This window comes from Triticum aestivum, chromosome 5B (assembly GCF_018294505.1).
Source record: "Triticum aestivum cultivar Chinese Spring chromosome 5B, IWGSC CS RefSeq v2.1, whole genome shotgun sequence".
NCBI classification, from domain to species: domain Eukaryota; kingdom Viridiplantae; phylum Streptophyta; class Magnoliopsida; order Poales; family Poaceae; genus Triticum; species Triticum aestivum.
The window spans coordinates 64,360,475-64,432,563 of NC_057807.1; the positions used below are offsets into that span (position 1 = coordinate 64,360,475).

Here is a 72,089-nt window from a genome sequence, read left to right on the forward strand (position 1 = left end):
TGTTGGCTTCAGATGACTTCTTTTCTTGGCAGCCATTGAGGGGTCAATGCCAGGGCGGCCAAGTGCCTTGCGCTTTTCAGCTTCATTGTAGGCTTGAATGCATTTGTCAGCGAGTGCTTTCATGCACTCTCTTGAGCCTTTGGCTTCCTCGCGTTTCTTCCAAAACGACTCCTTGAGGTCATTAAGCATCACCTTGAACTTTTGCACATCAGCCACATTCAGCCTGGCTACATGCTTCTTGAACTGTTCCTTCTCGAAGTCTATCTTTCGCTTCAGTTCAACTATGCGCTGAGCCAGAGCAAGCTCAGGAGCAATGGCGCCTTGGAAAGCAACGCTGACGCCAATGGGAAGCTGAAGGTCATCAAAGCTGAGATCTTGATTATCAAACCACTCATCAATGAAGTTCTTCAGAATGTTTACATCAAAGAGGGGAAGATCGTTGAAGATCTCCGCCTCTTGCTTGCTCTTGATCAGCTGCTCCAGAGCATCTTCACCAAATTCTTCATCTGAAGACAAGTCAATGGGTTCAGATTCATTCCTCAGAATGGCTGCAGGCGTCAGTGCATGACTCAGTTGCTGAGCTGGTGTCTTCTGTGGCTTCTCACGCCTCTTGGAGATGCGAGAGAGATCTTCAGAGTTATTGTTGGGAGCAGAAGGGGCAGTTGCCAATGGCTTCGGTCTCGAAGCTTTTGGGGCAGCAGATGACTTTGAAGCTTTAGTCTTCTTTTGCTTCTTAGGCTTTGGAGCAGGAGCTGGAGCTTCGTCAGTGTCAGCATCATCATCATCATCAGAATGATCCACTTTGGCACCTCGAACAGTAATGTGAGTGATGAGGCCAGCAAGGTTGTAGAAGGGGCCAATCCTGTTTTCATTGGCTTCACGGGTGCCATTGTCCCGAGGTGAGGAGGGACCAGGGTTGAAGTCAAGCCCCAGATCCTTCTTGTTCCTTTTAGCTGAGTCTTTGGCAAACTAGTAGTTGCGCTTGAACAGACTGTCTTCACGACACCAAAGTAGTGAAGAAGGGTCGGCATTCTCAGGCTGTGTGGTCCGCGCACCATGCAAGGATAGAAGCCTTGCTCAATAGCTTTAGCCTGTGTCCTTGGTGGAAGATTTTTGTACAAAATATCACCCCCAGGGTGCCTTGATGGCATTCTTCTTTGCATATTCTTTAGTGATGAAGCGATATCTGAACCATTCTTCTGCCCAATATCTTCGAATCCATTGGATTCAATTCTTGCGTTCAGTATAGGTTTCTTCTGGGTCAGTTTGGTACATCTCGTGCAAATCTGGAGGTAAGTCCTTGGAAGTGTCACCACGACGCTGTCTGCCTCCCTTTCTTGCTGATTTTTCAGTTGCCATGAAGTGTAAACTGAAAGGCTTCAGTACGTGCAATGGATTCAAACGGCTGGACTGACAGGAACTCGCTTCAGGTGAGTTGATGTGACTCTGCAAGAATTCTGCAAACGAATGCAGACTATGAGAACCAAGGGATTCTCCCACAGACATGTACCTGTGACAGCATTAAAGGTGTGAGGGAAGGGGAAGAGGTCATATGCATTCTCAGAGGATTTTGAAGATAAATCAGTTTGAAGACGTTGACCTCATAACGCGAAGACATTCACTTATATGATGAGAGTTGGTTCCAGAGTTGTACAAATCCAAGAATAAGTACAAGTGAGGGATCTAACTTGTGAAGAAGCATAAGTGAATATACTAGGCAGAATATGAGATGCAGAAAGAAATAGATTTGTGTTCGAAGATCTAGAAACCACTTTTGGTAGGAAGGGATGAATCTATCAGATCAAAAAGACGGTAAAAAGTAAACTTTTATTACCACTCGGAGAACTACTAGACGGAGCAAAGATGGATGCCGAGCAGTTCGATCTCCCGTGCCCTAGCTTGGCGACGGAAGACACCTACGGCGACGGCAGAGAAGATGAGGTCCGCGGCCGGCGTGAGGACGACGTCGAGGAGGTTGCGGCAGCTAAGCGCTTCGTCGTCGGCGTCGTCGAGAGCTAGCATAGGCGCTAGGGTTTGCAAGAGATGGCGAAGGAGGAAGAAGGATTTTTGACCGAGACGAGACAGTTATAAGGACAGAGGCAGCACAGCACAATTATGCAGGTGCCCCTGGCGGTTCACATCTGATGGACACGTGGCAAGCATGCAACTCATTGAGAGTTGTTCCACGTCCCCATGCACGCTTGGATTGTCGGGGTGGTCGTTCCGAATTCTCCGGGTTTCAGGCAAGAGGATATGTCATTAAAAACTAGATATAAATGTTTGTCTGTGTATCTTCTGCTGACAAGGACACAGAGAAGACATTCGACAGTTTCAACAGAATGCATATGATTTGGATAGATAGAGCTTGAGATAGAAAGCATAGAGAGGTTAGGGTCCGATCACATTCACTTAGTTCAAAAGATTCAAACAAGAAGACATAGACATAAGTGAATGTTGTAGAGGACAGAATATAGTATAACAGAGTAAAGCCAAATCAGTAATCACGAAATCAAATTGATGTCGAAGTTAAATCAATTGCGAAGACTTTGCAAATATGGCGTTATAAGGAAACACTTCATAAGAGTTTGGTGGTGGCGTTACCCACCGTATAGGAAGTATTAGACCCAGACATGGCGCACAATTATTGTGGTGCTCTGAAGTCAATTTCCACATTAATGTATTCACACTTAGAGTGTATGTCTTCATTGATTGAAGATATACATTACTTCGTGTGTTGTACATCTAAGTCATCAAACTGCATAAGAGTTAGGATGTGTGCCTAATCACAGGACATTCGAGGATTCCAAGATATTTAGCTCACACCGCAACTTGCAAAACCTTTTCTCATCCAAGGGCTTAGTGAAGATATCAGCCAACTGCTCTTCTGTCTTGACGTGAATGATATCAATATCTTCTTTCATAACATGATCTCTGAGGAAGTGATGACGAATTTCAATGTGCTTTGTCTTCGAGTGCTGAACTGGGTTGTTGGCAATCTTGATAGCGCTTTCATTATTGCAGTAGAGTGGCACATGCTTCAGATGGATGCCATAGTCCTTAAGAGTTTGCTTCATCCACAGAAGCTGAGCGCAGCCAGATCCAGCAGCAATGTATTCAGATTCAGCAGTTGAGAGTGATACACAGTTCTGCTTCTTTGAAGACCAATAGACAAGAGATCGACCTAGAAAGTGACATGTGCCTGATGTAGACTTGCGATCCACCTTGTCACCAGCATAATTAGCATCCGAAAATCCAACCAGATCAAACTCTGAGCCCTTTGGATACCATAATCCTAGTGTTGGGGTGTAAGCCAAATATCGAAGAATTCGCTTCATAGCTAAGTGATGCGACTCCTTTGGTGCCGCTTGGAATCGGGCACACATGCAAACACTAAGCATGATATCTGGCCTAGATGCACATAAGTAAAGTAAAGAGCCAATCATGGAGCGGTATACCTTTTGATCGAAATCTTTACCATTGGTGTCGGGGCTTAGATGACTTTTGGATGGCATTGGCGTCGTGTATCCTTTGCAGTCTTGCATTCCAAACTTCTTCAGGAAATCTTTGAGATATTTTTCTTGTGATATGAAGATGTCATTGCGTTGCTGACGGATTTGAAGACCTAGAAAGAACTTCAGCTCTCCCATCATGGACATTTGATACTGTTCTTGCATCATGTAACCAAATTCATCACTATATTTCTTGTTGGTGCAACCGAAGATAATGTCATCCACATAGATTTGGCACACAAACAGTTCACCGTCATATGTCTTCGTGAAGGGAGTGGGATCTAGAGAACCAGGTTTGAAGTCTTTGCTCTTCAGGAAGTCTTTGAGTGTGTCATACCAAGCATGAGGGGCTTGTTTGAGGCCATACGGTGCCTTGTTGAGCTTGTATACCATATCAGGATGTTTTGGGTCTTCAAAGCCAGGGGGTTGTGCAACATACACTTCTTATTCAATCTTTCCATTGAGAAAGGCACTCTTCACATCCATTTGATACAGAAGGATGTTATGATGATTTGCGTAAGCTAGCAATATGCGAATGGCTTCGAGCCTATCCACTGGAGCAAATGTTTCATCGAAGTCAATTCCTTCAACTTGTGTGTATCCTTGAGCAACGATCTGTGCTTTGTTTATGACTACTTGACCATGCTCGTCTTGTTTGTTGTGATATATCCATTTTGTGCCTATTATGTTGTGCTTGCGAGGATCAAGACGCTTGACAAGTTCCCATACATTGTTCATCTCAAACTGTTGAAGCTCGTCTTGCATAGCTTGAATCCATTCAGGTTCCATGAAGGCTTCAGCAACTTTCTTGGGTTCAGAGATCGAGACAAATGCAAAGTGCCCACAGAAATTTGCTAGTTGTGTTGCTCTTGAACAAGTGAGTGGACCAGGTGCATTGATGTTATCGATTATCTTCTCAATTTGTACTTCATTTGCAACACGAGGATGAACTGGGCAAGATTTTGCTCCAGCTGATCATTGTCATCATTTGGAGGATTGTCTTCAGGCTAAGCAATGTCTTCAGGTTGATCAGGTGCAGAAATAATGAGTTCCTCTTCAGGCTGGGCATCTGATGGTATGATCTCTCATGTTCCCATTAGCTTGATTGATTCACTGGCAAGTACTTCATCTAGCACATTTGGTAGGTGCTCTCTTTGCGAGCCGTTAGTTTCATCGAACCGCACATCCACAGTTTCAACCACTTTATAGTGAAAGAGATTGAAGACTCTGTAGGAGTGCGAGTCCTTTCCATAACCAAGCATAAAACCTTCATGTGCTTTTGGTGCAAATTTTGAAGTGTGATGTGGATCCTTGATCCACATCCTAGCACCAAATACACTGAAGTAGCTTACGTTTAGCTTCTTACCAGTTAGAAGCTCATAGGAAGTTTTCTTCAGAAGCTTGTGAAGATAAACACGGTTGATGACATGACAAGCAGTATCAATGGCTTCAGGCTAGAATTTTCTTGGAGTCTTGTATTCATCAAGCATCGTCCGAGCCATCTCAATAAGGGTTCTGTTCTTGTGCTCCACGATGCCATTCTGCTGAGGTGTGTAAGGAGCAGAAAACTCATGAGTGATGCCTAAGGTGTCAAGATAGAGGTCGAGGCCTATGTTCTTGAATTTTGTGTTGTTGTCACTCCTAATGTGCTTGATCTTGACGCCATAGTTGTTCATGGCGCGGTTGGCGAAGCGTCTGAAGACATCCTGCACTTCAGTCTTGAAGAGAATTATGTGCACCCAAGTGTATCTTAAATAATCAACAACAATAATGAAACCATAGAGACAAGCAGTAGCAGTGAGAGTAGAGTAGTGAGTGGGACCAAACAAGTCCATGTGGAGCAACTCAAAAGGTCGAGATGTAGTCATGATTGTCTTTGAGGGATGCTTGGCCCTTGTCATCTTCCCAGCTTCACAAGCACCACATAGATGATCTTTCTTGAACTTGACGTCTTCGATGCCTATTACGTGCTTCTTCTTGGTGAGAGTGTGTAGGTTCCTCATGCCAGCATGCCCTAGCCTTCGATGCCAGAGCCAGCACTCTGAAGACTTGGCTAGAAGACATACGGCCATTTGTGGTCCTGCTGAGAAGTCTACCATGTACAGATCATCTTTCCTGTACCCTTCGAAGACTAGAGACTTGTCAGATTCCATTAGTACAAGGCAACGATATTTTCCAAATAGCACAATCATGTTTAAGTCACAAAGCATTGAGACAGACATTAAGTTGAAACCAAGAGATGCAACAAGCATCACTTTGTCCATGTGTTGATCCCTTGAGATTGCAACTCTACCTAGGCCCAATACCTTGCTTTTACTAGTGTCAGCGAATGTGATGTGACTTTTATCACATGGACGTAAGGTTGAGTCCATGAGAAGAATTCGATCACCAGTCATGTGGTTAGTGCATCCGCTGTCCATAATCCATTCTGAAGCATGAGGTGTCGTACCCTATAGTGCAGTTAGGAGGATAGGCTTCACAAGGAGTATTGTGAAGCATAAACATTTGTCACACAAAAGGATTATCAAATCTTAGATCAAGATTAGGACTGATAGTATGACTGGGAAGTGATTCAGACACAAAATACATAGTAAGACCATTTGGGCATTTTATCTTGCGTCCCATAATGTGTTTTAGGTCCCCAGCAATAGCATCGGACGCCTTTGATTTTCGGCTGGAGACCCTTCTCTACAAAAGAAAGTTAATTCTTCTTAACCACCCACATCTTCAGGGGTGGCTTAGAAGCAATGAGTCTAAGTGCAACATCTAAGAATTTCGGCTGTGGAGCCCTAGCAAATGGCCTTGCAGGAGAAGCACGATACTCATATGAATAAGCAAAAAAGTTCTTAGTTCTATGAACATAGCGGTTTGAAGACACACGCTCATATTCATAAGTCTGAGTATGGTTTCCCTGCAAAACATTGGCGTTAGGGTGACTCAGGTGAGTCCTGTATTTGTATGAAGCCTTTGGGCCATATGAAGCCATAGGTCTGGGGTTTGTCTTCTTCCTTGGTGGTGTCATGATGACATTCACAGGAAGATTCTCAATACACTGCTTAGGTACCCAGATCTTCTTCATAGGTGGTCCATTCCTGCAGTTAGTACCAATATACCTGGCAAACACTTCACCATTCTGATTCTTAAACAGTTTATAGTTTGCATCAAAGGATTCATCAATGATGATCGGGTTAGCGCAAGTGAAACCAGATAAGGTGGATGGATCTACTGCCAGGACCGGATTTTCGGGATATTAATTTCCCAGAAAATGGCCCTTGTGCTCACCAGCCCCAGGATTACTGTTAGCTGATGAGGCACAAACTTAATACAGAAATTCCAAGCAAATAACAGAATATGTAGTACAAGACCATTCTGGCCTATGAGTACAACACAAGGTTTCTAATGGTTGATGGCGGAAGCGGTTTGTGGTCTTTTAGCGTCTATGGGACTCCTATCTTCGTGAGGTTGCTATCACCACTGATTGGGTTCCGGGGCTGTCATCGCAACGCTCTTCTCCAAGCAAGAAATCTGGCCAAGACAATAGCCAGGGACAAGCCAGTGAGTACTTTGAATATACTCGCAAACATTATGAACACGGGTATAATATAACAAACGATAATCATGCTCTGAAATATTCTATGATCGCAACGTCGGTCATAAAATAAAATCCATGATGTATGTAAGCAAGTTATTCACATAAAATACGAATGATGCAATTAGAGAATAGAGATAGAATGCCTCAGTCGGGCGTCTGAGCGACACCACAAAAAGGGCTTATAAAGTAAACAAATAACAAGCATGCCGCAGTCGGGCGTCTCAGCGACACCACATAAAGGGCTTATAAAGTAAATATATAACAAACATGCCACAGTGGGCGTCTCAGCGACACCACATAAAGGGCTTATAAAGTAAATATATAACAAACATGCCACAGTCGGGCGTCTCAGCGACACCGCATAAAGGGCTTATAAGAAAATCAATAACAAGCATGCCATAGTCGGGCGTCTCAGCGACACCACATAAAGGGCTTATAAAGTAAATATCACGGTGAATATCCAAGAGGTAGAACCGTCCCAGGGATACTCAAAAAAAGAAATTCAAATAATATAAAGGGTTAGTCCATAATCATCATGAGTCACAAGTCATAATCCATGATCTGGTTTAGCAGTTTTTCCTCCGAAGACCGACACTAAGACCGACACTTGACCCAACCCAGACTATAGTCCTTAACCATGGACAAGGCTATTCGAATAGATATAATCTCTACAGAGGGTGTACTGTTTACCCACGAGTAACGGATTCCGTTAGTCCATCCGGACTAATTCCGCCTACGGTATTTTAATTGAAAACACACCTAACCGCACACACCAGCTTGACTTATCGCTGTCTGGAATCACCCACGACACTCGTTAAGCAAAACTCTAAGGGGGGAGGCTACAACCTCGAGTAGCATGGGATCACAAAATTTATAACGCGCGCAAACTAGGGGAGCTACCCCCTCGGCTACAACCGAAAACACCCATGCCCCTGGACCAGGTGGCATGCCAACCGGATGCAGCCGGTATCTTCCACCATGGCCTCTCTGTATGGTGTGTGCTAGAAAGGGGTTGAGAACTTACTTAACCGTACCCTACTTATGGCAGGGACAAGTGGTAGTACGAAACAAGTATGGGGGTTACTGGAACAAGACTCGATCTACGGCCGACTCAGGAGGTTTAAGTGTTCCCTGTAAGATTAGCATAACAAATATATTTCAACCAACAGAATCACCACTCATCATGCCTTACTATGCCCTACCGGACACAACTGTCTCGACGAAGACCGAAGACAAGCTCATGTTTACCCAAGACAGAGGCTTTCCTGGATTTCTTCCGATAGGCATGAAGGGCATATGATGGTGATTACTAACACAACGCATCAATTCCAATAGCACGGAATCATCAATATGCACTTATGAGTAGGTTCATATCATCACATAAAATAATGAAAACTCCGAGACAAGGGGTGTCGTAATCGTATTAAACAACACATAACAATATTATGCCAGGGTTCAGAATGCTTGCCTTCAAGTTGTGGAGAGGTAGGGTGCATTCCCAAAACTTTTTGAAAGTTTTCTTCTCTCTCCAAAAATCCTATTTAAACATTTGAATTAATACATAGTTTCAAAACAGTACAGAAAAAGTTGTCTAATTTTTTTATATAAATCTGAAAATAAACTAGACAAAATTTGAGAGAGGTAGGAAAAAGAATCAACTCATTTGGAGTTATATTTTAAAAGATATGTCCAGTCAAAGTTTAGTCAATTTCTGTTTTTAGAAGTAATACAGAAAAAAGAAAAACGTTTCGAATTAAAACACGTCGAAGACCTACTCTGGTGTTTACGCCTTCACTTATCCAGCGTGGACTAGCGCATGGGTCACTGACAGTGGGTCCAGGGGGCCCACTTGTCAGGTTTGACCGGTCGCCTCTCCCTCCTCTTCCTCTATCCGAGCGGAGGTGGGACTCCGGCGATCGCCGTCGACGAACGGCGCTTCCCCACGGGGTTCTGAGGGCGAGGATGGATCCGCCAGTCCAGGGAGGTTCTCCCGGTGGTCGAATGGCTGGCGGGGGTGAAGGGAGTCACCGTCGGCGAGCTCCGCGGTGGAGATGGCTTCGGGACGATTTGGGGGTTCGGGCTATGGTGGCTCTCCGTCGTAGCTGGGGGTTTGGGTGGCTCCGCAAGACGAAGGGGATTCGGGTGGTGGTGCTGGATGGACGGGGGTGGGCCTGGTTGCGACGAACGGGACTAGAACGTGGCGGCGCCCGAACTGACTGGAGATGGGGAAGACGGCCTCTCCCCATCGATTTCTGGCTAGGGGCGCTCCAGAGGGATGGCATGTGGCTGCTTGAGTACTCGGTTGAGCTCGGGGGTCCTTTATTTATAGTGTGGCTAGGTCAGTTCCGCGGCCGTGGATAAGAACGTCGGCGAACCGCCATTCTGTTGATGTAGGAGGACGTGGCGGCGACGAGCGTTTGCAGACGAGCTTGTGGATGAGCTCGGACGGCTCAAGAGGGCAGCTGGCACACGCGTGTGGCTCGGGCGGCACCGTCCATGGCAGGAGCCCACTGTGGCTGGCCGCTAGCCGCCGTGGCCGACCTGACAGCGGCGCTATGGGGCTCCAGGGGCGGCCTGGAGCGTTCTAGGGAGTGGATGAGGACGGCCGTGGCTCTACAGGTGAGCAAAGGCCAGGGGCCAGACGCGGCGACCCGCGCGCACGCACGTGCAAAACTCGTGCTCTGGGCGCGCCCAGCGCACACACGCTACGTGCTCGACGCAATGCCAGAGCGTGCAAAAGGGCTAGGGTGAGGCTGGGGATTAGCTGGCCTGGGTTAGGGTAGCTAGGAGCTTAGTGGACAAGTTAGTTAGGTTAGAGGATCAAGTTTACAATGCTAACTAAAAACCATGCCAAAACTGGCCATGCACACAAGGTGTTCGACAGAATGCTAGCGGCATCTAGGCAGTTCTTGGGGTGGCCAAAATCTCCAGATCCTAGTCTCTTTAGATGATAAAGAAGGTGGCAAGGTTAGTTAGTCAAGACTAGAAACTTGTTAGTGCAAGTTTTTGAGAAAACAATTTCTGGACAGGAGGTAAAGGCTATCATTGCATGCACCAAATATACTCCAATGGGGCCACTCTCCTGGACTTAAGGGTTTTGTAGGGTGGTTTATAAGCAGGAGAAAGATCATGGGCATTAGAGCAAAATAAAATGGGGTTGCAGTAGAAAGTGCCAGTCTGGTCCAAAGAGCAAAAGAGGATGATTTGCTCAAATCTTGCAAAGAACATTCATGGGTTTTTGCATAAAAATGAATTATATGCATCTACTGTCCTCTCCAAATACTTGGTAAAAATTTTAAAGAATTATTTAAAGGGGTTGTTGTTCAAAGGTACCAACTGGACTAGTTTAGAAAACTTGGGGTAGGGCTCAAAATTTTCAATGAATAAAAGATATTATTGCACCAGAGTGATTTAAAAAACACCACATGACATCCCCAAATTTTGGTGAAAATTTTAGATGCATTTATCAAATGGTTGCAGTGCAAAAGAGGCTCTAAAACTTATGAAAAACTCTTTAAAAGAATAAAGCTCAGGAAAAATAATTATGCAAATAAATCCACTGATAAAAGAATTGTTTTTCTTGAGAGGGTATACAAGTCCAATGATAATCCTGGAAGGTTTTTACTTGGGGTAAAAACTCCACAATATTAAAAAAAGGGTTCTGAAATCAAAAGAAAATCCAGAAGCAAAAATTTTAAACTCCTGGCAAAATTTTAATAATCAAAACATGGTTAAATTTTTGGGGTGTTACATCTACTGGAGATTCCTTTGCAGCAACCCATGTGGTTTTGGGGTACTGCTCAGGCTTCCAGTACGACCCATCAACATTCATTTTCCTCTCGAACCCAATACCCTCTTTTCTAGGGTTTCGGTTCAGAATATGCTTTTTGAGGACATCACATAATGTCTGATGCCCTTTGAGGCTTTTGTACATCCATGTCTCAATCAGTGTCTTCAACCTGGCATTCTCATTAGCAATAGTAGTGGTATCCTCAACAGAGGAGTTAGTTACCACATCAGCAGTTGAAGATATTGCAACAGGAGCAGTAGAACATCCAGGAACAGAAACAGCGTTATCACGCTCAATGCATTTTAAACATGGTGGTTCAAATCCTTCCTGGGCGGGACTGATCTGTTGAGCGCGAAGTGACTCGTTCTCCTTTTGAAGATCTTCATGATCCGATCTCAACTTCTCAAGTTCCTGCTTCCTTTGAAGATAATCATAGGAAAGCTTTTCATGAGATGTTTAGAGGGTTTCATGATGACCTTCAAGTTCCTGGTACTTAACATGAAGATTTTTTATGTCTTCAATTAAGGACTGAGTCTTAGTCATTTCCGCATCCAACAGGTCATCGCTTTTGTTTAACAGTTTTTGAATATGTTCCATAGCTTTCTGTTGTTCAGTTGCAATTTTAGCAAGTTTTTTGTAGCTAGGTTTTGATTCACAATCAGAGTCATCTTCACTTGATGTTTGAAAGTAAGAATCGCGTGAGTTTACCTTGGCACCACGTGCCATGAAGCAGTAAGTGGGAGTGGAGTCGTCCTTGTCACTGGCATCAATGTTGGTGATGGATGCATTGTCTTCAGTGTTGAAGATGGACTTAGAAACGTAGGCTAAAGCTAAAGCCAGACTTGCAACGCCAGAGTCAGACTCCTCCTCGGACTCCACACCTTCTGCCTCCTCAGAAGCAGACTCCTCCTCTGAATCCATTTCCTTGCCAACAAAAGCACGAGCCTTGCCAGACGAACTTTTCTTGTGTGATGAAGACTTGGAAGAGGACTTGGAAGAAGATTTTGAGTATTTCTTCTTCTTCTTGTCATCAGAATAATATTCCTTGCTCTTCTTCTTTTTCTTCTCATTGTCCCACTGTGGACACTCAGAGATGTAGTGGCCAGGTTTCTTGCACTTGTGACAGGTTCTCTTCTTGTGGTCATGGGAAGAAGCTTCATCATTTCTTGAGCTGGATCGTGAAGACTTTCTGAAGCCTTTCTTCTTAGTGAACTTCTGGAACTTCTTCACAAGCATAGCAAGCTCCTTTCCAAGGTCTTCAGCTTCACCAGAACTGTAGTCAGATTCTTCTTCAGATGAGGAAACAACCTTTGCCTTCAAAGCGCGAGTTCGGCCATAGTTGGGACCATAGATATCTCTTTTCTCAGATAGCTGGAACTCATGTGTGTTGAGCCTCTCAAGTATGTCAGATGGATCGAGTGTCTTGAAGTCAGGGCGTTCTTGAATCATAAGAGCTAGAGTGTCAAATGAGCTGTCAAGAGATCTCAGAAGCATCTTGACGATTTCATGCTTGGTGATCTTAGTGGTGCCGAGAGCCTGAAGCTCGTTTGTGATGTCAGTGAGACGACCAAACGTGAGCTGGACATTTTCATTGTCATTCCTCTTGAAGCGGTTGAAGAAGTTGCGTAGGACACTGATTCTTTGATCTCTCTGAGTTGAAACGCCTTCATTGACCTTGGAGAGCCAGTCCCAGACTAGCTTCAACGTTTCCAAAGCACTCACACGGCCATACTGCCTTTGGTCAGATGACCACAGATGATGTTCTTCGCAGTAGAATCAAGTTGAATGAACTTCTTGACATCAGTAGGGGTGACACCTTCACCAGTCTTGGGAATGTCGTTCTTGATGACATACCACAGATCGACATCAATGGCTTCAAGATGCATATGCATCTTATTCTTTCAGTAGGGATATTCAGTGCCATCGAAGACAGGGCACGCAGCGGAGACTTTGATTATCCCTGCAGTGGACATAGCTGAAACTCCAGGTGGTTAAACGGAGTCACACAGAACAAGGGAGTACCTTGCTCTGATACCAATTGAAAGTGCTAGTTATCGACTAGAGGGGGGTGAATAGGTGATTTTTATGAAAGTCTTCAATACATGAAAGTTTCGAAGACAAACACGAAAAACAGGACCTATAAATATGCAGCGGAAGATGAACTACAATAGACAAGCCATAGTATGAAGTTAAAGCATGATAACTGATAGCAGCTAGGTAGTAGGATCAGGATGGAAGATAGTATGAAGCCAATCAGAATAAGTAGTCACACAGTGAAGTCAAACAGGCAGAGCAATCAAGCAATGACTTCACAAAGACAAACTGTAAGTAAGGAGTGTAAGAGATAGAACCAGTGTGTTGTGAAGACAGGGATTTGTTCGACCAGTTCCAGTTGTTGTGACAACTGTACGTCTGGTTAGGGAGGCTGAGATTGAACTCAGAAGACCGTGTCTTCACCTTATTCCCCTTGAGCTAAGGACACACAGTCCCCGCCCAATCACTCCGGTAAGTCTTCAAGGTAGACTTCCAAACCTTCACAGACTTCGTTCACCGGCGATCCACAATTACTCTTGGACGCTAAGAACGCGACGCCTAACCGGCTGCAGGATTCATAGTCCTCAAGTGTAACAAGTCTTCAGATCACGCGGACAGAAAGACTTCAGTGATGCCAAACACTCTTTGGGCTCTGGGTGTTTTGGGCTTTGTCCTCACAAGGATTTCTCTCTCAAACTCTTCGGAGGTGGGTTGCTCTCAACGACAAAAGCCGTGCACTAACTCTGAGCAGCCACCAATTTATGGTGTAGGGGGTGGGCTATTTATAGCCACTGGGCGACCCTACCTGATTTGTCTGAAATGACCCTGGGTCACTAAGGAATTGACACGTGTCACAATGGTCAGATTTCAAACACACGCGACAGCTTGACTTGGGCTACAAGTAAAGCGGACTTATCTGACTCTGGATAAGATTTGCTCTCATTGTCTTCGCTCGAAGACATAGGATTTTGGTTGAGCATCACTTCAGTCACTCTGACTTTGTTCGCTTGGACCCCACTTAACAGTGCGGTGGTTCCTATGACTCAGCAAAGAAGAAAAGAAACAACGAAACTACTAAGTCTTCGCACTCCATAGTCTTCACTCAATGTCTTCTTCTGTCATAGTCTTCAATGTGAGTATCTTCATGTACCACCATTATCTTCAATGTCTTCATACATTTTTAGGGGTCATCTCCGGTAGGTAAACCGAATCAAGGAGGGACTACTACCTGTGTTATCCTGCAATTCTCACAAACACATTAGTCCCTCAACCACGTTTATCGTCAATACTCCAAAACCAAACTAGGGGTGGCACTAGATGCACTTACAGCTTCTACTACAAGCAGACTGGTCACTGGAAGCGGAACTGCCCCAAGTATTTGGCAGATAAGAAGGATGGCAAGGTGAACAAAGGTATATGTGATATACATGTTATTGATGTGTACCTTACGAGAGCTCGCAGTAGCACCTGGGTATTTGATACTGGTTCTGATGCTAATATTTGCAACTCAAAACAGGGACTACGGATTAAGCGGACACTGGCTAAGGATGAGGTGACGATGCGCGTGGGAAATGGTTCCAAAGTCGATGTGATCGCCATCGGCACGCTACCTCTACATCTACCTTCGGGATTAGTTTTAGACCTAAATAATTGTTATTTGGTGCCAGCGTTGAGCATGAACATTATATCTGGATCTTGTTTGATGCGAGACGGTTATTCATTTAAATCTGAGAATAATGGTTGTTCTATTTATATGAGTAATATCTTTTATGGTCATGCACCTTAAAGAGTGGTCTATTTTTGATGAATCTCAATAGTAGTGATACACATATTCATAATGTTAAAGCCAAAAGATGCAAAGTTGATAATGATAGTGCAACTTATTTGTGGCACTGTCGTTTAGGTCATATTGGTGTAAAGAGCATGAAGAAACTCCATACTAATGGACTTTTGGAATCACTTGATTATAATCACTTGGTACTTGTGAACCATGCCTCATGGGCAAGATGACTAAAATGCCGTTCTCCGGAACTATGGAGCGAGCAACTGATTTGTTGGAAATCATACATACTGATGTATGTGGTCCAATGAATGTTGAGGCTCGCGGCGGATATCATTATTTCTCACCTTCACAGATGATTTGAGCAGATATGGGTATATCTACTTAATGAAACATAAGTCTGAAACATTTGAAAACTTCAAAGAATTTCAGAGTGAAGTTGAAAATCATTGTAACAACAAAATAAAGTTTCTACGATCTGATCGTGGAGGAGAATATTTGAGTTATGAGTTTGGTTTACATTTGAAGCAATGCGGAATAGTTTTGCAACTCACGCCACCCGGAACACCACAGCGTAATGGTGTGTCCGAACGTCGCAATCGTACTTTACTAGATATGGTGCGATCTATGATGTCTCTTAATGATTCACCGCTATCGTTTTGGGGTTATGCTTTAGAGACGGCCGCATTCATGTTAAATAGGGCACCATCAAAATCCGTTGAGACGACGCCTTATGAACTGTGGTTTGGCAAGAAACCAAAGTTGTCGTTTCTTAAAGTTTGGGGCTGCGATGCTTATGTAAAAAAGCTTCAACCTGATAAGCTCGAACCCAAATCGGAGAAATGTGTCTTCATAGGATACCCAAAGGAAACTGTTGGGTACACCTTCTATCACAGATCTGAAGACAAGACATTTGTTGCCAAGAATGGATCCTTTCTAGAGAAGGAGTTTCTCTCGAAAGAAGTGAGTGGGAGGAAAGTAGAACTTGATGAGGTAAATGTACCTGCTCCTTTATTGGAAACTAGTTCATCACAGAAACCGGTTCCTGTGACGACTACACCAATAAGTGAGAAAGCTAATGATGATGATCATGAAACTTCAGATCAAGTTACTACAGAACCTTGTAGGTCAACCAGAGTAAGATCCGCACTAGAGTGGTACGGTAATCCTATTTTGGAGGTTATGTTACTTGACCATGGCGAACCTATGAACTATGAGGAAGCGATGATGAGCCCAGATTCCGCAAAATGGCTTGAAGCCATGAAATCTGAGATGGGATCCATGTATGAGAACAAAATGTGGACTTTGGTTGACTTACCCGATGATCGGCAAGCCATCGAGAATAAATGGATCTTCAAGAAGAAGACTGACGCTGATGGTAATGTTACTGTCTACAAAGCTTGACTTGTTGCAAAAGGTTTTCGACAAGTTCAAGGGGTTGACTACGATGAGACTTTCTCACCCGTAGTGATGCTTAAGTCTGGCCGAATCATGTTAGCAATTGCCGCATTTTATGATTATGAAATTTGGCAAATGGATGTCAAAACTGCATTCCTGAATGGATTTCTGGAAGAAGAGTTGTATATGATGCAACTAGAAGGTTTTGTCAATCCAAAGGATGCTAACAAAGTGTGCAAGCTCCAGCGATCCATTTATGGACTGGTGCAAGACTCTCGGAGTTGGAATAAACGCTTTGATAGTGTGATCAAAGCATATGGTTTTATACAGACTTTTGGAGAAGCCTGTATTTACAAGAAAGTGAGTGGGAGCTCTATAGCATTTCTAATATTATATGTGGACGACATATTATTGATTGGAAATGATATAGAATTTCTGGATAGCATAAAAGGATACTTGACTAAAAGTTTTTCAATGAAAGACCTCGGTGAAGCTGCTTACATATTAGGCATCAAGATCTATAGAGATAGATCAAGATGCTTAATTGGACTTTCACAAAGTACGTACCTTGATAAAGTTTTGAAAAAGTTCAAAATGGATCAAGCAAAGAAAGGGTTCTTGCATGTAATACAAGGTATGAAATTGAGTCAGACTCAATGCCTGACCACTGCAGAAGATAGAGTGAAAATGAAAGAAGTTCCCTATGCTTCAGCCATAGGCTCTATCATGTATGCAATGTTGTGTACCAGACCTGATGTGTGCCTTGCTATTAGTTTAGCAAGGAGGTACCAAAGTAATCCAGTAGTGGATCACTGGACAGCGGTCAAGAACATCCTGAAATACCTGAAAAGGACTAAGGATATGTTTCTCGTTTATGGAGGTGACAAAGAGGTAGTCGTAAATGGTTACATCGATGCAAGCTTTGACACTGATCCGGACGATTCTAAATCGCAAACCGGATACGTGTTTATATTGAACGGTGGACCTGTCAGTTGGTGCAATTCTAAACAAAGCATCGTAGCGGGATCTACATGTGAAGTGGAGTACATAGCTGCTTCGGAAGCAGCAAATGAAGGAGTCTGGATGAAGGAGTTCATATCCGATCTAGGTGTCGTACCTAGTGTATCGGGTCCAATGAAAATCTTTTTTGACAATACTGGTGCAATTGCCTTAGCAAAGGAATCCAGATTTCACAAGAGAACCAAGCACATCAAGAGACTCTTAATTTCCATCCGGGACCAAGTCCAGGTGGGAGACATAGAGATTTGCAAGATACATACGGATCTGAATGTTGTAGACCTGTTGACTAAGCCTCTTCCACGAGCAAAACATGATCAGCACCAAGGCTCCATGGGTGTTAGAATCATTACAGTGTAATCTAGATTATTGACTCTAGTGCAAGAGGGAGACTGAAGGAAATATGCCCTAGAGGCAATAATAAAGTTATTATTTATTTCATCATATCATGATAAATGTTTATTATTCATGCTAAAATTGTCTTACCCAGAAACATAATACATGTGTGAATACATAGACAAACATAGTGTCACTAGTATGCCTCTACTTGACTAGCTCGTAAATCAAAGATGGTTAAGTTTCCTAACCATAGACATGAGTTGTCATTTGATTAACGGGATCACATCATTAGGAGAATGATGTGATTGACTTGACCCATTCCGTTAGCTTAGCACTTGATCATTTAGTATGTTGCTATTGCTTTCTTCATGACTTATACATGCTCCTATGACTATGAGATTATGTAACTCCCGCTTACCGGGGGAACACTTTGTGTGCTACCAAACATCACAACGTAACTGGGTGATTATAAAGGTGCTCTGCAGGTGTCTCCAAAGGTACTTGTTGAGTTGACGTATTTCGAGATTAGGATTTGTCACTCCGATTGTCGGAGAGGTATCTCTGGGCCCTCTCGGTAATGCACATCAATATAAGCCTTGCAAGCAATGTAGCTAATGAGTTAGTTACAATGATGCATTACGTAATGAATAAAGAGACTTGCCGGTAACGAGATTGAAGTAGGTATTGAGATACCGACGATCGAATCTCGGGCAAGTAACATACCGATGACAAAGGGAACAACGTATGTTGTTATGCGGTTTGACCGATAAAGATCTTTGTAGAATATGTAGGAACCAATATGAGCATCCAGGTTCCGCTATTGGTTATTGACCGGAGATGTGTTTCGGTCATGTCTACATTGTTCTCGAACCCGTAGGGTCCGCACGCTTAAAGTAAGATGACAGTTATATTATGAGTTTGTGTGTTTTGATGTACCGAAGGTTGTTCGGAGTCCCGGATGTGATCACGGACATGGCGAGGAGTCTCGAAATGGTTGAGACATGAAGATCGATATATTGGACGACTATATTTGGACACCGGAAAGGTTCCGGGTGAGATTGGGACAATACCAGAGCTCCGGGAGGTTATCGGAACCCCCCCCCCCCCAGGAGGTATATGGGCCTTATTGGGCTTTAGTGGAAAGGAGGGGAAAGGAGCAAGGGAGGGGGTGCCCCCCCCCAAGCCCAATCCGAATTGGGAGGGGGCCGGCCCCCCCCTTTCCTTCCTCCCTCCTTCCTCTTCCTTCCTTCTCCCTCTCCTAATAGGAAAGGGGGAGTCCTACTCCCGGTGGGAGTTGGACTCCCCCCCTAGGGCGCGCCACCCCCCTTGGTCGGCCCCCTCCTCCACTCCTTTATATACGGGGGAAGGGGGCACCCCATAGACACAACAATTGATCATTGATCTCTTACCCGTGTGCGGTGCCCCCCTCCACCAAAGCCCTCCTTGATAATATCGTAGCGGTGCTTAGGCGAAGCCCTGTGGCGGTAGAACATCATCATCGTCACCACGTCGTTGTGCTGATGGAACTCTCCCTTGACACTCTGCTGGATCGGAGTACGGGGGACGTCATCGAGCTGAATGTGTGCAAGAACTCGGAGGTACCGTAGTTTCGGTGCTTGATCGGTCGGGCCGTGAAGACGTACGACTACATCAACCACGTTGTGCTAATGCTTCCGCTTTTGTTCTATGAGGGTACGTGGACACACTCTCCCCTCTCATTGCTGTGCATCACCATGATCTTGCGTGTGCGTAGGAAATTTTTTGAAATTACTATGTTCCCCAACAAAGATACCCCGAACAAGCCCCTCAAAGGATTAGTTTCCATAGTAACAAGTGACAGAAAATTTCAGCACAGTATATAAATGTTTCCTTACCAAGTTCCACTCACCAAAGGCGCTTCACTCCGCGGCAACGGTGCCAAAAAAGAGTCTTGATGACCAACAAGTATAGGGGATCTATCATAGTCCTTTCGATAAGTAAGAGTGTCAAACCCAACGAGGAGCAGAAGGAAATGACAAGCGGTTTTTAATAAGGTATTCTCTGTAAGCACTGAAATTGTAGGTAACAGATAGTTTTGTGATAAGAAAATTTGTAACGGGTAACAAGTAATAAAAGTAAATAAGGTGCAGCAAGGTGGCCCAATCCTTTTTGTAGCAAAGGACAAGCCTGGACAAATTCTTATAATGAGAAAAACGCTCCCGAGGACACATGGGAATTATCGTCGAGCTAGTTTTCATCACGCTCATATGATTCGCGTTCGGTACTTTGATAATTTGGTATGTGGGTGGACCGGTGCTTGGGTACTGCCCTTTCTTGGACAATCATGCCACTTATGATTAACCCCTATTGCAAGCATCCGCAACTACAAAAGAAGTATTAAGGTAAACCTAACCATAGCATGAAACTGGTGGATCCAAATCAGCCCCTTACGAAGCAACGCATAAACTAGGGTTTAAGCTTCTGTCACTCTAGCGACCCATCATCTACTTATTACTTCCCAATGCCTTACTCTAGGCCCAAATAATGGTGAAGTGTCATGTAGTCGACGTTCACATAACACCACTAGAGGAGAGACAACATACATCTCATCAAAATATCGAACGAATACCAAATTCACATAACTACTAATAGCAAGACTTCACCCATGTCCTCAAGAACAAACGTAACTACTCACAAAGCATATTCATGTTCGTAATCAGAGGAGTAATAATATGCATAAAGGATCTGAACATATGATCTTCCACCAAGTAAACCAATTAGCATCAACTACAAGGAGTAATCAACACTACTAGCAACCCACAGGTACCAATTTGTGGTTTTGATACAAGATTGGATACAAGAGATGAACTAGGGTTTTGAGAGGAGATGGTGCTGGTGAAGATGTTGATGGAGATTGACCCCCTCACGATGAGAGGATCGTTGGTGATGACGTTGGTGATGATTTCCCCCTTCCGGAGGGAAGTTTCCCCGGCAGAACAGCTCCGCCGGAGCCCTAGATTGGTTCCGCCAAGGTTCCGCCTCGTGGCGGCGGAGTTACGTCTCGTGAGCTTGCCTCTGATTTTTTTCCAGGGTGAAAGCCTTCATATAGCAGAAGATGGGCACCGGAGGGCCAACAGGGGGCCCAGGAGACAGGGCGCGCCCAGTAGGGGGGGCGCCCCCCACCCTCCTGGCCAGGGTGTGGGCCCCCTATGGTATTTTCTTCGCTCAATAATTCTTATTAATTCCAAAAGTGACTTTCGTGGAGTTTCAGGATTTTTGGAGCTGTGCAGAATAGGTTTCCAATACTTGCTCCTTTCCAGCCAGAATTCCAGCTGCCGGCATTCTCCCTCTTCATGATAAACCTTGTAAAATAAGAGAGAATAGCCATGAGTATTGTGACATAACGTGTAATAACAGCCCATAATGCAATAAATATTGATATAAAAGCATGATGCAAAATGGATGTATCAATGATGGCCATATCATGTCACATATTTTGATTGCATGTGGTGTTTATCTTTTATACATCTTATTTTGCTTACTTCGGCGTTAGCATTATAAGATGATCCCTCACTAAATTTCAAGGTATAAGTGTTCTCCCTGAGTATGCACCATTGCTATAGTTCGTTGTGCCAAGACACCACGTGATGATCGGGTGTGATAAGCTCTATGTTCATATACAACGGGTGCAAGCCAGTTTTGCACATGCAGAATACTCGGGTTAAACTTGATGAGCCTAGCATATGCAGATATGGCCTTGGAACACTGAGATCAAAATATCGAACGTGAATCATACAGTAGATATGATCAACATAGAGATGTTCACCATTGAAAACTACTCCATCTCACGTGATGATCGGACATGGTTTAGTTAATATGGATCACGTGATCATTTAGGTAACTAGAGGGATGTCTATCTAAGTGAGAGTTCTTAAGTAATATGATTAATTGAACTTTAATTTATCATGAACTTAGTACCTGATAGTTTTTGCATGTCTATGATATTGTAGATCAATGGCCCATGCTACCGTTCCCTTTAATTTTAATGTGTTCCTAGAGAAAGCTAGGTTGAAAGATGATGGTAGCAACTACACGGACTGGGTCCGTAACTTGAGGATTATCCTCATTACTGCACAGAAGAATTACATCCTGAAAGCACCGCTAGGTGTAAACCCGCTGCAGGAGCAACTCCGGACGTTATGAACGTCTGGCAAAGCAAAGCTAATGACTACTCAATAGTTAAGTCTTCCATGCTTTACGGCTTGGAATTGGGACTTCAAAGACCTTTTGAACGTCATGGAGCATATGAGATGTTCCAGGAGTTGAAGTTAATATTTCAAGCAAATGCCTGAATTGAGAGATATGAAGTCTCCAATAAGTTCTATAGCTGCAAGATGGAGGAGAATAGTCTATCAGTGAACATATACTCAGAATGTCTGGGTACCACAACCACTTGACTCAACTGAGAGTTACTCTTCCTGATGATAGTGCCGTTGATAGAGTTCTTCAATCACTGCCACCAAGCTATAAAAGCTTTGTGATGAACTATAATATGCAAGGGGTGGATAAGACAATTCATGAGCTCTTCGCAATGCTAAAGGTTGCGGAGGTAGAAATCAAGAAGGAGCATCAAGTGTTGATGGTTAACAATACCACTAATTTCAAGAAAAGGGGCAAAGGGAAGAAGGGGAACTTCAATAAGAACTGCAAGCAAGTTGCTGCTCAAGTGAAGAAGCCCAAGTTTGGACCTAATCCTGAAACTGAGTGCTTCTACTGCAAAGGAACTGGTCACTGGAAGCGGAACTGCCCCAAGTATTTGGCAGATAAGAAGGATGGCAAAGTGAAAGGTATATTTGATATACATGTTATTGATGTGTACCTTACTAATACTCGTAGTAGCACCTGGGTATTTGATACTGGTTCTGTTGCTCATATTTGCAACTCGAAACAGGGGTTGCGGATTAAACAAAGATTGGCTAAGGACGAGGTGACGATGCGCGTCGGAAATGGTTCCAAGGTCGATGTGATCGCCGTCGGCACGCTACCTCTACATCTACCTTCGGGATTAGTTTTAGACCTGAATAATTGTTATTTGGTGCCAGCGTTGAGCATAAACATTATATCTGGATCTTGTTTAATGCGAGATGGTCATTCATTTAAATCATAGAATAATGGTTGTTCTACTTATATGAGTAATATCTTTTATGGTCATGCACCCTTGATGAGTGGTCTATATTTGTTGAATCTCGATTGTAGTGATACACATATTCATAATATTGAAGCCAAAAGATGCAAAGTTGATAATGATAGTGCAAAATATTTGTGGCACCGCCGTTTAGGTCATATTGGTGTAAAGCGCATGAATAAACTCCATGCTGATGGGCTTTTGCAATCACTTGATTATGAATCACTTGATACTTGCGAACCATGCCTTATGGGCAAGATGACTAAAACGCCGTTCTCTAGAACAATGGAGCAGGCAACTTACTTATTAGAAATAATACATACTGATGTATACGGTCCAATGAGTGTTGAGTCTCGCGACGGGTATCGTTATTTTCTAACCTTCACAGATGATTTAAGCAGATATGGGTATATCTACTTAATGAAACATAAGTCTGAAGCATTTGAAAAGATCAAAGAATTTCAGAGTGAAGTAAAAAATAATCGTAACAAGAAAATAATTTTTTTATGATCTGATCGAGGAGGCGAATATTTGAGTTACGAGTTTGGTCTTCATTTGAAACAATGTGGAATAGTTTCGCAACTCACGCCACCTGGAACACCACAGTGTAATGGTGTGTTTGAACGTCGTAACCGTACTTTATTAGATACGGTGTGATCTATGATGTCTCTTATTGATTTACCACTCTCGTTTTGGGGTTATACTTTAGAGACGGTTGCATTCACGTTAAATAGGGCACCATCTAAATCCGTTGAGACGACACCATATGAACTATGGTTTGGAAAAAGACCCAAGCTGTCGTTTCTTAAAGTTTGGGGCTACGATGCTTAGGTGAAAAAGCTTCAACCTGATAAGCTCGAAGCCAAATCGGAGAAATGTGTCTTCATAGGATACCCAAAGGAGACTGTTGGGTACACCTTCTATCACAGATCCGAAGGCAAGATATTCGTTGCTAAAAATGGATCCTTTCTAGAGAAGGAGTTTCTCTTGAAAGAAGTGAGGGGGAGGAAAGTAGAACTTGATGAGGTAATTGTACCTTCTCCCGAATTGGAAAGTAGTTCATCATAAAAATCAGTTCCAGTGATTCCTACACCATTCAGTGAGGAAGCTAATGATGATAACCTGAAACTTCAGATCAAGTTACTACCGAACCTCGTAGGTCAACCAGAGTAAGATCCGCACCAGAGTGGTACGGTAATCCTATTCTGGAAGTCATGTTACTTGACCATGACGAGCCTACGAACTATGAGGAAGCAATGATGAGCCCATATTCCGCGAAATGGCTTGAGGCCATGAAATATGAGATGGGATCCATGTATGAGAACAAAGTGTGGACTTTGGTTGACTTGCCCGATGATCAGCAAGAAATAGAAAATAAATGGATCTTCAAGAAGAAGACTGACGCTGACGGTAATGTTACTGTCTACAAAGCTTGACTTGTTGCGAAAGGTTTTCGACAAGTTCAAGGAGTTGACTACGATGAGACCTTCTCACCCGTAGCGATGCTTAAGTCTGTCCGAATCATGTTAACAATCGCCGCATTTTATGATTATGAAATTTGGCAAATGGATGTCAAAATTGCATTCCTTAATGGATATCTTAAAGAAGAGTTGTATATGATGCAACCAGAAGGTTTTGTCGATCCTAAAGGTGCTAACAAAGTGTGCAAGCTCGAGCGATCCATTTATGGACTGGTGCAAGCCTCTCGGAGTTGGAATATACGCTTTGATAGTGTGATCAAAGCATATGGTTTTATACAGACTTTTGGAGAAGCCTGTATTTACAAGAAAGTGAGTGGGAGCTCTGTAGCATTTCTAATATTATATGTGGATGACATATTGTTGATTGGAAATAATACAGAATTTTTGGATAGCATAAAATGATACTTGAATAAGAATTTTTCAATGAAAGACCTCGGTGAAGCTACTTATATATTGGGCATCAAGATCTATAGAGATAGATCAAGACGCTTAATTGGACTTTCACAAAGTACGTACCTTGATAAAGTTTTAAAGAAGTTCAAAATGGATCAGTCAAAGAAAGGGTTCTTGTCTGTGTTACAAGGTGTGAAGTTGAGTCAGACTTAATGCCCGACCACCGCAGAAGATAGAGAGAAAATGAAAGTCATTCCTTATACCTCAGCCATAGGTTCTATCATGTATGCAATGTTGTGTACCCGACATGATGTGTTCCTTGCTATAAGTTTAGCAGGGAGGTACCAAAGTAATCCAGGAGTGGATCACTAGACAGCGGTCAAGAACATCCTGAAATACCTGAAAAGGACTAAGGATATGTTTCTCATTTATGGAGGTGACAAAGAGCTTGTCGTAAATGGCTACGTCCATGCAAGCTTTGACACTGATCCGGATGACTCTAAGTCGCAAACCGGATACGTATTTATATTGAATGGTGGAGCTGTAAGTTGGTGCAGTTCCAAGCAGAGCGTCGTGGCGGGATCTACGTGTGAAGCGGAGTACATAGCTGCTTCAGAAGCAGCAAATGAAGGAGTCTGGATGAAGGAGTTCATATCCGATCTAGGTGTAACACCTAGTGCATCGGGTCCAATGAAAATCTTTTGTGACAAAACTGGAGCAATTGCCTTGGCGAAGGAATCCAGATTTCACAAGAGAACCAAACACATCAAGAGACGCTTCAATTCCATCCACGATCTAGTCAAGGAGGGAGACATAGAGATTTGCAAAATACATACAGATCTGAATGTTGCAGGCCCATTGACTAAGCCTCTTCCACGAGCAAAACATGATCAGCACCAAGACTCCATGGGTGTTAGAATCATTACTGTGTAATCTAGATTATTGACTCTAGTGCAAGTGGGAGACTGAAGGAAATATGCCCTAGAGGCAATAATAAAGTTGTCATTTATATTTCCTTATATCATGATAAATGTTTATTATTCATGCTAGAATTGTATTAACCGAAAACTTGGTACATGTGTGAATACATAGACAAACAGAGTGTCCCTAGTATGCCTCTACTTGACTAGCTCGTTAATCAAAGAGGTTAAGTTTCCTGACCATAGACATGTGTTGTCATTTGATGAACGGGATCACATCATTAGAGAATGATGTGATGGACAAGACTCATCCGTTAGCTTAGCATAATGATCGTTAAGTTTTTATTGCTATTGCTTTCTTCGTGACTTATACATATTCCTCTGACTATGAGATTATGCAACTCCCGAATATCGGAGGAACACTTTGTGTGCTATCAAACATCACAACATAACTGGGTGATTATAAATATGCTCTAGAGGTGTCTCCGAAGGTGTTTTTTGGGTTGGCATAGATCGAGATTAGGATTTGTCACTTCGCGTATCGAAGAGGTATCTTTGGGCCTTCTTGGTAATGCACATCACTATAAGCCTTGCAAGCAATGTGACTAATGAGTTAGTTGCGGGATGATGCATTACAGAACGAGTAAAGAGACTTGCCGGTAACGAGATTGAACTAGGTATGATGATACCGACGATCGAATCTCGGGGAAGTAACATACTGATGACAAAGGGAATGACGTATGTTGTTATGCGATTTGACCGGTAAAGATATTCATAGAATATGTGGGAGCCAATATGAGCATCCAGGTTGCGCTATTGGTTATTGACCGAAGATGAGTCTCGGTCATGTCTACATAGTTCTCGAACCCATAGGGTCCGCACGCTTAACGCTCGATGATGATTTGTATTAAGAGTTATGTGTTTTTGATGACCAAAGATTGTTCGGAGTCCCGGATGAGATCACGGACATGACGAGGTGTCTCAAAATGGTTGAGAGGTATAGATTCATATATTGGAAGGCTATATTCGAACATCGGAATGGTTCCGAGTGATTCGGGTATTTTATAGGAGTACCGGGGAGTTACGAGAATTCACCGGGGAAAGTAATGGGCCTTATTGGGCCATAGGAGAGAAGAGGAGGCAGGCCAAGGGAGGTGGCGCCCCTCCTCATGGAGCCCGAATTGGACTAGGGGAGGGGGCGGCGCCCCCCTTGCTTTTTCCTACTCCCTCTCTCCTTCCTTCTTTCCCACTCCGAAAAGGAACGGGGAATCCTACTAGGACTTGGGAGTCCTAGTAGGACTCCCCACACTTGGCGCGCCCCTAGGGGGCCGGCCTCCTCCTCCCTACTTTATATACAGGGGCAGGGGGCACCACAAAGACACAACAGTTATTCTTAGCCATGTGCGGTGCCCCCCTCCACAGTTTACCACCTCGGTCATATCGTCGTAGTGCTTAGGCGAAGCCCTGCGCGGATCACGTCATCAACACCGCCGACAACTGGATCAAGAGCTCAAGGGATGTCATCATGCTGAACGTGTGCTGAACACGGAGGTGCCATACGTTCGGTACTTGGATCGATTGGATCTGAAGACGTTCGGCTACATCAACCGCATTACTAAACGCTTGCGCTTTCAGTCTACGAGGGTATGTGGACACACTCTTCCCATCTCGTTGCTATGCATCTCCTAGATAGATCTAGCGTGATCGTAGGAATTTTTTTGAATTGCTATGTTCCCCAACACAAATGTCTCTAATCAGTGTCATTTGCTGTAGTGCAAGTGCAACTGATCAGTGACATTTGATAAGTGGCATTTGGCAAAGAGTTTTTGCACTAATACTTGTCATCTTACCTGACAAGAAATTGAAGAGTGACCGGGATGTGGCAGGTGGAGGAGCTCAGGTGGTGGCCGGAGCTGAGGGCACAGAGGATCTCAACCCCACAAACATGTGGCTCAAGACGGTGGACCTGCCTGGTAGGGTCACCTTCATGAGCCTGCCTCGTTTAAGGGGACGATCTCCGAGGACTGGCCACGAGGAGGGGGGCTGGGAGCCGCTGCGCTTCTACCAGCAGATCAAGGACAACGAGGACCTCGCCATGCTCGTCATCCCTCGCAAGTGCGTGGAGGTGATGAACGAGTGGCTGGTCATCAAGCGGCTCCCGCGCGTGGTCAGGCTGTCGGCGAACAAGTGGTGCGGGTTCTGGATGCAGGTCAAGAACTTCGAGGGGCACATAGTGCTTGGCCGGGGCTGGAACTACTTCTGCCGCCGCCACCGGATCGTCCCTGGCGACCTCGTCTTTGTGCGCATCTTAGGACTCGGCCTGAAGGTCCAAAACTACAACCACGACTCCTCGGACATGTGCAGCTTTCGTTGCAGCAGGCACAACTGCGTTTGTGACATTGAGCATACAATGTAGTTAACTAAGGTGTTAGTATTGAACTTGTTATGGTCTGTGGCTAGAACTTATGGTACTTGTGATGTGAACTTGTTAATATTTTGGCCAGGAGCAGCACCCTGGCATGGAGCAGGGAAGAAGGATGCGCCTACTGTTAATCTAAGTAGTTTGTTGTCATTTCCGTTGCTTGCTTTGTTTCATCTCATTTGGTTACTTACTTTGTTTGATCTCATTTGTGCTTGTTTTGTGCTAATCATGTGGTGGTAAGGCCACCACATTTGAATGGGGTGAGCAGAATACAAATGTTGTTTGCAACCAAACAACTGAAGTTTGCATCTGCTAACACGCTAAGCATAAAAACAACAACCAAACAGTAGGGGGGTAAGCGCCCCTTCACGCGATGCAGGCGACCAAACAGGTTGTATCTGCTGCATATGAGGCTGCATATGAAGAACCACGCTGGCTGGAGATGTGTATGCAATGCGGCTACTGTAGTGAATTGCAACCAAACGCGTATTTGTAATTTGTTTTATTTTGGAGGTACAAGTAAATTGAAATCAAGATGTTTCTACGTTATTTTTCTATTTTTATGTTTTCCTACATTTTTTAAAGTGCAAGTGAAAAAAATAAGAATTTAAATATGTTTTTGCCTTGGAAAATTAAGATCAAAATGATTTACCAAAACAAATAATCCGTTACACCATGGCATGCTTTATCTTTTTACATTTTGACGTGTTACAAAATATTCCATGATAGAGAACAAAATAAAAAATACAAAAGATTATTTTTCAATTACAAAAATCCATGACCCATGAAGTAAATTTGCCATGCTACAAAAATAGAATTTGCCATGATAGAAAACAAAAGCAAAAATGCAAAATATTATTCTTCAGTATGTTTGCCATGACCCATGAAGTAAAGCTTCCATGATGCAAAAAATAATTTCCAATGTTCCATGTAGTACAATTTCCCGTGGTACAGAGCATAGCAAAAAACATGATTTCTAAAGTAAATTTCCGTCACCCACGAAGTAGTTCTGCCATGATATAAAGAAAGAAATTTCCACATTCCATGTAGTACATTTTTGCCATGATTTAAAAGAAAAATAAATTGCCATGGCACTTGAAGTAAATTTGCCATGGTCCAAAAAAAAAAAGATTTTCGTGTTCCCTGAAGTAATTTTCCCATTGTTAAAAAATGGAATTTCCACTTGCATGGCACTAAAAAACGAATTTTTCCATTGTCGAAAATAAAGAAATTTTGCCATGGTTCAAACAAAATTTGCCATGACCGAATTGGGGGAGTTTCTAAATAGTAGCACGGCAAAATAATCACAAATTTGCCATAATTCATTTTTAGGAGTTTGTCAATACTCGCATCGCAAATTTAAAAGAACTTATGTTAAAATATATTTTTTAAAAAATTCTTGCATAAAATTATCTCTATGGCATTTTTAGGTACGAACATTGTTTTTTTCTTGAAGCCATTTTTTATCTGATTCGTTTGTACATGATGGCAGTTTTATTTATATCACATGGCAATTCGTTTAATTGTGTCTCATATATAGCTATTCAATGTCAGGTCGAATATCAATTTTTTTTGCCTTTGGTAGTAATCACAGGAAATTGCGATAATGCACTTCTGAGCCCAGACTCATCTGCATCCGCGCTCAAAAAAATCAAAACAAATACTGGAAAATTTCAAAAAATTACAATTATTTTTGCATGGTACATAATTTGATGCATGAGGTACGCTCCAATTTTCAAATTATTTGATATCTGAGGAGCTCCGGAAAAAAAGACAAATTCGAGGTCTATAACAAAGGTTAATGATCTTGCACTGTTCTTACCTGATTTATTTATTTTTTCTGAGAGCTACTCAGATGTGCAAATAACTTGAAAATTGGAACGGATCTCAAGCAATAAATTTTCTACCATGCAAAAAAATGTTTTTTCTCATTTTTTGTGATTTTTTTTCCTGGACCGGTGCTGATGAGTCTGGGCACCGAAACTCTGCACTCCGGGAAATTGGTCCTTTTTCGTTTCAATTGGGTCACGTTTTGAGATAGTGAGAGTTTGTGTGTTCTCGCTGAGTTTTATTTTTCTTGCGAATATCTTTTTTTTTGCGAATAACACGCTGGAGGTTTCTGGCAGCAAACAGAATCGTTCGCTCGATCGAATTCCCCAGGCGCGCGAAAGTAGAAGCCGAGTCGGTAACTTAACTACTGTAGCCATCTATTTCTAGGTATACTTATATATACACAATGTGTATTGGCGGCAGCTATCATCCCAGAATATCGATCGGGGGCAGACTAGCTGGATTAGACGAGGCTTAGCTCTGCGTCGTTCGTCGTCAGTTGTCCAAAAGTGCTCGGCGTCGTGAATTGGACAAACAACGGCCACCATGGCACCTCAAGAAAAGAAAAGTAAACTAGCGGCCACCATGGCACCAGGACCGCCGCCAGCACTCCCGGACGAGCTTGTAGAAGAGATCCTCATCCGCATCCCGCCCGACGACCCGGCCAGCCTCCTCCGTGCCTCCCTCGTCTGCAAGTCCTGGAGCGAGGTCGTCTCCCGCCGTGGGTTCCACCGCCTCCTCCATGATCTCCACCGAGCACCCCCGGTGCTCGGGTATCTCCACGACTACGAGGACATGCCCGAATTCATCCCCGCCACCGCATCGCCATTCTCCCTCGCCGTTCCCGACCGCCGGCTCTGGCAGGCCGTCGACTGCCGCCACGGCCGCGCCCTCTTCCTGTCCAACCCCAAGTGCCCGTATACCGAGGAACTCCTCATGTGGGAGCCAATCACAGGTGCCCAGCAGCGCATACCGGTGCCCGCAGCATTCCAGAGTGGCCGCACAACCGCCGCCGTGTTCTGCACAGCGGATGGCTGCGACCACTGCCACTGCCACGGAGGTCCCTTTTGCGTGGTCTTCGTCTTCTCCGTCGACGACGAAGGCATACGCGAAGGGGCCGTCGAGCAGGAGTATGTCACGTCGGCGTGCGTATACTCGTCGGACACCGACGCCTGGGGCGAGCCGACCTTGATGCATGGCGAGAATTGCATGTCCTTCACATATTATTCCAGTGTGCTTATTGGGAGGTCTCTAATCTACTTCTTGTCCGATGGTGGGTTGGTCTTGGAGTATGACCTGGCAAGGCACAGGCTGATTTGGTTCGATGTACCACACTCCTGCAGCACCAAGGATGTATTTGATTGCAACCTCATGATTGCAGAGAACGGTGGACTGGGACTCGTCGAAGAATTGAATCCGCATCTGCAGTTGTGGTCAAGAGAGGCTGATGCCCGATGGGTACCGGGCCGGCTCATCTACTTGCAAAGTTTGTCCATAAACGGTGCTCCAATGGATGCAGCATGTCCAGTCCATGTGTTGGGCTTTGCCGAGGGAGCAAACGTCATTGTTGTGACCACATCTGCTGGCGTTTTCTCAATCCAAGTACAATCACTGCATGCAAACAAGGTGTGTGATGAGACCAAAGGGTGTGATGATTTTGGCTATGGTAATATGATTCCAATTGTGGGATATTACACTCCTGTACCCAAGTTGAGCACATGAAAAAAGGGGTTATGATATAGAGGTGGTATCATGGTTATTTAGCAGCTTAACCGCCTGAATGTCCTGTTTACCAACTTGTGAAATAATAAAGCTTTTGAACTATCGATAGTTAACACTGCTTTCTAAGTATTTTGAAAAAAGACACTGCTTTCTAAGTATTGAATTGCATGTCTGATTTCAATTATTCTCTGAAAGAATTGGATTGCATGGAATGTGTTGTTAGTTCTTAATGTAGATTTCCATTGGATAAGACCGTATTCAGGTGAATAAAAGAGTACACATTCACTTGCAGGTCAATTGATTGGGTGTCACCTTGTAACCAAAACAGGAAGGTGTGGCTACTACCAGGTGTACCCACACTGATACGATCACAATATGCAAGCATGCTGCCTCATCATTCAACATGCATAAAAAAAGGCCCACCTCACCATATGCAACTATGCATATTAAAATTCCACTTTAACATGCAAACATGCATGCATGTAAAATTCAATTCTATTATGCATTTATGCTATTTACATTTAATTCTTATACACTTTCAAAAACTATTATTTCAAATATTAATGTTCCATATAATCAAAACCTTATTGAAATATTGCAAAATATTCCTGCAACAACGTGCAGGGCATCATCCAATTTATATAGTCAGCACATCCTTCTCTCGGATACTTCAAAATTTTCTCCGGTACAAACTAGATACTCCATTCTAAAATAGATGACTCAACTTTGTACTAAACTTTCTACTAACTTTAGTACAAAGTTGAGTCATCTATTTTATAACGAAGGGAGTACGTTGCAAATCTTCAGAACCAGCAAACTGGTTGAACTTGTGTAGGTATAATGCTGTCTCATGTCATCCGTATCCCAGCAAATCAGCCAAGCTTTTAATTCTTGGTTATGATCAAACAGACTGTTCTATTAGCACGCAGACACACAAGTCACACACCATTGATTCAAGAAAACCTAACTCAAACTGATCTGACATTTCCATCTTGGCCATGAAGAAACTACCGTACAGCATGGCACACAAATCTGCACATGTCATTGTTTGAAGCAGCATAACGTGTAGGCAGCTAAACATTCCTAGACTGAAGGGAAAATCATATACCTGTTCAGTGCACATGGATGTTTTCGCACAAATCACTAGCTCATATGCAAATCAGCAACCTGCATGTACCGCTGCCTCTACTTCAGCCAACCATCAGCACACAAACTTAAACACAGCACAGAAAACTATGATCACGAACGGCGGCAAAATGGCCAAACTAACCAACCAAGCAAGTAGGATAACTCGTGTGCACCGATTAATAGTTACAATAATATGCAGCTAATTAACCAGGAACAGGAGGATAGTTGAACCCATCATGCAGTGATAAAGAGACAGTAGAAAGTTCTCTAGCTAGATAAAGAGACAGCACAAAGTTCTCTAGCTGTCAACAAAGCGTCCGTCTCCATCCTACCATTTACAAGTCTCATAACGCTGTGCCATCCCTTGTCGAAGATAGATGGTGAAGGACATGATTATGTCAGGCAACAACTACTTATAAAAGTGCTGCATACTTCTCACTCTTTGAAGAACACGAACGTACTCAAAGTATTTACCGGAGTCCATCCCCATAGTTGCGTTTACTGTTGTCCCACCTCTATATGAACTGTAATTTCCGCCAACAACCAAGTCAAAGCCACCAAATTCCTTAAATAGGTCCTCAAGTGCATCGGTCTTTAGCTTCCATATGCCATTTAGTTGTCTCAGAACTCCGCTCTGCTCTGTTTTTGCCCACCATTTTTTCAGAATTTTCCTGTTCACATCAGACTCTTCAACAGACACTACACACTTTAGTGGAATACCGAGACGATGAAGCGCAATTTCTGCACCCCCAACTCCACTATAGATGGATAGTACCCTCAAACCATCTGGATAGATGTCTTTTAGAACTGACAAAAGATAAGCAATGGTGTCCGTTTGAAAAGCGTATTTCATAGCAGCAATCCTGTCCGGTGGGTTTAGGCCAAACAGATTTGTATGGTTTGATGGATAACCTAATATCCGCTCCATTTGATTTGGCTGCAGATGGCCTAGCCGGTCTTGACCAATCCAGATAAGATTTGCCATCTTGCATTGGTGCAAGATCTGCGCTCGTTTTTCTTCTGAAAGAAATCCTCGTGAATCTTTTATGGTCTTTCCCAACATCTCACAAAGTTGTTCAATTCCTGCCACCTCTGAAGTAACACTACCAATATGTTTTCTGGTGTCCCATGTGGGCCAGTAATGTCTTGCGGAAGGCACTGCATCCTCAATTGTCATTGGTGACTTCGGAACCGCAACATGCCTTCTCTCTGTTGGAAGGTTATGAAGGTAACCTTCCCTTCGCATCAAAGCCGAGAAAAGCTGACTATTTATAAACTCGGGCTGCACACCGGACAAGAAACCCGATATTTCAGACCACGCATCTTTGGTGATGTTAACAACATTTCCATAGAGGAAGAAGGGAGGCTTGGCAAGGTCGCCACGGACATTTGCACGAGGGCCCGATGTCATTTCATAATCTTCTTCCTTCAAATAACCATCACCAGCTGACCCAACACCGCCACTTAACCATGGAGTAGGTTGATTGACAGCATGACTACTTGAGGCTCCTCTATCATCTCTGAATATATGCTTGGCCTTTTTAACTCTTTTGTTGTCATCGTCATCATCATAATAGTTCAACCTCTGATGATATGTTGAATATTCAGTTTCTTGGTCCCCTTGCTCCCCTAGAAATTCAGACTCAATTTTCACCTACAATAGAACATAAGAGGCCAGATTAGAAATTTGAGTGGTTATTAATTGGATTTTAATATATGTGCCACATACAAAAAGAGTTATAGGAACATATGAGCACTGAAATCAATGATTACAGAGTTGTATATTTCCTAAATCATGAAACAAAACCTAGGAAACCAACTGGAAACATCAGAAAGAACATCATAGGAACGTTTATGTAAACAGCTGATCTAACCTATAACCTTGCCATATATGCTACACAGACCTACTGTATACAAGATGACTTCTAGCAAAAATCTGGAACAACATACGTCTGTCAAATTCAACGCACAAAGTCTGTAGCAGTGAGAAATGGATGTCAATCAGTTACCTGTTTCTGCTCAATGGTACTGGCAATACGTCTTGCAAAAATTGAGTCAGCAAGCTCCTGAACCGCTGCTTCCTGACCTGAAAAGAGTAGGAAACATGACACTTAAAGGATTGTTTGTAGGAACTCACGAAAACAGTCCAACAGCAGGAGACTACAATATACTCATCAGCTCAAAAATGTCAGATTGGAACATTAAAATATGTGGATTACAACTGTGCTTTTGTCCTAACATCGTGTTTCATAAGTTCTGCACAAGTGTGCCTGGGAGCTAAAATTAGCCTCTGATAATGTCAGTATTATCGAAAACGGCTTTTGCCCGGGTTTATAGATAAAACACCCAACCAAGCATCACACAAAGGTAACACACACACACACCAACCCTGGTGATGATTCCAGCTATACAAGAGAAGCACAAGTAAGGCCAAACAGGAGACCAGTAAACCGGAACTAAGTAAAGCTAAGCTAAGCACATGAACAAAAGGTGCTAGCTTGATCCTGACGATGAACATAAATCTTCCTAGAGTGCCTAGACACGCATCGCCCAGCGGGACACCACCCCCAAGGTGCACACCTAGTGACAGGCCAGGTGGTACATGATACGAGCTGTTTGAAGGAGAGGTAAATGGAGCAGTGCCTTCAAGGAGAAGAATGGTGTCTGTGGACGTCGCCGTCGTCGACATGAACATGGTCATGCAAGGCATTCACCAGCGCCCCAGCCTCCAACCACGGAGACCATAAGTGACAACCACCGATCACACCCAGTGGACCTTGGCAAGTGGAGATACCTCCGACAACCCTTGTGGCATGACGCTGATCCCAGCAACCCCCTTGGTGTCGTGATGGCCGTCCAAACTAGGGGTAGACCAAAAGCTCGTAGCTTGCGAGTTTAATGAATGCTCAATAGATCGACTCGTGAAACTCGTGAAACTCATAGCTCGCTTCTTAATGAACAGAAGCAATCACTGGTTTTAGCTCGTTAAGCTTAACAAGTGACCTAACGATTTCATGAGTAGCTCGTTAATACAACACAACGGGTATTCTTGTGTTAAGTTACTACATTTTGTGGCACCTCAACCCTTCTATTCCACCAAATCAACCTAACCCAACCACGGGAAAGAATAGCGTGCTATAGCGTGTAGAGAATTGTCTCGCTAAATAAACCAGTGTACAATGTATCGCTAATAGCGTAATTTAAAGGGCGACGCTATTTTGTATACCACGCTATTTTTTCCCTTGAACCTAGCACATCAAGGACAACAACTAGCGTACCTCCACATGTGGTCACTTTCTTCCTTCATAAAAACGCATTGTAGCTGAATCAAAAGGGGCTAATGCCTATTAACTATTAGAGTTATATATATTTAGATGTGTATACTTTGTATTTTCCCCATTCTATAAGGGGCTTTCTGCATATTGTACTGCACATGTACATGTATATATATTGGCCTATGGCCACCTAGAAATATAAGTGGCATATTTCCTAACATGGTATTAGAGACCCAAAAAAAATTTCACACGTGCAACTTGTGCTTGAACCCATCTTGTGTCGCCGCTTCCTCCTCTTCAACGGTTGCGCTGCTCCCGATGCTTCTGCCTCTGGCCGCTTTCTAGAGCTGTTGTTGTCCTCCACTGGCCGCCGCCTCTATCCAATCCCCAATCTCTGTTGCCGCCAGTCTCTCCGCCTATGTTGCCTTGTCCCATTGTTGTCAATAGTGGCATCATCGCGTTGGTCACTTGTGTGGCTCTCGTCTCTCATTCTTAGTTCCACATGGTCTTCTTAGATCCGTCTCCGACAGCGTGTCTTTAGACTATGAGGGTTGCCGACTTGGTAAACAAGTCCAATTACCTTACCTTATCCTCATAGCGGGACTCTGTTTCAAGGTCCTTTCGACCATGTTCACTCTGATGTATAGGGTCCAGCTCCCTTTGCCTCAAAAGGGGCCATCACTACTATATTATATATATAGGTATTTCTCTCGACACACCTGGATATATTTTATGTCTTCTTATCTATCTATATATAAGTGTTTTGCTGTCATGGTTCACACTCAATTCTCTATGCCTATTTGTGTGTTTCGGCTGATTTTTCTGAAGAGTATATCTCCAAGATGTTGCGTGGAGTCCTTGCTGAGCAAGGTACTCTTGCTCAGTTCTCTTATCCTGGTGCTCATGCTCATAATGGTGTGGCTAAGCACAAGCATCATCGCCTTCTTGAGACGACTCATGCGTTGATGATCACTACCTCTCTTTTCCCCAACTTTTGGGCTAAGCTTCCCTCCAGCTCCAGCTATCTCAGCAGCATTCAACATGCTCTGCTCTATAGGGCGGCATTCCTTTCGGGGGTCTTTTTGATCGCTTTCCTGATTATTTGACGCTTCTTTTGTTTGGTTGTCTTTGCTATGTTCTTCTTGCCCCCAATGAACGCACCAAACTGACCACTCAGTCTAGGATACAATGATGAGCATAAGGGCTATCGTTGTTGGGATCTTGTCATTCATTGAATGCGTATTTCCGAGATGTGACTTTTGATGAGTCCTGGCCCTTCTACCCACGTCCATCTTCCTCGACCTTTTCATTGGAGGATATATCTTTCCTCACTTTTCCCGACACACCTCTATCACTCATGTTGAGCCCTTGTCCACGCATCCCATTGTTCCTGCTTCTCCGACTGTTGCAGATCCAACGCTGCCATCTCCTAGGGTTTCCTCATCTCACTTGTCACATGATTCTGCACCTTCATCCCCTGTGACTTCCCCATCTCTAGCACTCGAGTGTATACGACGGTGCGTGCTCGTATTCTTCCTTTTTTTCTCGCTATTATACTCATCATACACGTGTTGTAGATGAGTATACCAATGAGCCATCTACTTCTTTTGTACCCTCTTCCTCGTCTCAGCTTACTTATGCCTTACGCCATCACCCGCATCCGCCTGTTGACCCAATGGTTTTCCTAACGTTGTTGTCCTTGAGCCAACTTTTTATCATGATAGAGTTGTTCATCCCGAATGGCAGCTTGCGATGGCATAGGAGATTCCTGCTCTTGAGTGCACTAGCACATGGGATCTTGTTTCTCTTCTTGTATTTGTCCCATCACTTGTACAAAGCTCGTCTTGTGGCTTGTGGCTTTCAGCATGATCATGATCGTCATTATGATGAGACTTTTGCTCTTCTGGCCCATATGACCACTGTTGGCACAATTCTTGTTGTGGCCTCAGCTTGATGTTAAGAATGCCTTTCTTTAATGGTGAATTTCGTAAGGAGATTTACATGCAGCCACCACTTGGGTATTTTGTCCCTGATGTCATGACCTGCCATCTTCGTCGCTCTCTATATGGCCTTAAGCAAGCCCCTCGTGCGTGGTTTGAGTGTTTCGCCCCTATGGTAATTGTTGCTGGTTTTCCAGTAAGTGCTCATGATCATGCGTCGTTTGTCCGACTCTCTGCTCGTGGTCAGACTCCTCTTCTATATGTTGATGTTGATGACATGATCATCACTAGCGACGACCCTTAGTACATTGCCTTTGTGAAGGCATGTGAGCAGTTTCTCATTCTTATCTTCGCCCACTTCGCTACTTTCTTCGGATTGAGGTTTCTTCTACCTCTGATGGCTTCTTCATTTTCAAAGAAAAATATATCCAAGATATCCTTGCTCGTGCTGTTGTTACTGGTGAGCGCACTGTTTAGACCCCATGGAGCTCAATGTTCACCTCTGTGCTTTTGATGGTGACCCTTGTTTGATCTGGCGCATTATCATCGTCTTGTTGGGATTAGTGTCCATCTAGTTGTCACTCATCCGGATATCTCCCATCATGCCCATACTTTTGAGTCTTTTGTCTCTGCTCCCACTTCACTAGTCACCTCCTTGTTCTCTGATATCTTCATGGCACAATCTCTCACCGTATGTTCTTTCCCTGCTCGAGTTCATTACAGCTTCACTACATGGACTAGTCACCCTGGGCTAGGGCTAGTGTTTTTCTTGGTGGTTCTTTCACTGCCTTGAAGATGAAGAAACAGACTACAATTTCCCGTTCAAGTGTAGAGGCCAAGTGGCGAGCTCTAGCTCTTTTGACAGCAGAGTTGACGTGATTACGGTGGTTACTTCGGGAATTTGGCGTTTCTATCTAAAAAGCATGGACAAGACTAATATAGCCGAATAGCTATCCTAGTAACAACAGGACACAGCGATACGCGCGGACACGACGTATCCAGCAATATCCCTTTTCTTTTGGGTTCATAAAAGAAATAAAAGAAAAAAGGGGTACATCAGAGATACTGGGCCTCTACCAATGGTTAGGCACGAAGGAAGGCGAAAGGGACATCTATAAGATGGCCAAGATCCGAGAGAGGAAGACAAGGGATATTGGCCAAGTCAAATGCATCAAGGACGGAGCAAACCAACTCTTGTTGAAGGACGAAGAGATTAAGCATAGATGGCAGGAGTACTTCGACCAGTTCTTCAATGGGGAGAATCAAGAGCTCTACCACTGAACTGGACGACTCCTTTGATGAGACCAGCATGCATTTTGTGCGGCGAATCCAGGAGACTGAGGTCAAGGAGGCTTTAAAAAAGATGAAAGGAGGCAAGGCGATGGGCCCTGATTGTATCCCCATTGAGGTGTGGAAAGGCCTCGGGGACATAGCGATAGTATGGTTAACCAAGCTTTTCAACCTTATTTTTCGGGCAAACAAGATGCCAGAAGAATGGAGACGGAGTATATTAGTACCAATCTTCAAGAACAAGGGGGATGTTCAGAGTTGTGCTAATTACCGTGGAATTAAGCTGATGAGCCATACAATAAAGTTATGGGAGAGTCATTGAGCACCGCTTAAGAAGAATGACAAGCGTGACCAGAAGTAAGTTTCGTTTCATCCCTGGGAGGTCGACCATGGAAGCCATTTTCTCGCTACGGCAACTTACGGAGAGATATAGGGAGCAAAATAAGTACTTGCATATGGTGTTCATTGACTTGGAGAAGGCCTATGATAAGATATCGCGGAATGTCATGTGGTGGGCCTTGGAGAAACACAAAGTCCCAGCAGAGTACATTACCCTCATCAAGAACATGTACGATAATGTTGTGACGAGTGTTCGAACAAGTGATATCGACACCGATGACTTCCCAATTAAGATAGGACTGCATCAAGGGTCAGCTTTGAGCCCTTATCTTTTTGCCTTGGTGATGGATGAGGTCACAAGGGATATACAAGGAGATACCCCATGGTGTATTCTCTTTGTGGATGATGTGGTGCTAGTTGACGATAGTCGGACGAGGGTAAATAGGAAGTTAAGTTATGGAGACAAACCTTGGAACCGAAAGGGTTTAGGCCTAGTAGAACTAAAACCGAGTAGTCGGACGAGGGTAAATAGGAAGTTAGAGTTATGGAGACAAACCTTGGAACCGAAAGGGTTTAGGCCTAGTAGAACTAAAACCGAGTACATGATGTGCGGTTTCAGTACTACTAGGTGCGAGGAGGAGGTTAGCCTTGATGGGCAGGTGGTGGCTGAGAAGGACACCTTTCGATATTTGGGGTCAATGCTGCAGAAGGATGGGGGTATTGATGAAGATGTGAACCATTGAATCAAAGCCGGATGGATGAAGTGGCCAAGCTTCTAGCATTCTCTATGACAAGAGAGTGCCACAAAAGCTAAAAGGAAGTTCTACAGGACAGTGGTTCGACCCGCAATGTTGTATGGCGCTGAGTGTTGGCCGACTAAAAGGCGACATGTTCAACAATTAGATGTGGCGGAGATGCGTATGTTGAGATGGATGTGTGGCCACACCAGGAAGGATCGAGTCTGGAATGATGATATATGAGATAGAGTTCAGGTATGGAATGATGATATATGAGATAGAGTTGGGGTAGCACTAAGTGAAGGGAATCTTGTCCAATATCGTCTGAGATTGTTTGGGTATATTCAGCCTCTAGAAGCTCCAATGCATAGCGGACGGCTAAAGCGTGCGGAGAATGTCAAGAGAGGTCGGGGTAGACCGAATTTGACATGGAGGACTTCCGTTAAGAGAAACCTGAAGGATTGGATTATCACCAAAGAACTAGCTATGGACAGGGGTGCGTGGAAGCTTGCTATCCATGTGCCATGGCCATGAGTTGGTCGCGAGATCTTATGGGTTTCACCTCTAGCCTACCCCAACTTGTTTGGGACTAAAGGCTTTGTTGTTGTTGTTGTCAGGGATACTGGACAAATATGGCGTGAGGGGAGATGGGAACGTTAGCCGCTGGTAGGGAAGAAGAGCCTGGCAGAGTGGAAGATGGGAAGGTGGCTGCTGATGAGGAAGAAGCTCTAGAAAGATGGGGATTGCGGCATGTGGCGAGGAAGAAGGCGAGGAAGAAGATTCAGGCACAAGGGAAGATGGGGATGCAAGTTGTCGAGAAGCAAGAAGGTACAGGCGCATCTCATGTTCTACACTTCTTTGGCGGCTAGAGGAAGTGGAGAAAGAGCATGGGAATAGGAAGGGTTGGAAAAGCTGACCTAGTCTAGGTTTTCTAAGGTTGGATCTTATATGGGCTATGAGTGGAGGATTACATGTACATGGGCTTTTGGTGGAGGGTCTTCTTACGTGAATGGAATGCTCAAAGCCATTTATCAATGAAAATGGGGCAACATATATGCAAAACTCTTAACTAAAAAATTCTCTCATTCAAAATTATCATTTAATCTTTGTTGCATGCTATTTATTTTTCTAAATACTTACATATGCTGCAATATTACCAAATGGCTGTTTTTGGAAAATGTTGAATCTTGTGTCCCCGCACTCTTGTTTGACAGTACAAGTGTTGTTAGTATTGCGAATGACCCTGTGAAGCATGAGCTCACCAAGCATATTGGTGTACGTGCTTCTTTTGTGTGCGCTGGTGTGCACTATCAGTTTATTGCTCTTCAGTACAAAAATGCATTCAGAGTCAGGGCGTGGTTTGGTAATACGCCAATTTGGCCAACTATTAGTGGGTAAAATGATTTCTTTCACCTCACAATCCCAAATAATTCGCTTAGGAGTCAGTACATAAAGATTTAATTTCATTTCTGCGATTTGTTCTCCTCTTCTAAGGTTATAGCTTTCGTGCTAGCTTCATCGATGTTACCCACCAAATAAAAAGCCTGTTCAGGTAGGCCGTCTAATTCTCCGAAAAGGATTAGTTGAAATCCCCTAATAGTTTCCGCAAGAGCAACATACTTTCCTGGAGAACCAGTAAAAACTTCTGCCGCAAAGAACAGTTGTGATAAGAAACGCTCAATTTTTCTTGCTCTTGCTACAGTTAAATGATCCTCTTTCGATAATTCATCCAAGCCAAGAATTGCGATAATGTCCTGAAGTTCTTTGTAACGTTGTAAAGTTTCCTTAACTCTTTGCGCAATTTCATAATGTTCGTTGCCAACGATCCGAGGCTGTAACATAGTCGAGGTTGAATCTAAAGGATCTACTGCTGGATAAATACCCTTGGAAGCTAATCCTCTGGAAAGTACGGTAGTAGCATCCAAATGTGCAAATGTTGTGGCGGGGCAGGGTAGGTTAAATCGTCTGCAGGTACATAAACTGCTTGAATCGAAAAATTGGCAGATTTCTTTACAAAGGCTCATACTAGAGCACAACATGACTTCTATATAAACTCATTGTTGTTGATCCACCATGAGTTTGAGGGGGGGGGGGATAGAGTTATATATATTTAGTTGTGTATCCTTTGTGTTTTCTACATTCTATAAGGGGCTTTCTACATATTGTACCGCACATGTACGTGTATATATACCGAGTACTCATGACCTAGCATGAGAGCTCAAGAGCTTAATGAGCACCAGATGAACAGAGCCGGTTAGAGTTTTTTGCTTGTTAACGAGCTTAATGCCGAGTAGCTCGTTAATCCACCCCTAGTCCAAACCAAGAAGCACGCCATCTAAAAGAAGCCCAGAACATTGTGCGTCGGGAAGGCCCTAGAGTGAACATTGACATCACCACACATGCAAGAGCACCGCAGAAGGGCACAATGAAGGAGGGCGACCGCAGCAAAAGCCGAGAATACTAGACGACCTAGAGAGGAGCATGGAAGCAACACCTCAAAGGAGAACGATGTTAGGCCTTGCGCAGCTTCTACTGATATCTCATCCTCCATAGGCACCGACAAGCAACATCGCGAACATCATGGGAGAACAAGAAGCTCGTCACCCACTGTCAAGCCCAACAACCAGAACCTCGCAGACAAGGAGCTTGCCTCGGAAGCACAGTCACCTCTTCGGCAGCCTAACAAACGAGCCCCAACAAGAGCAATCTTCGATGAGAGCATGCAAGGATTACGAGTCGACGAGTCGTTGAGTCGTTCCGAGGTTGAGACTCATAGACTAATCGGTAGTCTTAGACTAGTGCTAGACTAGTCGACAAACTACTGTAGTAGTCAACTACTAATACCTAGTAGCAGTATGTAGTAGTATGTAGTAGTATATACAATAAAACCAGCAGTGAGTGCTAGCCAACGCTCGCCAGGCCTAGCCCAGTGCCGCTCAGCACCCACCCCCAGCTGGCCCATTTGGGCCCAAGTAGCCAGCCTACTTAGCCTACTTCCCATCCCAGCCTCTGTAACCCTAGCTCCCGATCGATCCGGTCGCCGCCGCCTGCGTCATCACGCACAGAAGCACGCGTGCGCGACCCGCGCCTCCGGCCGCCGCCGCCGGCGAGCCCGCAAACCACCGCCGTGCATCCTCTCCTCTCCTCTCTCTCTCTCTCTCATAGGGCCACACGCGCCCACGGGGCACGGCCATGGCCGCCGCCCGAGCACGAGCTCCGGCCGGCTGCCGCGCCTTGCTTCGCCATCCGCCGTCCCGGCGGCGGGTCAGTGGGTGCTGGCGGTGGCCTCGTCCAGGCGGCTCGTTCTCATAGCTCGCTCTCCAATTTCCCCCTCCCAAATTTGAGTCGAGCGACTCAGACAGCAGGACTAGTCCAGACTAGTCGTAGACTAGTCTCTCAACCGCTCGACTCATCGAATTAGTCTACACGAGATTCGCAGTCAACACCACAGTTGCGACTCATAGACTAGTCCATCGACTAGTCTCGACTAGTCCTTCGACTCGTAATCAGTGAGAGCATGCGTGGGCCATATCCCTGGCACTTGCCACCCTATCATGCAATGACCCCTGTCCAATCCACTCAAGCCCTCGCTACAACCCCTCCATCAGAGAAAACGCATAGCTAGTCACCTGTCAAACTATGGAAGGGGAACATGCCATGGAGGCTCCAGATCTGGCACCTGATTTGGAGACTCGGCTAGATGTCGAGCGACCATGCCATCAAGGCGGCACAGTAGGCGCCCAAGCCATCGGGGCTGCCATCGAGATAGCCGGACCCGACCACTAGGCCGCCGGAGGAACGTCGCGGTGGAGGGGAGACACCAAGAGCAGAGCAGGGACACCGAAGGCCCTCCTGGCCTCGACCATCCTGCTCCAGGCTGATGGACACCCACAACAAGGGGAGGAGGAGCACCCGATGGCAGTGCAACAGAGGCTAGGGTTAGGGTTAGGGTCGCATGGGATCTGAGAGTAACAGCGGAGGAGACGATAGCCCGCCGCCGCCAGCAGTCGCACGGGGCTTTGGCCGACAGCTCCAGCAAGCATGGCCGAGGGAGGCAGGTGGAGGAGAGAAGCTGGCATGGGATGAGCAAACTAAAATGTTGATGCTTCACAAAAAACAATGCACCATATAGTGCTTGCTAGAAGGATGAAGAGTATGCAGTTTGCATAAATGTTATAAGTAGGCATAGTAAGCAATCCATTGGGCACATATATCATAAATAATCTTTTAAAGGATTCGAGTATATCTAGTAAAAATAGTACTAGAAGCTAACAATATTGAATAATTTTAAAACTTATTAGTTTTGACCTACCGAAGCTATCAATAGCCAATGACACTTCTTCCTCAGTAAAACCCATCTGAAGCAAATGAAGCGTTTTATCCATTACCCCAAACAATGATTCAGCTTTTACCTGTAAAAGTGCGTTTTGAAGTTAGAAATTGTAGCCTTCAACCTAAAAGGTCCTCACATTTGTATGCAATTTAGAATCCCATATACTAAGTGTTAAAGAAACAAAAGCTAGAAACATAGGCAATAACTACGATGGATGTTAGCAATCATGTCTAAATTTCATACTACAGCCGTTGACTATTATTGTTGTTAACAAGGAAATGCATATAATACAGACTAGTAGATAGTGATTATTGAACAAGTTCTTTTGGGTATACACATGGAAACCTAGAACGCATGGAAATAAGCCACAGTAAACAAGCACATCGGAAAAGAATTGCAATAGAAATAACAAAATTACGGATGGTACTTATTATTTGATAGAGATAATATGAAAGTCTTTTCAAAAACACATTTATGGGATTCGTGCTGGAAGCCGTTTTCCCGTGTTAGACGGTATGTTATTTTTAGTCTCAAACCAATAATCACAGTACAAAGCAAATGACTATTGAATTTTGCAGAAAGAACGTATTATAAAAACAATTCATTGCTCATGTAGTCCATATTGTAAAGGGCCCATGGAATAGCTAACTCTTAAGTATACTTCATGTCTACAAATATCAAGATTTAGAAGTAGAAGTAGCAAAGAGAAACAAAAGGAAAAAAAAACCTCATTTGTAGCATGGCCATTTTCCATATCTCCTGATAATACTCCTCCCTGAGCAGTGACAATGAAATCTACAAGCTGATCAAGTAGTGCATCCTCACCTAAAAATAAGCATATGTTGGAGTACTATTGTTATAATGAATATAATGAGAGAAAAATCAATATTAAACACTACTAAATTGACTTCGATACATATTTACAATAAACAATGTTGTGATAAGACTATGTGTGCTCTTGGTACACCTATACAACAACAAAGCCTTTAGTCCAAACAAGTTGGGGTAGGCTAGAGATGAAACACATAAGATCTTAAAACAAACTCATGGTTCTGACATGCTAGAGCTGAAACTCATAAGATCTCGAAACCAGTTCATGGTTCTGGGACGTGGATAGCTAACTTCCACAGACCCTATCCATGGCTAGTTCTTTGGTATTATTTTAGTCATTCAGGTCTATATTTACGGACTTCTCCCATGTCAAGTTTGGTCTACCTCGACCTCTCTTGACATTATCAACACACTTTAACCATCAACTACGCACTAGCGCTTCTAGAAGCCCACGGGCCAGTTCTTTTGGTGCTTATGGCTGACTGTAGAAATAAGCTGCCCCCTCCCCAACTTATTTTAGAAGCCTAACCAATCTTTTTTTAGAAGCCTACTAATTAAGGGTGCAGCTTATTTCCACAGCCAACCATAAGCCCCCAAAGAACTGGCCCTATATTGTATATGCCCAAACCATCTCAGATGATATTGGACAAGCTTCTCTTCAATCGGTGCTACCCCAACTCTATCACGTATATCATCATTCCGGACTTGATCCTTTCTTGTGTGGCCACACATCCATCTCAACATGCGCATTCTGCTACACCTAACTGTTGAACATGTCGCCTTTTAGTCGACCAACACTCAGCGCCATACAACATTGCGGGTCGAATCACCATCCAATAGAACCCGCCTTTAGCTTTTGTGGCACTCTTGTCACAGAGAACGCCAGAAACTTGGCGCCACTAAACAATCAAAAATATATATATAATTGCTAGGTTTACAAGTCAATGCAGAATCACAAACCTAATTGGTCGAATGCTAAATCGACTTCCGTCTGAGAGAAGTTCATTGTGCGGAGTAAATATGACCTCCTTTCTGAGAAAGAATCTGGCTCCGGCTGAAGTTAGGAGCATTCAGAATTGTTAGTCTAAAGAATTCAAAACAAAGAATATGATGATAACAACTATGGCTAGGAAATCACCTTGATATCTTGTTTAGAACTGTTTTCTTCATTGTCAGAATCAAAGAGACTGCCTAACGAACTTGACGATTCGGATCCAGAATTCTGAGGCGCATATAGCATCAAGGTAATTTGAGAAATATGAAGAGCATGAATTTAGATCTCTTTCACAATTTGCAACATATAATACCATTAATGAAAATTGAAAGATGAGAATGCCAGATTTGACACCAGCCAATATCCCTCTAAATAAGACATCATTCTAACTCCTTGTATATGTTCTCACACTAGCAACTAGCAACAATAGAAAAAATGAAGGAATGGCCGCATAGAAGAAACAAAAGCTTAAACACTGATGACGAGAATTAGCCCTCTAAATAAGACATCTTTCTGTCTTCTAGATATCCTCAAATAAAGTTACACTAGCAACCAGCAACAATACAGAACAAAAGAATAACTGCACAAAATAGAACAAAACAAAAGCAAACTTATCAACAACGATAATTTCAAGGTTCGTGAGATGCAAAAATATGAAGTACAAGATCTTTACAGGATGGATCAAGCACCGATACTGGTGTGCAAGAAAAAAATCGAAGGAAATAAGAATTCTTCAGTATCAATCAACAACAACAACAACAACAACAACAAAAATCTAAGGAAATAAGAATTCTTCAGTATCAATATTGAAATATATTCTTTTTGCGGGGGAATATTGAAATCATTAACATTCTATACAATATTTCCCATTCTATACAGAAGGGGAGCCTTGGCGCAGTGGTAAAGCTGCTGCCTTGTGACCATGAGGTCATGGGTTCAAGTCCTGGAAACAGCCTCTTACAGAAATGTAGGGAAAGGCTGCGTACTATAGACCCAAAGTGGTCGGACCCTTCCCTGGACCCTGCGCAAGCGGGAGCTACATGCACCAGGTTGCCCTTTATACAATTTTTCCTGCTATTTCTTTTTAACCAGAATCAGTAATCTATTTACGATCATGAAAAGGATTAGGGCCATGGTAGACTTTTAACAGCAAACTACTCAATCGAAGACTCAAGAAGGGATAATTTTACTATAAAAGCAGAACATAAACACTACGACTGTACCAACATATCACCTAGAGAATGCATGGGAAAATCAGAATCACTTACATGATGAGACAAAAGTGACTCCAATACAGTGTTAGAATCATGATCACCTGTATTGGAGATATGTGTGTGGTTAGTCTATAGATCGAAAGGTATTTGCTCTAAGTTAACTGTGTGTTCATTGCTGTAAAGGTTTCATATCGCTGTACACATAAAAAACATTTTGTAAATTATAACATACCATGTTTTTGAAGCATTTTGTCAACCAGTATCGGTGAAAATCCCATACCAATAAAGTGTGACCTTAAATAGCTGGATGAAGAGCCTGGCTGACCATCCTAGAGTAAGAGTGAAGAACATCATGTCATTTTTACAACTTCACTAACAACAATCCAATAAAAGGGAACAATGTCACAAAATTGTGGTAGTCCTACCAATTTGCGATTCTCTGATTCTATTTGCAATATAGAAAAGGTGTCCAGATAGCATTCTATTACTCTCAAATACTAAACACCGTAAATCCACTGTATGACTGTTAGTGCTCCAATCTTAAAATACGGACCACATCCAACACAAGAATCAAATTTATAATAACTCCTTGTATTTTGGCGCTACGATACATGTGTTCAAGTGAAAGCAAAACAGGACAGGTGAAAGGTTTCCATGGAGGAAAACAGAAACTTGACATTGGTGGTTCAGTTAGAAGCACCACTTTAAGATCCAAGACAAATGTACATCACTAGAAAAAGTACACAACATATTGATTATTACAGAATTAGGGCAAGATGACCCGACATCCTATCCGTTAAATCAATCACGTAGGAATCAAGCACATGTAGGCAGCAATTGACACTCATTATGCAATGCCTCTAAACAATCAAGTCCTGGAAACAGCCTCTTACAGAAATGTAGGGAAAGGCTGCGTACTATAGACCCAAATTGGATCAGACCCTTCCCCGACCCTGCGCAAGCGGGAGCTACATGCACCGGGCTGCCCTTTTTAGGGAGTACGCACTAAACAAATACTACCTCCGTCCCAAATTACTTGTCTTAAATTTGTCTAAATACGAAGTAATTTGGGACGGAGGGAGTATCGATTACTCAGCCCGCATACTTCTCCTGGTTTTCCCCCAATCCATTAACAGTAGTTTACCGCAACATTCAGATAGCACATACATCAATCGCCTCCTCCGCCTTTACGGCAGTGGGTGCCGGAGCCGGATTGGGCTGCGGCGGGTCGGCGGCGCCATCCCCATCACAATCTTCGATCTTGACCTGCGTTTAGTGTGGCAAGAAAAGGCCGCGAGTCAGCACAAGGGCGGGCGGAAAGAGGAACACGGGTGAACAGAGGAACCAGCCGCTACCATCTCGATCGAATCCACCTCAGACAGACCCCCTGCGGAAGAAATGGTGATGACGACAGTGGAGTGGTGTGCACTGGAGTGAGGTGAGTGAGGTGGTGGTCGGCCGGAGCCGAGCAGGACACGGGCGCGCGGTCAAAGCCCTAGCCGCCGCATCGCGGAGTGGAGGACTGGAGGTGGTCCTGCCTCCTGCGGCGACGACTCCGCCAGAGAGCTTTTTTTTTATGTCTACTACTAGGGGTTGGGGTTGCCTCTCACTACCACCAACTCTGCAAACCCTATAGTACTTACGGTCGTGAGCATGGACCGAGCAATTAATCCTGCAGTAAAGTGCCCGTGCGTTGCCACGGGCCTTTTAATCTTTTATTCTGGTTGCACATATATACGTGTATTATTGTATATAATTCGGTGAATTTTAGGCCACTTTCAACAACACTATGCTGAAAACCTTGTCAAAGGATTCCTTTTGAATGTCGACATTATACATCTTCATCTCTCTCATACTCTGCAAAAATAAGTATATATGAAAATACATCTTCTATATTGTCATGTGCAACAAATATATAAAGAAGAACCACTATTTATATATGTCTCTTCTAATTGTGGAGTTTTCAGTTCGCCAATCATAAAGCTTTGTCAATTGACATTTTCAAAGCATCATTCGAAGCCATAGTTCTTATCTCTAATCAACAAAAGCGATATATAAACACATATTAAAATAAAAAAATAAGATAAGCCCATATACAATATATGTAGTCCGAGTGAGTGGCATCTGCTTTTTAGTAGAGTAAGTCGCATCCGAATTTTAGTAAGGAACTCATTTGGTAATTATTCTCCAGAAATGACTGGCTAGGGTATGTGTTATTTTTCACTGTATAAAAAGGTATGTGATATTTTTCTCACAACAAACAGTCGCTTTTCCCACAAAAAAAAAGCAAACAGCAGCTCCTTTTCTTCTCACCTTACAATAAACAAAACAGTTCAATCTCTGACTCTCATTGCATGGCAGAACGTTCACACTCACATCTCATTCTCCCTGCCTGCTCTCCTTGTCACGGCTTCGTCGCCACAATCTCTCCTCACCATGGCCTCTTGCTGCTGCTTCCCCTCAACGCCACGTCATTCAACCCGCACCTTCCTTTCACCGCCATCTCTCCTTCCCTCCACGGTGTCACCCGCCCCCTCCTCTCCCCTCCACGAAATCCTAGGCCAATTCCCGGTGCTAAGGAATGCACATCGTCGTAGCTCAGAGCGACCACCACAATGTGTTTTTGCTGCCATGATATATGAAATGGTATATATCATGCGCTCATTTTGCTTCTTTTTTTGAAATAGCTATTGTCAAGGTATGTCCCCGTGCGTTGCTACAAGGCCAAACTTTATTGAGGGAATAAGAGGAGCATAAGGGGACAAACGTAAAGAAAATCAAATAACCGAAAGAAGATTATGTGGAAATAATCAGAGATAAAACATGTTTTTCTTACTCGACAAAGGCGATGCATGTGGAGTGCACACAATCACTGAACAACCTTGGTTGAGCAACCTTAATGAAAAGTAAAAGCACCACAGTTCATTCATATGAAAACATGTTCAAAAGATAAAAGCATTTGAACACATCTGGCCATAAATTCCTTGGAAGAGTAAGTAAATATGATTGAAACATAAAGGTAGCATATGTGCATCGGTGATTAAATAATGAGGCGTGCAATCAAGGGAAAATAATAAAATGTTGGGTTTTTGCTCGAAAATAACACCTTGATTAAAACTTTCTTCCATCATCATCATGCTAAATTTTGCAGTTAATGGGGTATATCATAGATCAACATCATATCTGTTTTTACGTGTTTCAAGGTGGGGTTCCATTTCATGTTTCTTTGTGCTTCTAGTGTAGAGGAGTTTATATTTCACATATATCAAAAAGTAACCTTTGTATTCCATAAAATAAGTTTCAAATAGATTTTAGTGTATTAGCAGTGTTCTTCAAAGAGTGCGTTAATAGTGCTAACTTTCCAATGTCAATTGATCAAGAAATGGAAGTTAAAAAATTAGTTTGTACTTGTAGTTGCATGCAATTGTGCGGACGGATAACCATTGGGAGATAAATATCAGGAATCATTAACTAAAACTGGTGATAGTTAATCCGTATGGTGTGAAATATCTTGACAAGATCATAAAACAACCAAATTGAACCGTTATCAGGTAGCCACGACCCACCCCTGAGAACAAACTCAGAAAAATATGTAAAAGATATAGCTAATATAGCGACCATATCCACGTCCATAATACAACCATAATGCATATCCACGTCCATGTCTTCCTGATATGCTTCTACGACACACTTCTCTAGGACTGGACTTAAGAGGGCTACTACACCAACAAACATAAGCATCTGATAATTGCCTATTCTTCTGATTTATTTGTAGGTTTTTATACTATACCAAGGTCGGGGGCTACGAAGAAGTGAATCTTGAGGAGGCGTCATCGACTGTATTGAGGACTCTAGATCTCTGATCGATCATCTTAGTGCAAGGAGCCACACCATCTGTAAACCATTGTAGGATACTACAAAATGGATGAAATTTCATTCAACATAAGTGCATAACAATAGTAAGTCATTCAAGGGAAATCTTAACAAGTAAACAAATTAATGTTACCATTATTCAGAAAGGAAAGATGCCTACTCATTTTGAAAAGAGTATGCCTACCCATTTTTAAAAGAGCATGCCTACTCATTGTCGTAGCCTTGGTGTCATCAGAAAGAGACTATCTATGTAATAAAACGCTCACTGGAAAACCTCAATTGCAAGAGCAATCAGGTAGCAAGGCTCAAACAAAAGATGTAAAGCAACAAGTGATATATCTTATTGTCTTCCTCTCCATGTTGTGTCTTCTCTTCTTCTCACTTCCCTCTAGGCAGCAACCATCGTGATACCTATTTGCAGTGGCGGAGTTACCTAAAAAATGTTGGCGGGCTGGATAGTGCAAATAGCACCACCAAACTAAAAATCAATGCAATATTGTGGGATAAACTTCATGTAAAACTCCTTTTCGCTCTAGCCCAGGGCGGGCCATGGCCCTTTGAGCCTTGCCATAGCTCCACTGGTGCCTATTTGCTTGCCTTCCCTACCATGTTTTAGGAGTGTATGAAGGCTGGTGCAAATAATCCCAATTTACACAATGGGGAATGCCGGTAAAAGATAGATCGATTGGACTCACATAAGCTGGCACATAGTTTACTATGACTAATCACTCTGTTAACTGATGAGAGTGTAAACACATGTTATTGGCTAGTAGCTAATACTGTAGAAATAGAAATATAATTTGGCATTGTAAAGGTGATCCCGCCACTACCTCATGTAGCAAATAAATCATAGGTATATAACGGATTGGAAAATAGAAATCTCACCGAGCAAGACCGGATATGTAGGACCCAGATCTGGTTTTAATGTCAATTATGTTGTGGCCGCTCCCAACCTTGAAGCAATGGTCTATCGTAGAATTCTTCCAGCTGCATATAAACTAAGATTTAGAAATTTGGCATGTAATTACTTCTGCAAGTTGTTGAACACTCAAATTTGATAACATAGTAATTCCGCCAAAACAGAATAACTAATGACAAATAGGCAAGAATCGACAACAGCCCCGCAACATACCTCGTCTTCTTTCAAGTGACCCTAGTTGTTCTTTAATTAGTAGAAACACATAACGGCGGCTCAGACATATTCCCTCTGTCCAAACATATGAACATAATTACAGGGTAAGCAAGACTTATACGATCATGGCATAATCCACCATTTTATATGGGGTGTGGTAGTTCAAACGGCATGCCCCGATAATTTTCAAGTGTCAGATTTTATTTAGGGCCTGAAACAACCAGTGTTACGGCTCTAGGGTGCACATGATACAAGCATTAAAAAACAAGGCATTGCACCCTCTAGCATATAATGCAATCGACCTATCAAGCAAATATATCTGGCAAAGGTCAGTGTAATCCAAACCTAGCTTATGCAAACTGCAATCAAGATAAACCTTGATGAGCTTACCCAATGGTGGTCGATAAATGACTGTAAAATCAAGAACCACTGAATCTGATTCAAACACAAAAGAACAAAGGAGAGCTTATGATATCTTGCTAGCCACTGCAGCACCACCCCTCCACTGCAACTTCCTCGTCGATTCTGCAGCCGGCAGCCATACTAATGTGAGGAGATGTGGGGGCGCGGGCCGGCGAACAGAGGTTGGGAACCCATGCGGGGAGGCCGCGACGGCATAAGCAACACAAAAGCGTTGTAGATGTATGCAGCTCGGTTTTCGCAGGGTCGTATGTGGAGGAACTAAGGATGTTGCAGCCTGACATACAATTAGTGAGGCAAACCATTTTAAATGAAACAAACTTAGGGAGGCTGTCATTCTAAAAGAATAGTACAATTAGTTAGTGCAGCTATGAGATTCTCACACTGGATCCACAATGTACGTTCCATGCCAACAAGCATCTGCCAACGTTACATATAAGTTTCTCTTATTTATTTTGTGTGTGGAAGTTACTTGATAGTATAACTTTGCAGTCGGTACTTTCTATATAAAATATACGCTGGCATTTGAAAAGGTAGTCAAAATATTAAGATTGTGAAATGAGCCTTCCAAGGCTCAAAACGGAACCGGTAAAATCTGGCATAAGCTAGTGTTCAAATCACTGACTATCAGTGTGCACCGTTCATTGGTACCAAACACTCGGCGCTCCAGGCAGTAAAGAAACACCAAACTCATATTCTTCCTGTAAGAGAACTCACAGGGATATGTAAACAAGATGCAAACATAGCAAACATGTATGTCCAGATAATCAATTTCTGCAAATTAATCATTGGAAAACAACACTGGAGCAACACCATTCAAAGACAGTCAGGCACCAACCTGCGAGTACAGATGTACTATGCTACCTCCAGATTGTTGGAAGGGATAGACTCCCAGGATCTGGAAAACCTTGCCGCTCCAACCAATCAAAGCATACAATGGTTAGCTTCAGAGCATAAATGATGTATGTAATAGTTGAGATATAGCAAAATAAAGAGAATCAAACTGGGAAAGCCCTAGGATGTTGTTGTGTAGGCAATAATGGATTCGTGAAATCTCTGGACAAGAAAAGAGATTCACCATGCGTGACTATCATGTTAACTGAAACTACACAGTAACTGTCAAGCTTTATAAAAGATGCAAACCTTAGTATTCGTTCAAGACTTGGCCTCACCTCCATTTAGATTCAAGCCTTAGAATTCAAGGCAAAGACGTCTCAGCAAGTTCACGACTTGGCCTCACCTCCATTTGTAATGGATTTCGTAAGCTCTGACAGTAAAAGACCAACAAATGCAAGAATTGGAACATGAAAGAAGCTTAAGTGGGCATGATGCCATCGGGTTGTATGCCAAGATCGTGGTTGTAGAGCTCCCTCTATCTCCCTTGCCAAGCTCTCCCTCCGACCAGCAGTGGAACAACTGTTCCTGCTGCTTTTGAACACTCCTTCCATGCTGCCGCAGATCAGTTGGCGGCGTAGGCCAGCTTTCGCTTGTATCATCACGTTGAACACAATATGCGTATATGTTTACTTTCCTTGTATCATCACAACGGATGGTATAAATCTGATTGTGTCCCTGACTCCTTGTCATAATTCTAAATCCTACACAATGTGAAAAAAGAAAAGACAGATTTGTTAATACAACATTAGGCATATTTGTTAATACAACATAGTGATATTACATGCACTGACAGGATCGATACATGGTATCTTGTTTGCTCTCGGAGAGTGTGATGCCCTTCCTCCTAATCTTATTTGAGCGCTATATCAAAAGAGGCATCAACATTATGATATGAACTATGATAGTCCGACGCAGCAGCTCTTCCAACACAAAGGATCCAGATCTATCGATACGTGACGCTTCTTCAATAATTTCTAGAAGACCCAGGGCAGCTCAGACTTGCTTCGCTCGTGCACAAGTAAACATCAAGTGTAAAATGTCCTCCGGACCCATATGAACATTACACAGAAGTAATTTTACAGTCCTAAGCATGGAATTTTTTTGTTGGAACCAAAAGAGGCGTGTTGATTCAGTTCACCAGCTTATGAGCAAGTATGAGATTATTGGTCAACTGCACTTGCAGCTCACAGAAATTAAAGGGGCTCCTAATTTGCATTACTAATGGTTAGTCAACTACAAAACCTGAGCGCATGTACCCCTGTATTTCAGTTCAGATTATAGATTGCAAAATAAAATCAGACAAGAAAATTGAAGCTGCCCCAAATTTGCATTGCTGATTATGGAAACAATATATCTGGACTGCAAATTGGATAGCTGGTCATAGTATTAATGCTTTGAACCGAACAAATTTGACAGAGGACATGGGTGCAAGTAATACATATGTTGTGATAGTCCTAAAACTATGACTTGGCAAAATGGATTGGGCATAATGCATATAAATAAATCAAAAAGTTATTAAGGTCGTCTTTAGGGTCAAAACTCATCTCTTCGTCATACGTCCGGACATGTTCGGATATCAAAATGGTGTGCAGCACGCTCCCAAAATTCAACCGTCTAGATAGTCCATGCTCCCCTAAATCTAGACCATATGTGAAGGAGAAATATAATTTTCTAGAGACTATCTACATTGTCATCTCCAACGTGTGGGATGAACATAAAAATCCCCCCTCCCCCCACCACGACGCAACCTTCCTTTTTCCTGTCGGACCCTCCCCTTCCTGCTCGATTTTCCGCTGTAGCGGAATATTTCTCGCTAGAAGCCTCTCCTGTAGAACTGGATAATGTCCACCTCACATTCACCCTGGCTCCCTCTCTCCTTTACACCGTACTTTCCGAAGAACCGGAAAGGAGTACCTCACCAATCGTCCGGCTCGATCCCCTCCCCCTGTGTTCATGTCGATACGCCACCGCAAACAGGGGGACAAGGCGTGTGCCGCCCGTGATCCCCCCCCCCCCCGAGAAAAAGCTTAAAAAGCAGATCTGATGTCTCTTGATTCCTGAGCCATTGCCATGTTGTAAAATATAATTGAATGTTGTGCATTACGGACGATTGCAGCAAGCACAACTAATGTTGTAGCGGCCCACTTCTAATTTCGTTGTCAATATATGAGTATACCATAAGCAAAAATGGTGACATACGTTTAAAAACATAACAGAGATAACCATAATGGTCTAGCTGAGGGTTGGACAAGAGATCCTGGAGCAACCCTAGTGCATGTTCCATTTAAAAAAACATAACTATCTGATCTCTGCAATAAGAGAATTAGCGCAGAGAGTAACAGATGTATGGATTCTTTTGTCAAGATTCAGCTTAAAAACAAGTTAGAAGAAATATTATCAAAACACATATTGATCTTCATTGTAATTTCACATGTTATTCAATGGAGCCCATAAACAGAGGAAAAGGTCTGCAAAATAGCAGGAAACACAAAATGCACAACTATATCACATCTCACAAGCGAGCACGTGAAAATCCAATGGGCTGGAACTATCAAGCAACATGGCAGAAAAAACTTTAACAATCCATGTGCTAAATTAATCAGAAGACATGCTAGCATATTACCTGCAGAAGTGGCTGTGGCACGTTGTATGAACAATCTGATAGCAGATAACCTGGAGTGCAATTAACAAAAAATTATAGTTATTCCAATTGCTTGATTGGCTCACCAACAAAAGCAACAATCTGCTCCCAGATCATACCAGCAAGTTATTTAATATATCATGATAAAAGATGTAATAAAGTTGTGAAATCCTCAACAATCAAGGCTCCTTTCATATGCTACAACAGGACTCACATATATTCAGTACCCACATTAGATAAAGAACTCGAGCACCTATTGGCCAAGAAGGAAGAAGGCTACATTCATATTAATTCAACAAATCCAAAAGTTGAATTTCACATGTTATTCTTCTAAAGATCAACTTGCTCCATATAACTTATGAAGTGTAGACAAAGCTTGTAGTAGTGATTAATTCCATACCTGAGACATCCGAAAAGCATATTTTTGGGTTCTATGCATTGGAAATAGAAAGTGTGAGGACATCTAGAAGAAGTTCTATGCATTGGAAATAGAAACCAAGAGATTTTCCATGATTTTAAAAAAGTGTTAAGGGGCGACAGATGGCGTCGGCCTCGGCAGCAAGCAATCCAAAGGTGCAGCATGGTGGGGTAGGTGATGACGTGTGGCCTCGGCCAGCATAGTGCAGCGACCAATCATAGTACCAGCAGACGGATCTCTTGCCTTACCTGTAAAAGAAATGGGCATCATATTGACATCTAAACAGCACAACACTAAAATATGTGAGCCTGTGGAAATGTAGCAAGCAAAACTATCGAGAACTTTGAAGTTTGCTGCAAGAAATTTGATAACATTAAATGGAAGTTCCTCTAGAAGGCTAGAACAGTGTTAAGTTTTGGATTGTTAATATCGAATGTAAAAGGTCCAAGAATATACACAACTGGGCACTGGCACACCAAGAAACATTGTCATTATTTAAAAGACCGAAAAGATAAACATTGTAGGGAAAAGGGGATTTCTAATATCCTAATATTAGAAATATGAGGAACATTGATGAAATCCTCCAGATACTGGTTGACGCCAAATTTTCAACGGATGCATGTTTGAAATGGAGACACACCTTCGTTCCAATATGTTGGCCAAAAAAACGACATAGTGGGAAAAATTGATCAGGCTAAGGCAGAAGGATGCAGAGGCTGCTAAGTGATTCAGAAAAAAATTATCCTCATTGAGGATTGCATACGTAACTGGATTATCTCTATACTATTAAAGGCGATAAAAAAATTTGTTTCTATGACAACAAATTCAAATCTAGCTTGACAGGATAGAGCACAAATGAGTGAAAACCAAGATTAAGAATTTAAGAACACAAATACTCCAAGAAAATGAACCAAAGCATGAGTAGATAGTTGATGCCCTGCTCGGCTTGGTCTATCTATTCACGCAAGAAATTATGAACATAGAAAAATTAAATTAGACCCAGAAAGTAAATTTGTTTTACTTAGCTTTCCAAAAAAATGTTATACTTCCCTAGATCTTAAGCACCCTGTTTTACCATGACCATCTCCTGTAAAATTCTGTGCTCCAAGTTCACCATGACATGACCCAATTAAAGCTCCTTCTTGTCCTTACTCTATTTTTTATCTGGCAAACCACCTCATCTCCCAACTGACTAATACTTGCAAACAATAGGCAGAACAAATTATCACCGCATGACACAGGAAGAAGAAAACACATAACTTAGTCCTAGTCGATGAAGGTGCTAGATATTTGCACAAGTGCCCACGTACCTTGGTGTAGAGTGGACATTGTCATACTTGAAGTGCTGCCAGGATGGCATGCTTGCAGCGGCCCATGCAGCTCTGGCCACTACTTGCGTCGCGCTCGCCGACGCTGCTCTGCCACTGCTGCAAGCACCAGCCACACGCTCCGCCGCGAGCAGCCGACCAAGATGTTGCATCTTTGCACGAGTGCTGCATTTAGGTGTGCAGTTCATCTAGTAAATTAAATACATATAAATTATCGCTCAACAACATAAGGGCAAAATACATCAGTTCGTAACAAAAAACGGATTGGGCACCCACCTTCTGTTGGGCTGCTGCTGCTCCGCCGACATGGAGGCTCTGCGGCGAGTCCCCCGGCTGGATCTGGCCACATCGAACACCGGAGTGGAAGGCCTGGCCCTCTCTTCGTCAGATCGGGTAGGGGAGGGGAGCTCGTGGCCTTGGACGAAGGGAGGAGATCGGGAGGGGAGGGGAGTTCCTAGCCTTGGACGGAGGTAGGAGGGAGGCTGAGACCCACCTATGCCAGGCACGTGGGGGAGGGGGTGGGGGAGGAGGTGGTGGCGGCCGGCTGGGGAGGGAGGTCGTGGTGGCCAGCTCCTCTCGAACCTCGGCGGCGGTTGCTCCTCTTGGATCTCGGCGGCGGCTGCTCCTCTTGGATCTTGGCTGCGGCGTAGGGATCCTCGGCGGCGGCTGGTGAAAGGTGTAGCCGGATCCTGGACGTCTCCGGCGACGGGTCCTGACCAGGATCGGCGTCGGATCCTGGACCAGCGCCGGATCAGTGGAGGCCGGCGCTTGTGATGTGCGATTTAGGCGCCGGATCAGTGCCAGGGCGACGGTGAATGGATGGAGCGGGGGCGGCGAAGGGACAAAGGGCGGCGGCGGTGAAGGGACGAAGGGAGGCGACGGGCGAAGGAGGGAACAGTCTCGGGCGACTGTTTCTCGCTCGAGGGCACGAAACCTCGCTCGAGGGCGCAGAGTGGGGCGATTTTCTTCGCTGGTTAATTTTCGCCGGCTTGCTTTAGCTGGTTTTTTCTCGTTCGGGTTAGTTGGATGCGACGGAAGATTGGGCGCGTGGGGGCGGGTGGGGTACTCGGCTAGACCATTTTTTTTTGTTTCATTGGGGCTGAGCGGGAGGTGGGAGGAAGTACCAAAAAAGTACCAAAAAAGACCGAGTGAGGTGGGACGAAAATAAAATCCGGAACGCGACCTACCAACTGAGACATTAGGAGTAGAGATTAACTCAATCAAATTGACACTTTTTCAAAAACAAATTTATGCATTAAATCCATTAAATTAAATCTTAAAAAATCTCAACTAAATCAAAATTTTCCTTACCTTTCATTACGCATACCCAAATCAAATCAAATTGTATCAAAACATCAACTATAACCAAAATTGGCCTGCTCATTTGATGTGTGGGCGCATTTTTATTGTTTTTTTTTCTTCTATGTTCATTTTTTGGTTTTTCTTTTTTCTTGTTTCATTTTCTCTATGACCAATTTAACTTTTTTGCTTGGCATACTATCAGAGTTGACATTTTGTCAAAACAAAATTCAGTCAAATCAGCACTTTCTCAAAACAACATCATGCACTAACTCAATCAAATCAAATCTTAATAAAATCTCAACTAAAATCAAACATTCCCTGCCTTCCACTACTCATATCCAAATCGAGTCAAGTCTTACCAAAACATCGATTATAATCAAAGTTGGTCGGCCTATTTGACGAGTGTGCACGTTTTTATTTTTCATTTTTTTCTAAGTTTTTTTTATTTTCTTTTTTCTGATCCATTTTTTCTATGACTAACTTATTATCATGTGCTCGACATACTATCAGGATCGGTACCGACTTGTACGTCACGGTGTGCTGATAGCGTCGCCTCGATTTCGGTTAAACCTTTTCCACCAATTTTTTGTCCGACCAATTTATTTAAACTAGTTTTTACACCATTGGTCTACTTTATTTCGTTTTTTCCGCCAAATCTACACAAATCATGTAGATCAATCTGCGATATATTTAGTAATGTCATTATGGAAAGAAATCAATTAGGGTAATCTCTTATTAATCTTTAAAGACCAAATCTATAAAAAGAAATCAATTCTTTTTAAAGGGAAACAAAATCAATGTTTCATAACACAAGGCAACATTATTATTATGAAAAGTAATCAACCACATGTTTATACTCTCTCTTTATTATTAAAGGGCAATCTATTATTAAATTGCAATCTGTAGTAGTGCTCGTTGGTACGCATGAGTCTCACTGATCGAACGAATACCACATAGTTTTTTATCAATCCCCTCCCACCGATTTTACTGGATTTTTTTTCTGATTCAGCCTGCGCCACACGAGTCTCTCTTCTCTCTCTTCGGCGGTTGATTCCCCTCCGTGTAGGGATCCTCCTACAGAATGAGGTTGTGCCTCTGCCTCTTGACTCCTCCTCTCCCCTTCACTAGGGCTTCTACATCAAGCTACCTGCACCCTGATGACCCACAAGTATAGGGGATTTATCGTAGTTTTTTTGATAAGTAAGAGTGTCGAACCCAACGAGGAGCACAAGGAAATGACAAGCGGTTTTCAGTAAGGTATTCTCTGCAAGCACTGAAATTGTAGGTAACAGATAGTTTTGTGATAAGATAACTTGTAAGGGTAACAAGCAATGAAAGTAAATAAAGTGCAGCAAGGTGGCCCAATCCTTTTTGTAGCAAAGGACGAGCCTGGACAATTTCTTATAATGAGAAAATCGCTCCCGAGGACACATGGAAATTATTGTCAGGCTAGTTTTCATCACGCTCATATGATTCGCGTTCGTTATTTTGATAATTTGATATGTGGGTGGACCGGTGCTTGGGTGCTGCCCTTTCTTGGACAAGCATCCCACTTATGATTAACCCCTATTGCAAGCATATGCAACTACAAAAGAAGTATTAAGGTAAACATAACCATAGCATGAAACTAGTGGATCCAAATCAGCCCCTTACGAAGCAACGCATAAACTAGGGTTTAAACTTCTATCACTCTAGCAACCCATCATCTACTTATTACTTCCCAATGTCTTCCTCTAGGCCCAAATAATGGTGAAGTGTCATGCAGTCGATGTTCACATAACACCTAGAGGAGAGACAACATACATCTTATCAAAATATCGAACGAATACCAAATTCACATGACTACTAATAGCAAGACTTCACCCATGTCCTCGGGAACAAACGTAACTACTCACAAAGCATATTCATGTTCATGATCAGAGGAGTATTAATATGCATTAAGGATCTGAACATATGATCTTCCACCAAGTAAACCAATTAGCATCAACTACAAGGAGTAATCAACACTACTAGCAACCCATAGGTACCAATTTGTGGTTTTGATACAAGATTGGATACAAGAGATGAACTAGGGTTTTGAGAGGAGATTGTGCTGATGAAGATGTTGATGGAGATTGACCCCCTCCCGGTGAGAGGATCGTTGGTGATGATGATGGTGATGATTTCCCCCTCCCAAAGGGAAGTTTCCCTGGCAGAACAGCTCCGCCGGAGACCTAGATTGGTTTCGCCAAGGTTCCACGTCGTGGCGGCGGAGTTTCCTCCCGCAAGCTTGCTTATGATTTTTTTCCAAGGTAAAAGCCCTAGATTGGTTCCGCCAAGGTTCCGCCTCGTGGCGGCGGAGTTTCGTCCCGTAAGCTTGCTTATGATTTTTTTTCAGGGTAAAAGCCTTCATATAGCAAAAGATGGACACCGGAGGGCCACCAGGGGGCCCATGAGACATGGGGGTGCGCCCAGTAGGGGTGGGCATGCCCCCCACCCTTGTGGCCAGGATGTGGGCCCCCTCTGTTACTCTCTTTGCTCAATAATTCTTATTAATTCCAAAAATGACTTTCGTGGAGTTTCAGGACTTTTGGAGCTGTGCAGAATAGGTTTCCAATATTTCCTCCCTTTCCAGCCCAAAATCCCGGCTGCCGACATTCTCCCTCTTCATGATAAACCTTGTAAAATAAGAGAGAATAGCCATAAGTATTGTGACATAACGTGTAATAACAACCCATAATGCAATAAATATCGATATAAAAGCATGATGCAAAATGGACGTATCAACTCCCCCAAGCTTAGACCTCGCTTGTCCTCAAGCGGAAGTCGATATTGAAAAATATGTCCACATGTTTAGAGATAGAGGTGTCGATAAAAATAAAATACGGACATGAGGGCATCATGATCATTCTTATAACAACAACATATATAGATTTTGTCATATGATTTCTCATGCTCAAGTAACAATCTATTCACAATGTCAAGTATGGTTCAGAAACTTCATTGAGAACTAACAAACTATAATCTAAGCATTGAAGCAATTGCAATTTATCATAACATCAGAAAGAGTCAAGAATAGAGCTTTTCAGCAAGTCCACATACTAATCTATCATATAGTCTTCTACAATTGCTAACACTCACGCAATACTTATGGTTATGGAGTTTTAATCGAACACAGAGAAATATAGGGGCTTATAATGTTGCCTCCCAACGTATTCACCTTTGGGTGATGTCAACAATAATAGTTCATGCTAACTTACATCCAATTGGATATATATATCAGGATCTTTCCAACACGAGGTGCTTGCCAAAGGATAAAAAAAGGGAAAGGTGAAAATCACCTTGACTCTTGCAAAAAGTAAAAGGCATAAAGTAAAAGATAGGTCCTTCGTAGAGGGAAGCAAAGGTTGTCATGTGCTCTTAGGGTTGGATGCACAAAATCTTAATGCAAAAGAACGTCACTTTATATTGCCACTTGTGATATGAACCTTTATTATGCAGTCTATTGCTTTTGTTACTTCCATATCACACGATCGTATAAAGCTTATTTTCTTCGCACTAATAAGTCATACATATTTAGAGAGCAATTTTTATTGCTTGCAACATGACAACTTACTTGAAGGATCTTACTCAATCCATAGGTAGGTATGGTGGACTCTCATGGCAAAACTGGGTTTAAGGATATTTGGAAGCACAAGTAGTATCTCTACTTGGTGCAAGGAATTTTGGCTAGCATGAGGGGAAATGCAATCTCAACATGTTTGAATGATCCATGACAATATACTTTAACTGAGATGTGAGAAAACATAACACATTACGTTGTCTTCCTTGTCCAACATCAACTCTTTAGCATGTCATACTTTAATGAGTGCTCACAATTATAAAAGATGTCCAAGATAGTATATTTATATGTGAGAACCTCTCTTTCTTTATTACTTCCTATTAATTGCAACGATGACCAAAACTATGTTTGTCAACTCTCAATAACTTTTATGCCTCATACTCTTTATATGTGAAGTCATTACTATCCATAAGATCAATATGAACTCTTTTATTCTTGTTATTCTTTCTATTTTCTCAAGATCATAGCAAGATAACAAATCCCTTGACTCAACACTAATCTTTATTATATAGCTCACGGACTCGATTACATAGAAGGATCACAACGCAAAACTCAAAACTAAATTATACCAAAACTTTATTCTACTAGATCAAGATATTGCTAAAAGGATCGAACTAAGAAAAATGATAAAGATAGGAGTGTGGTGGTGATACGATACTGGGGCACCTCCCCCAAGCTTGGCAGTTGCCAAGGGGAGTGCCCATACCCATGTGATTATGTCCTCGAAGGTGATGAAGGTGGTGATGATGATGGTGGATAATCGCACATCGAGCGTAAAAGCTCCTCCAACTTGAGGATAATGCCCTTGAGTGCGGATATGATCCTTCAACAAAATATTTTCCTGTGTGAGATACTTGTTTTGTATGTGAGCTAACTCAATCATCTTGAAAGCTTCAATCTCAGTTGGGGTAAAAAGGTTAGGTAGAGGTTGAGGGATGTTTTCTTCTTCCGCCGCCGGAGCTTGATCCTACATGGCCTTCTTGATCCCTTCATCTTTGTTGATCTCCTCCGGTTCTTGTCTTTTCAGCTCTATCTTCAATAGCCAAGCATCCTTGTCTTCATTGTTGGAGGAGGGTGACGTCATGATGCTCTAGATCTATCAAAAAAAACAGCTCGAAACGAAAACAGAAGATTTTTGTGTGTTACGGCGGTCAAAATGGGAGATTATATAATGAATTTTTACCGACCAAAAGAAGTAACATGCAAGAAAACGGAGTCCAGAGAGCACACGAGGTGCCCACGAAGCAGGGGGGTGCGCCCTCCACCCTCGTGGAGGCCTCGTGTCCTTCCCGGACTACTTCTTATTTCCCTAAATTCTTAAATATTCCAAAACGGAGAGAAATTGCTATTAGAATTGTTTTGGAGTCGGTTTACTTACCGTACCACATACCTATTCCTTTTCGGAGTCTGAAATGTTCTGGAAGGTGTCCCTTATGTATTCCTCCGGGGTTACGGTTTCAATAATATTAGTTTCAATGTTTATAGGATTACCTGAGATATAATGTTTGATTCTTTGACCATTCACCACCCTCGGACTTGTGCCTTCGAAGTTGTTGATTTTTATGGCACCGGAAGGATAGACTTCCTCGATAACGTAAGGACCTTCCCATTTAGAGATAAGTTTTCCTGCAAAAAATCTTAAACGAGAGTTGAATAGCAACACATAATCACCTATGTTAAACTCACGCTTTTGTATTCTTTTGTCATGCCATCTTTTAACTTTTTCTTTGAACAGCTTGGCATTCTCATAGGCTTGGGTTCTGCATTCATCGAGTGAGCTAATGTCAAATAACCTCTTCTCACCGGCAAGTTTGAAATCATAGTTGAGCTCTTTAATAGCCCAATATGCCTTATGTTCAAGTTCGAGAGGTAAGTGACATGCTTTTCCATATACCATCTTATACGGAGACGTACCCATAGGATTTTTATATGCAGTTCTATAGGCCCATAATGCATCATCAAGTTTCTTGGACCAATTCTTTCTAGATCTATTAATAGTCTTTTGCAAAATTAATTTGAGCTCTCTATTACTCAACTCTACTTGACCGCTAGACTATGGGTGATAAGGAGATGCAATTCTATGATTAACATCATACTTAGCAAGCATTTTACAAAAAGCACCATGAATAAAATGTGAACCACCATAAGTCATGAGATATCTAGGGACTCCAAACCTTAGAAAAATAACTTCTTTAAGCATCTTAATGGAGGTGCTATGATTAGCACTACTAGTTGGAATAGTTGTATGTCATCGACCACCGCCCCTCCGGCGCCTCTGGCCGCGACGCTGGCCGGCATCGGCGTTGCCGCCACGGCGGGCCCCCACCATTCAGCGGGTGGCAGGGCGTCATGGGGCCCCATCCAACCGTTGGCTGCGTCAATCGCGGGCCCCCAGTTCGTCAAAGGTTGTCGCGAATGACCGCCGCTCCAGGCCAAACTCCTGGCACGCCCCCGGTTCAAATGTTGGCCATTCTCGATGTGCCATCTGTCCCCTCCAGCCTGGCCACCAGCAACAATTTGGGTCCCAATCCCCTCTCCCCAACCCGGCCCACCTCGGATCCCCCCACCGCCAATCAACACCTCCGGATTGAGGCCCCACCAGCGTCGCCATCGCGTGATCTCACCCGCGTGCCATGCGAATCCTCGTCGGGAGACAGGCCCGCTCCTGCTGCGGATGATTCGGCGGACCCCACCCCTGATTCGTGTCATGATCCCATGCCTGTGAGGAATGCTGCCTTGGATCCCGCGCCCCAGTCTGGCGCGTGGTCGCTTGTCCTCCCTCTCTCATGACGATGTAGGCGGGCCCCGCCCTCCCCCCTCTACCGAGGCACACGTCCGACCCCGTCGCCCCGCTGCATGCAGCTAGTTCCAGCGCCTCGCCCACGTCCTGCATGGCTACAGCTCCCCCGCATGTTGCGGGCCCACGCGCCGTCGCTGATTGCGCACCCCCAGATGAGGCCATGCAGACGCACGTCCAGGCTCCGATTTTCACCTCCAACGGCCTGGCATCCTGCCCGGTTCCTGCGGATGTCCTTGGCTACATCAACTCTATCAGAATGTGCCCCTCTTCCGTTCTCGAGACTCCTTCCGCGCGCCATAGGCGTGGTGCCGTGCCGCCCAATTTCATGCCGCGGCGCAGTTGTCGCCTGGCCAAGAGCGACAGAGGCCTGGATTCGAAGACCAAGGCCAAGCGAGTTCTCCTACGGCGTCTCGGGCTTCTGGGCGATGACGAGCCCATCTCGGAGGAAGCGCTTGCTCGCTACAACAAGCTCTTCGCCCGACCACTTGCAGGAGATATAGTCTTGGCTTTTGCGTACTTCTTTGGATGGACCGTCCCTCCCGGGCTGCTCGACAGCGTCGCCCCTTCTGCTCCTCGCTTGGTCGAGGTCTGATGCGTTCCTCGCATCACCCTCCTCGACCCCCATCCTTCCCATGGATCATAGTCTCAAGATCGTTTTCTGGAACGTGTGTGGGCTCAATAGTCGTGCCAAGCGCACCGCCGTCCGTTCTGTCATCGCCCCCATTGACCCTTGTATTGTGTGCCTCTCGGAAACTAAGATGAGTTTGGTCTCGTTGTTGACTGTGTATGAGATCCTGGGCCCCTTCTTCTCGGACTTCTACTTTTTGCCCGCCTTGGGCATGCGTGGGGGAATTCTTCGGGCCTGGCGTAGCGACCGCGTTGCCCTTGCCAATACTATCGTGGGAACGTTCCATGTCTCTGCCACCGTTTCCCTCGGCGCCAACAAGCCCCCTTGGTGGATCACAGGCGTCTACGGACCGCAAGACGTTGACGACAAGATTGCCTTCATGGCCGAACTCCATGACTTGCGTGATATCATTGCCGGCCCCTGGCTTCTCGGCAGCGACTTTAATATGATCACCTCTTGTGCAGATAAGAACAACGACAACCTCAACCATCGCATCATGAGTCATTTCCGTCGGTTCATCGCCGACCACGCCCTTCGCGACATCTATCTTCACGGGAGGCGATATACGTGGTCCAATGAGCAAAAAACCCAACCTTGGTGCGAAAAGATCGCGTTCTATGCACACCTTCCTGGGAGACCATCAACCCGCAACACCTCCTACGCTGCTTGTCTACGGCTACCTCGGACCATTGCCCCTTGCTCATCGATTGTGCACCCCACGGCGTGAGCAAGCGCCGTTTCCACTTCGAATGATTCTGTCCCAAGCTTAATGGATTCCACGACACGGTGCAGAAGGCTTGGAACGTCGTGCCACCGGACCCCGACCCGTTCCGGCGCATATACGCCAGGCTCAAGGCCACGGCCCATCGACTTCACAGTTGGGGAGCGCGTACTACTGGCAACATCTCTCTGTAGTTGCAGATTGCGCACGAGCTCATCCTCCGCCTGGACATGGCCCAAGATCACCGCCCCTTCACGCCGGCCAAGGGATGGTTGCGGCGCGAGCTCAAGCGAGCTTACCTCGGCCTCGCTTCCCTTGAGCGATCTATCCTCCGGCAGCGGGTTCGCCTTAGCTGGCTCCGCGATGGCGACACTAACATCGTGTTTCTTAAGATCCAGGCAGCCCACCGCGCGCAGAAGATCTACATGGCTGGCATTCGGGTGGGCTCGCAAGTCCTCACCAACGAGGTGGACATGGCGAAAGCTGCTTTCGAGCACTTCACCTCCATTCTGGGCTCCTCTGCCCAAAGGGAGCACTCCCTCGACCTCGACGGCATCGATCCTCGCCACTTCAATCTGCTCGACCTTGAGCACCCTTTCACGGAGGATGAGATTTGGAACGCCGTGGAGAATCTACCTACGGGCAAAGCACCCAGATCGGACGGGTTCACGACGGAATTTCTGCGTGCATGCTGGACCACGATCAAGTCCGACTTATGTGAAGCCTTCGACAAGATTTACGCCATGAATGGCAAGGGATTCCAGAAGCTTAATGAAGCATTGCTAGTTCTTCTGCCCAAGAAACCGGACGCGGCCGCACGCTCTGACTATAGGCCGATCAACCTGATTCACATCGTTGCCAAACTTTTTGCCAAGGTCCTCTCCCTTCGTCTAGCGCCTAGGATGAGCTAGATCATCTCCGCCAACCAGAGCGCATTCACCGCCGGCCGGAGCGTGCACGACAAGTTCCTCCTTGTCCAGCAAACGGCGCGCCTGCTTCACAACCTCAAAGCCCCGCGCATCCTTCTCAAGCTCGACATTGCGAAGGCGTTAGACACCGTATCCTGGCCCTTCCTTCTTCAAGCTCTTCGCCACCTTGGCTTTGGACATCGCTGGTGCGAATGGGTGTGCATCTTAGTCTCCACTGCATCCATGCGGGTTCTCATCAACGGCAACCCAGGCACCCCGGTGGATCATGCCTGCGGGCTCTGCCAAGGCGACCCGATATCCCCGCTCCTCTTTGTGATCATGATCGACACCCTGAACTCTCTCCTCCAGCACGCGGTCAGCGCGGGAATGCTACAACGGCTCACCAACCACCATGCCGCTTCCAGCATCTCTCTGTACGTCGACGATGTGGTCGTCTTCTGCCACCCGACCACCACGGAGCTCGCCACCATCCACGAGCTGCTCTGGATCTTCGGCGAGGCCTCGGGTCTCCGCACGAACTTCCTCAAGTGCTCGGCCACACCCATACGGTGCGATGAGGAGGTGGCTTCGACCATCGACTCCGCGCTCGCGTGCGTAGTCACCAGCTTCCCCTTGGTATACCTGGGCCTCCCGTTGTCCGTGCACAAGACACCCTCCTCGTCCTTGCTGCCGCTCGTGGAAACGATCATGCGGAAGCTAGCCACTTGGAAAGCTGCGCTCCTGACCCGTGGCGAGCGCCTTGCGCTCATGCACCACGTGCTCTCCGCCATGCCCGTGCACATCCTCATGGCCATCCCCATCAACCCGACTATTCTCAAGAAGATCATGCGGATCATCCGTGACTTCCTTTGGCATGGCCGGCGTGATGCCAGATTGGGCAGCTGCCTTGTTAGCTGGCCGCGTGTGTGTCGACCTCTCGAGTTCGGCAAACTTGGCGTGCGTGACTTGCCCCTCACCGGGATATCCCTGCGCTGCCGCTGGCTTTGGCTCAAAGCCACCGACCCCTTGCGGCCCTGGCATCATCTGCAGCTCCTAATGGATGATTGGACGTCTCACTTCTTCCGCACCTCCACATCCTAGCACCTTGGAGACGGGAGAACCTGCCTCTTTTGGAGCGACCACTGGCTTGACAGCCAGGCCGTCTCCGAGCTCGCCCCGGCCTTTTCTCTCTTGTGTCGAATCGGCGCAGGCTGCACCCCTTTGTATGTGAGGGCCTCGAGCAGCATGCATGGATTCGCGACATCCATGGCGCGCTTGGGATCTCGGAGGTCCTCGAATACATCAACCTTTGGCACAAGCTCCAAGGCGTGACCCTAACCCCCACACCTAACAAGATATCCTGGCGTTGGACGACAAACGGCATTTACTCGGCTAAGTCTTGCTATCACGCTCTCTTTCACGGATCCACTACACCGCCCTCCTGGAAGCTTCTTTGGAAGAGCTGGGCCCCTCTTAACAACAAGATTTTCCTCTGGCTTGCCTCTTTGTACTGGTGCTGGATGGCCGAGTGCCACGCACGCCACGGCCTCACGCACGACACTGTTTGCATCCTCTGCCATCAGGAGACGGAATCCATTGACCACCTCTTAGCTGGACGCGTTTTCGCCCGGGTCACCTGGCATGAAATTCTGGCTTGGTGCCGGCTCATCACTCCGCCCATGGATGGTGCGACGACCTTCTTCGCTGGTGGGCGCTCGCGTCCGACACCTCGCCGAGCGGCCTGCACAAAGGGCTCAACTCCATCGTCACTCACACTGCTTGGGACATTTGGAAGCATCACAACGCCATCATCTTCGACGGCCTGCACCCCTCCACCGATGATCTTGTGCTTTCCATCCAGGATGATGCTCGCCTATGGGCTAAAGGCCGGCGCCAAGGGACTATCCGTTGTTATTCCTGTAGCCTGATCACTTGTAGCGAGGCTGAGCATCCTCCTTCCCCTGCTCGCTGCATCCCTCCAGACGCCTTCTAGTGTACGTCTGCATGGATGCCACTTGTACTTGTACCAACTTCTTTCCCCTTCTATCAATGAAATGATACGCTGCTAAGCGTATTCACCAAAAAAAAATAGTTGGAATAGCTTCTACCCACTTAGTAACGTAATCAACAGCAACTAAAATATGTGTATATCCATTAGAGGCAGGAAAAGATCCCATATAATCAAAGCCCCAAACATCAAATGGTTCAATAACAAGAGAATAATCCATAGGCATTTCTTGACATCTACTAATATACCAATTCTTTGACATTCATCACAAGACAAGACAAACTTACGGGCATCTTTGAAGAGAGTAGGCCAATAAAAACCGGATTGCAATACCTTATGTGCAGTTCTATCTCCAGCGTGGTGTCCTCCATATGGTTCGGAGTGACACTTGTGTAGGATCGGTTCCTGTTCATGCTCAGGTTCACAACGTCTAATAATACCATCTACTCCTTCTTTATAAAGGTGTGGGTCATCCCAAAAGTAATGTATTAAATCATAAAAGAACTTTTTCTTTTGCTGGTATGTGAAACTAGGTGGTATAAATTTAGCAACAATGTAATTAGCATAATCAGCATACCATGGAGCAGTACGCGAAGCATTAATGACCGCTAATTGTTCATCAAGAAAGTTATCATCAATAGGTAGTGGGTCATCAAGAACATTCTCTAACCTAGACAAGTTGTCTACAACGGGGTTATCAGCTCCCTTTCTATCAATAATATGCAAATCAAATTCTTGAAGCAGGAGGACCCATCTAATAAGTCTAGGTTTAACATCTTTCTTTTCCATAAGATATTTAATAGCAGCATGATCAGTGTGAACAGTAACTTTAGAATCAACAATATAAGGTCTGAACTTATCACAAGCAAATACAACTGCTAAGAATTCTTTTTTAGTAGTAGCATAATTTCTCTAGGCAGTATCAAGAGTTTTACTAGCATACTGGATAACATTTAATTTCTTATCAACTCTTTGCCCTAGAACAACACCTACAGCATAATCGCTAGCATCACACATAATTTCAAAGGGTAAGTTCCAATCAGGTGGCTGAACAATAGGTGCAGTGATCAAAGCTTTCTTAAGTATTTCAAATGCTTCTACACAATCATCATCAAAGACAAAAGGAATATCTTTTTTTGCAATAAATTAGTCAGAGGCCTAGAGATTTTAGAAAAGTCCTTAATGAACCTCCTATAAAAACTGGCATGACCAAGGAAACTTCTTATACCTTTAATATCCTTGGGACACGACATCTTTTCAATAGCATCAACTTTAGCTTTATCAACTTCAATACCACTTTTAGAAATTTTATGCCCCAAGACAATGCCTTCATTAACCATAAAGTGACACTTTTCCCAATTCAAGACGAGACTAGTGTCTTCACATCTCTGCAAAACTCGATCAAGATTGCTCAAGCAATCATCAAAAGAGGATCCATAAATGGAGAAGTCATCCATGAATACTTCACAAATCTTTTCACAAAAGTCAGAGAATATAGCCATCATACATCTTTGAAAGGTAGCAGGTGCATTACATAAACCAAAAGGCATACGTTTATAAGCAAAAGTACCGAAAGGGCAAGTAAAAGTAGTCTTTGATTGATCGTCGGCTGACACGGGTATTTGAGAGAAACCAGAATAACCATCTAGAAAGCAGAAATGTGTGTGTTTGGATAGTCTTTCTAGCATTTTATCAATCAAAGGTAAAGGGTAATGATCTTTCTTAGTAGCTTTATTTAATTTATGGAAATCAATTACCATCCTATAACCTGTAATAATTCTTTGTGGGATCAATTCATCTCTATCATTAGGAACGACAGTAATACCTCCCTTCTTAGGGACGCAATGGACAGGACTTACCCAATCACTATCGGCAATGGGATAAATTATACCTACCTCAAGGAGCTTTAGTATCTCCTTTCTTACCACTTATTTCATCTT

At 44.0% G+C, this 72,089-nt stretch overlaps 2 protein-coding genes and 1 long non-coding RNA gene across 4 annotated transcripts; 1 reads left to right on the plus strand and 2 right to left on the minus strand.

The window, feature by feature from the left end:
- The first annotated feature begins 30,123 nt into the window (after positions 1 to 30,123).
- LOC123114641 (uncharacterized) lies at positions 30,124 to 31,391 on the plus strand. The gene has a single exon (XM_044536105.1). It carries the CDS (start codon positions 30,216 to 30,218, stop codon positions 31,389 to 31,391), a length of 1,176 nt encoding a protein of 391 aa, XP_044392040.1. The 5' UTR covers positions 30,124 to 30,215.
- A 1,236-nt stretch (positions 31,392 to 32,627) lies between these two features.
- Positions 32,628 to 49,091, minus strand: LOC123110430 (probable inactive DNA (cytosine-5)-methyltransferase DRM3). Its single transcript, XM_044530929.1, has 10 exons — positions 48,828 to 49,091; positions 48,640 to 48,738; positions 47,705 to 47,801; positions 47,527 to 47,573; positions 46,403 to 46,486; positions 46,225 to 46,318; positions 45,161 to 45,258; positions 44,413 to 44,512; positions 34,529 to 34,605; positions 32,628 to 34,173 (listed from the first exon to the last, which is right to left on the minus strand). The coding sequence occupies exons 1-10, from the start codon at positions 48,828 to 48,830 to the stop codon at positions 32,929 to 32,931; spliced, it is 1,944 nt and encodes a 647-aa protein (XP_044386864.1). The 5' UTR covers positions 48,831 to 49,091; the 3' UTR covers positions 32,628 to 32,928.
- Positions 49,092 to 50,998: 1,907 nt separating this feature from the next.
- Positions 50,999 to 58,768, minus strand: LOC123115682 (uncharacterized). 2 transcript variants are annotated; one of them, XR_006456699.1, is made up of 8 exons: positions 58,458 to 58,768; positions 58,164 to 58,346; positions 56,418 to 57,101; positions 54,070 to 54,495; positions 53,736 to 53,804; positions 52,478 to 52,552; positions 52,231 to 52,332; positions 50,999 to 51,386 (listed from the first exon to the last, which is right to left on the minus strand). It is a non-coding gene; the product is annotated as an uncharacterized lncRNA (long non-coding RNA). The 2 variants fall into 2 exon arrangements; XR_006456698.1 differs by having other exon boundaries at positions 58,164 to 58,369.
- Positions 58,769 to 72,089: the final 13,321 nt, after the last annotated feature.

Excerpts from the sequence above, each read along its gene's own strand:
- LOC123114641 (XM_044536105.1), top strand. The coding sequence starts at position 30,216 with ATGGCACCTCAAGAAAAGAAAAGTAAACTAGCGGCCACCATGGCACCA.
- LOC123110430 (XM_044530929.1), bottom strand. Across the intron at positions 47,802-48,639 it reads AGGCGGAGGAGGCGATTGAT|GATGGTCAGCCAGGCTCTTC; the intron begins GTATGTGCTATC and ends CTCTTACTCTAG. Across the intron at positions 47,574-47,704 it reads CAAAATGCTTCAAAAACATG|GTGATCATGATTCTAACACT; the intron begins GTATGTTATAAT and ends TCTCCAATACAG.